The sequence below is a fragment of the Lagopus leucura genome, unplaced genomic scaffold (assembly GCF_019238085.1).
Source record: "Lagopus leucura isolate 7727_CA_CO unplaced genomic scaffold, USGS_WTPT01 Super-Scaffold_100157, whole genome shotgun sequence".
In the NCBI taxonomy this organism is placed as follows: Eukaryota; Metazoa; Chordata; class Aves; order Galliformes; family Phasianidae; genus Lagopus; species Lagopus leucura.
In genome coordinates, this window is record NW_024962334.1 from 10,889,595 (window position 1) to 10,961,439 (window position 71,845).

At 43.4% G+C, this 71,845-nt stretch overlaps 1 protein-coding gene across 2 annotated transcripts; it reads left to right on the forward strand.

Annotated features, from left to right (window-relative positions):
• Positions 1-9,796: 9,796 nt before the first annotated feature.
• On the forward strand, positions 9,797-41,010 carry ABHD5 (abhydrolase domain containing 5, lysophosphatidic acid acyltransferase). 2 transcript variants are annotated; one of them, XM_042889116.1, is made up of 7 exons: positions 9,797-9,863; positions 29,048-29,133; positions 29,398-29,770; positions 32,496-32,650; positions 35,556-35,667; positions 36,207-36,393; positions 38,683-41,010. In XM_042889116.1, exons 1-7 carry the CDS (start codon positions 9,832-9,834, stop codon positions 38,770-38,772), a joined length of 1,035 nt encoding a protein of 344 aa, XP_042745050.1. In that variant the 5' UTR covers positions 9,797-9,831; the 3' UTR covers positions 38,773-41,010. The 2 variants fall into 2 exon arrangements, with proteins under 2 accessions (XP_042745050.1, XP_042745049.1); XM_042889115.1 differs by lacking the exon at positions 9,797-9,863 and having other exon boundaries at positions 28,880-29,133.
• Positions 41,011-71,845: the final 30,835 nt, after the last annotated feature.

Sequence of the window (71,845 nt, forward strand, 5' to 3'; positions counted from 1 at the left end):
CCAAGAATCTGTGTTTAACTCAGATTTAGCGAGAGCGACAGGTGTCTGGGTACAGAGCATCTTTCTTAGTCCAGCCTGGGTGCAAGTGGGTGTATTTAAAGCTGTATGTGAGTCACAGCAATCCCACTGGTGTTGCATGTAAGGTCCTACATCTCATGGGAATCTAATCCAATATATTTACTGCAGTGCTGGGGTGGATGGAGTCTTCTGTCTTCTGCACAGGGCCACGCACTGGAGGTACACACCCTGACTGCACTGAGCTATGTGGCAAGACCCCACTCCCTCAAAGGTCACGTAACCTAGGCTAGCATACACAGTGGGATGGGCCAGCAGCGCTTCCAGAAAGACCTACATTCCTTGGCCGTTAGAGAAAGCCACTTCCTCACAGACAAACAAGACTGATGTCTCTGAGAGTAGAAGCAGTGCTATGCTACTAGCACATGTTCCCAGTGCTGCAGCAGGAAACTATGTGATAAAGGCTAATGCTGAGATGTGAAAGGATCCTTTCTTTAATCCACACCTGCAACAGTACCTACGATATCCCACTTAACTGTGACAGAACTTGCTTGCTCTTCTTGACATTCTGGAAATGCTGTGAAATACTGTGTGACTGTCAGCCCTCAGTTATGTTGTCACTAACACAAGTGAGAGTATCAAGCAGAGCTGGTCCTGTGTCCCAGCTGAACCAGCTTGTCTGAATTTAAATCCTTCCTCCAGACTGAGATTATTTCATGTGTCCACAAGTAGTCACTATAGCAGTGCAAGAGCACAAGTAGCACAAACAAGACACTCCCTACAGCATTTACAAATGACTGAGCTGAAAGGCTGCTTTTACTGGTGTGTAACAATTGTGTTTAGAGAGATGGCTATCCACATGACAGATAGGCATGACCTGCTGTGTGTGTCTGGAAATGTAGATCTGTGCAACAACTAGTAGAACAGGCTGTTCTGGGCCCATCCTTTCTTAATATGGTTGTGTACTCTGAAACCATTGAGAACCGATCTGGTTTCAGAACTTTATTGGAATAGTTTGAAACCCACACTAACCTAGGCTTGAAACACACCAATATAAAATATTCAGGGCTCTGAAACATTTCCAAAAAGCAGGAAAATTGCTAAGGGCAGAATTAGGGCAAGTAACGGCAATATTAAGATGATGTAATCAAAGAACCTCACACTGAAGGTAACAATCCACTTGGCAATGCTAATACAGTATGATACAAGATTCCAGGTATCAGCATCATCTCAATAGCAGAAAAACATCTTGTGAGTATTTTTAGCTTTTCCATATCTCTTGCTTGGGCAGCTACTAATAAAGTATAACCCTGAGTTATCCAATACCTTTTTTTCCTTAATATTTAGCAAAGTAATCAAACATGCATCCCTTCTCATCTGACATTTTTAAAGATGCAAAGGTGTGAGGTATTTTGCTTTTGACAGACAACAGCCATGCCTCAGTTAGTTAGATGGTCTTTCAGGAGGACTCACAGAATCACAGAATCACAGAACTGTAGGGGTTGGAAGGGACCTCCAGAGATCATCGAGTCCAACCCCCCTGCCAAAGCAGGTTCCCTACACCAGGCATGGGGAATTCCCACTCTACTCATGCTCTACTCCACATTTTTCAGAATGGTATAAGTAAAACTGCATATAGGAGTAAGAATACGTCTGCCCAAATTAAAATTCTATTATTATTATTATTATTATTATTATTATTACTGAAATGCTTACTTTATTCTTGTTATCTATTTTTACTAATCTAGAATTAAAACAAAAAGATAAATAGTACAGGATGCTCCAGGAATTAACTTGCAGCCACATCACAAATACAGAAAGGAAATTGAATTAAATATCTGTTTATCTATAGACATTGGTATTCCTACAAGCTATGTAGTGATTTGTCATTACTCAGTGTAATGGTGTCATTTTTTGCATCTGATTGTAAAGAAAAGCAAGACTACCAAACTGTTCAATACTGCACGGAATATACTGTATATAAAACCATAGAGATATTCCCAGCTCAGTTCTCTTTTTGTCAAAGGTGTTAGACAAAAAAAATACATTTAATAGCCTGAAAAAAAAGTATTAAATTACAATTCAATTGTATCATCCAAAGCATGGAAAAAAGCAAGATGAAACCTAGTGTCTCACTTAGAAGAGGAAAGTGTATCCAAGCAACAGCATCAAGACTCAAAAGAAATAGGTCACGTAAAGGGAAGCACTTAAATTTAGTAATCAAATGTATATTCAACAGCAAAGATAAATAAAGGTTAGTGAAATAACTTCAACGTCAAGAGAAATGAAAGAAACTAGAAGATGCCTGATCAGAACATTCTCTGAAACTGGAAGAGATCTGAAGCAAATGCACCGCTCTTGGAGGCAGCGGTGAAACTGAAAAAAAGCTTCAGGGCAATTCATTGAGTTAAATTTCTATGGAGCATAAAGTAAAACTGATTTTGGCCCAGTAATTTACTTTTGATCAGCTTTATTTCTGAAACTTGATTAGAGCTGAAGTCGGTCAGGTCTCTGTACACATGCGGGCGGAAGCCATGATGGGTGAAGATGTTGGTACAAGAGTACAATGTCAAAGCATTTACTAACATCACAGGGTCTCACAGACCACCATTAGGATCTGCTTTTGATCCAAATTAGGCTAATGATAAAACTCCTGTAGATTATGCAGAATCAAATCCTTAATTTAATAAAAAGACAAGATCTTCAGCATCCCACCTTGGACAAAGTCAGTTCAGCTGAAGAACTTGTTCACCAAAGAGGATCTTAGCCAGAGGTGTGAATGACAGCTAGCTGCTATGCGGCGCAGATGTGGTCACACCAAAGGCATAACTGTTCCACCAACAGGTTAGAAAAAATGAAAGCCTGTCCCTCCACTGAAAGTTCTTTTACAGAATGTGCCATTGAGTGCTCACGGATGGTATTTGTTGTAATAGCGGAGTTTCTGCCACCTCAGATGAACCAACTCTGCCATTCACAGAAGCTTCTCTTCTATCATCGAGCTGCAGGTTTTCCCACCCACAGGTAAGCTCTGAACTCCATGAGCGCTCCACACCCCGATCATGCAGCTGTGAGCTGGGAAATAGCTGAATTAGGACCTCAGATCATCCAGGAAAGCAAAAGGCTGCCTCCAGGAGTACCAGGGTCATTTGTCTAACTATTCCACCTGTCTCAAGACTCAGCAAGAGCAGTAGCCCAGCCTCTGCCTCTCACAGCACAAATTCTCACCATTCTGTTGGGAATGGGAAGCAGCAGCCCCAAAACCAACCCTCTACTGAAGTCCTGGGAGAAACACCAGTGGAAGAAACAGAGCTCTTTTCCCTTGGAAGTGTTTTCAACCAGGGGAGAAAGACATAAATGCCACATTGGTGGTGTCGTATACTGCTGCATTTTGAACATTAAGATTACAGAAATATGTATTTACTTTTTAGTATCACTTCATTCTGTAGATTTGTCATCTCTGGGAAATAGCCATTGACTTCGATCTGTGGACACTGCTGAAGATAATGAATGAAGAAGGATTTCCTAATCAGGCAAAACTTGTGTTTACCAGTAACTTACACAGTAAAAAACTACTGTCTGAGATCTAGACATGTTTGACAAGGCTGAGGTAGTCACTAAGATATCTGTTATGTAGGGTAGTGCTGTGGTTTGAATGTGAATGCAAAAGCTGAGTATTGTTTGGAAGGACAGTCAGTATTTGTGTGTTGCAATAAGCTAGCAAGCAAACAGAAAAAGTGGGAAAAGTAAAGCCATGGAGAAATATTTGTATGACACTGAGAGAAAGTCAAAATAACAGACTGTAAGGAAACAATCTTCCTCCCACTGTTTAATATCTCATCTTTTCTATAAAGTAGGACTTCCGTACATTCCTTGTGAATAGAGAACAGTGTCTCACAGATGCATCTGGGTTGTCTGTCACTGGGTTTCCTAATTACAAAAATATTTGCAAGTATGAATCTGGCCAATAACAGAGGCTACCATTGGGGAATATAGAAGTATTTTTAAACCATCTTTAAGCATTTACTCTTCTTGATAGCCTTACAAAAGTTATATTTCTAGTAGAAAAGCCAAACTTCAAGGAGGTAAGTATTGTCCATTCTACCAGTACTTCTATTTACTACCAGTTGGAATTAGTATAAATAAGAAATATTTCTTTTTACCTTATTGAATTTAATGTTTAGTTCTTAAAAAAAAAAATAGAGAGAGAGAGGGGGGGAGAGGACAAAGGAGAATAAAGAAGAATTTCCCTCAAAAGAAGAAAGAACTATGAAAAAACTGTAACCAAATATTTACTGGCTTTAAATACAGCTTTCAGTGCTTTCTTGACACATATAAAGCACAAGATTTTACTAGTTAAGGTAATTATTTTTTAGTCATGAATATACATAAATAACTGGAACTTGGCTGGAGAAATACCAGTTTTTATGAATCTGGTTGAAAACATTAGGCATTTATTATTTTCTTTCAAGAGCAGAAAAGTATTAAAAATAATGATTTCAAAAACAAAAAAGTTGTATGAAGTTATTTCTCAAGAGTAATGACTGGAAATTCTCAGGTTCAGAGATTGCCACATATGAAGTACAATACCCACAAGATAGTTCCTCTCTTTACCAAAGGCAGATGTTCGGAGATTGTTGACCAATCACGTATTACAACATAAGGCTTACGTTTACAATGAAAAATGTACCTTTATGTAAAGAGAGAACTCCAAAACATTGCACAAGTTTTTATTTACAACCAGGAAGGTTAAGATGAGATCAGGATTACAACAGAGAAGCTACACTGTTTTCACAGGTAACATTTTAACCAGGAAGGGAATCCTGATAGAGATTTTAGGGGGCTGAAACCTTCCGCATATTATCAACTGGAGTGGAATGGACTCCAGAACACATGATGGGATGATGAGAGGCACCAGGACAGGACTCCTATCCATGCCAGTCCACTCTGCCACTTCAGCTGGCCTTGATTAAAAACATTGAAAACAATGGAAACATCGGGCTAATTGGTCCTCAGAAAACCATGTTCTTAGTCTCCCTGCCCCCAGGCAGTCCCACTACACCTATGAAATTTCTATTTATAGAGAATATGATATGTAAGTAGCCTGTTCTTAAAACCCCAATGTCAGATTCTGACTGTATTTCTAGAAGTCTTTATTTCCAGCACCTATTCCCTTGAAGAACATTAGTTCTAATGTTTAACCTAAAGTAACTTGGGTGTGATTCCAATTGAACAAGTTATTCCCATGTTGGCATAAATTCTTACTTATCTGTGGACTGTCATCATTTCTCCTACTCATTCAGATTTTCCTGTAGGCTCCTTTACATTCTGTCTGTTCTCATCTAGACATTCTTCAGGTGGTCCACATCCTTCTTGACATGCAACATTCAAAACTGGCTTTACAACTGCTTAACAAAGCAGAATTACTTGCCAAGTCTTGCAAACTCTAATCCATATAATACATCCCAGCAGGATGCTTGACTTTTTTTTGCAACAAGCCCTTGTTGACTCATACACAGCTTGTGACCACTCAAAGCCAGAGTTTCTATTGTACTGAACTGCTACCTAACCAGTTTCCCCTACAGCTGATTATTCCTGTCTAGGTCTACAGCTGTTTCACTTGAATAGCTTCCCTTATTTTTTTTCATATTTCTAATTGAAACTCATTTTGTATTTTGTCTCTGTCCTCCAACATACTTAATCCTTTCCTGCCTGATACATTTGTGACTCCAATAAGCGTTTTCACTTTTATAAACACCCATCGGGTCATTAATGACTGGCACCAGGTGCTGAATCTGTGCAATCCCATTTGATGTACGCATTGCCAGTTTGGTAGAGCACCATCCTGTTACTCTGGTTTTCCAACAAGCTTTGTGAGTACTTAATTGTAGATCAATGTAGAACACATTCTATTAATTTGCTTAAGTGAATCAAATTAAAATGTACATGAAAATCAAGATATAGTACATTTGTAGCTCTTCTCTATCCACTGAATTGGTCATTCTGTTATAAAGGCAATTAGATGTTTGAGACATAACTTCTTGCTGACAGTTATTCTCATTTTTCAACAATGCACAAGCATATTCATTTCACTGTTTTTCTAAGAATTGAAATTTATTGTATTGAACCACTATTTCATATTTCTTCTTTTCTCTCCACCCTTCCCTTCACCGTGCTTGTCACTCTATAGCCTCCCTCTTTCCTACCAAAAAAAACACAAATTCTCAAATATATTGATTATTGACACTGAGATTCTGTCAGCAAAATCTTTAAATACTCTAGCATGAAATTAAAGAGGGATGTGAGGTCAATTTGAAATTACCTGAGTTGAGTAAGTGCTCTATTCTTTTCTTAGCTGAGGCTAAAACCCAACTTCTCTTGTTATTGCATCAGGTTCCTAATTTCACTGAGCTCTAGGAGGTACTGCCCTTCTGACACCTTTAGTTTTCTCGCTTTCCAGTTGAAGAACCGCATCTACCTCAAACAGTCAATATATTTCTAGACTCATTCTTTTTTATTAGCCTGCTAGTTGCATTTCATTTTATGTTTTTTGTTTTTGTTCTACATCAGTTATACTTTTATTCTCAGCTTCAGTATCATAACTTATTTTTTCTTGCCCAACTCATTTCTTTCTTAGGTTTGAGCAATTTAGCCAAGCTGGTTCCTTAACTACACTTTCTGCCTTTCCCTCATGATGAATACCAGTGTTTACCTTTAATATCATTCCTTTAAAGAACTGGAAGCTCCTGTGAATTCACTCTTCCTTTTACCTGTTATACAAGCTTTTTAGGGGACTCCTAGCATCCAGTTCTACAAGTTTGTTTTTACTCTTCATTTTGGTCCTACAGACCACTAAATCTGCTGTTTCATAGACAGTCTCATTTAACGTGCACCCTGACCTTTCCAGCTAGCTGCTAGTAGGTGGTTTTAATCAGCCTCCTTGCTAGGTACGGACATTTCCAGAAGCCCTGAAGGGCTCCAGCTTGTGTGGTTATGTAGGTATTCATATTCACAGATGAGGAAGACAAAACAAGGTTATGGCACACGGAGACTGCCTAGATTACATGCCCTGTCTTATGCAGCTGAGAGTCTCAAGGTGTGCTCTGAGAGTTAGCACACACGACCCATGAAAACAAAATCACAGAACCCTTAGAAGCAGCACCTTTCCACCCACCTGAAAACAGAAGATTTTGTGTCTTCCCAGCCACTCCTCTATCCAGGAGGAAATTTCAGGGTAATCACATGTGAGTCATACACAATGGAACAGGCAAGTACAAGGTGGAAGTTCTGGCTAGCAACACTCGCTTGTCATGGTCTCAGCTCTTGCTGGTAGTGATACATAATAACAAAGACATATCACCCACCTCTGCAGTACATTTGCTTCTTGGAGCACTTTTTTATGGCCTTCCCAGAGGTGACTTTTCTCACAGTTATACAACTTCCTACTTCAACTGCTGTGGGTGTGTTTCTAAATTGTGCAGGAGAGGCTCTGGAAGTAAATGTATCTCCTGGGCTACCTGGAATGCAAGGTCCAAAATTTCAGCTGGAAGTCATGCCTGACCTAAAACATGGAGAACATGTGGAATAGACAATTGGAGAGGAAGAACCCGTGACTGCAAGGGCTTGCAGGGGCTTTATGAAAGTAAATTACATGTTTTTTGAAGCACCACAAGGATGCATCTGGTGTGAACGCTGCCATCTTACTTGTTGCTTGCTTGCAAATCAGAACAGGCGCTGTATATGATGTTCCTTTTATCAAGCTGCTGTTTTTATCTCTTTCATATAAAAAACACTCATAAGCGAACTTTTCCCCTTCAGTGCGTACATATTTGACATGGTCAGCCATCCTTATGGCTTTTGATCAGACAGATTTTAGCAAGTTGTCTGTGTTGTTTGGAAAAGAAAGATACTAAGTAGGTCATCATGCAAAAATGTGGATGATAAACACTTGTGCTCTATTTTCATGTTTCATTGTCACTCAGCTTTAGCTGAGAAGCAGCTACTTATGTTGGATCAAAAGTAGGACTGCAAGTGTAGAACTTACAAAAGAGAGTTCCAAGTATTTGAAATATATTGACATAGAAAATAATACAGCTCCAAATTTTAAATAACAAAGAATAATGATAGTTACTGCGACCTGATGTCTAATAGGAATGGTCTCAAAAAAACCTGAGGTAAAGACAAAGCAAGATGACTTTGACACTAAGACTTCTGTTATGTCATCTGGAGTCTTTGTTTAGCATAGACATTGATTTTTCATCTCAGTGCAGGGCAAGGAGAATCTGGGAGGTCAGATGGATTGCTTTTCTTGTCTCAGCTAAGAGAACTTGTGTTTTCCTTTTATGTTAGCAGGAAAAGACATTTGCTATAAAAAGGAGAAAAAAAAGAAGCTGTAGGGATAGCAAGGGAAGCAGGCGTGTGTTGCTTATACATATACATAAAATTATTTTATCATTATGAAAGAGGGAAATTTTTCAATTTAACCTCACCTATGTTAGATGATGGGATTAGATTTTGGGGGAAATTCTTCACTCAGAGGGCAGTGAGACCCTGGCACAGCTGCCCAGAGAGGCTGTGGTGCCCCATCCCTGGAGGCACTCAAGGCAGGGTTGGATGGGGCCCTGGGCAGCTGAGCTGTTGGGTGGCAGCCCTGCCCATGGCTGGGGGTTGGGCCTGGGTGGGCTTTCAGGTCCCTTCCAACCCAAACCATTCTGTGATTCTATGATTCTAGGAAATGTTTGCTTGTAGTACATGCATGTACCATGCTTAAATGTGACCGATGAGATTTCAATGTGTCATTCCCTTGAAATGAAGAATTGTAGCATTCAGGGCTGTTGTTTCAAGCTGTTTCCAAATTCCAGAGAGCATAACTGCAAATGTTCACCAGCGATCATATACTTCTGCATCCAGAGGTATTCGTATTTTCAGTAAATACAACATTTCAGAGAAACAATAACAATAATAAACAAAAACTCTCCAGAGAAATGTTTGATTACCAAAGCACTGTGACACAGCTAAGCAAACTTTAGCGGAGATTACGAAACCTTAACAATCACTGTTGTTAAAACTGCAGAATGGTTTTAGCCGGGAATAATCTCAACTATTACCGAATTGCCATTGCAACTTTGATCAAAGGATTCCAGACACCAAACAGTGCACTACTCAATCTTCCATCCGTCCTTCTGACATGTCTGAGGTCCGCTGCAAAGTTCGGTAAGCCCACTTCAGAACGCCTCGCAGCGCGGCTCGGGGTTCAGCGGGCGCACGGCGCGCACAGCTGGACAGCAGCGCGCAGCCCTTCCGCCCCGCAGCCTCGTGCCCGTAGGCGTGGCCGCGTTAAGTCCTTCAAAACACTCGAAAAGGAGAATCGCAAGGTGCGTTCTGTGCCTTTTCTTCTTGGCTGTTTGAGAGGCGTCCCGAGCTCCTAAGTTGCTTCTTGTACGTGCAAACAAGCACAAATGACCGACTCGAAAATCCAGCGCTGATCTCTGTGGGCTGAGGTTTCTGTCTGTGGTTCGAAATGCTTGTGAGGACGGTCAGAACCTCTCCCCTGCCCACCCAAGGCTCTCTGCCCCTCGTTACACAGCCGGCGCTGTGCCGTGCGGGGACGCGAGCCCGCCAGGCGCGTCCCGGAGCGCCGCTCTAGCCGCTGGCGTCGCCCCGCTCTATGGTATGGGCGGTGGCGATGACGCAAGGCGGCGACGGCGGCGGGAGGGGAGGCGGAGGAGGGAGGGGCCCGTGATGGCCGGTGCCGCCGCCGTCGCGCTGTCCGTCGCCGCGCTGCCGGCCGCCGCCCCGCTGCCAGCTCCTGCCGCCGCCATGGCCGAGGAGGAGGAGGCCCCCAGCGAAAGGTGAGCGGGCTGTGGGGGGGTCTGTAGGCGCCCGTACCTCTCCATGTATCGCTGCCGTCAGCTCCGCCTGCTCCCGGCGGACGCGTCTGCCGGCTTCCCGCCGCCGCGGCCCGTCCGTCCGCCTTCTGTCCGCCCGGGCGCGGTGCGGGCAGCCTGCCGCCGTGGGCTGCATGCCGTGTGAGCCTCGCTGCGAGGGAGCCGAGGGCACGGCTGGGAAAGCGCACAAAGCCGTGTGCTGGTCGGCTGCCTTTCCCTCGGAGCTGGACGGCCGGCTCAGCTCTCCGCGCCAACTCCTTTCGTTTCTCTGTCCCAACATACGCTCGAAGCAGAGTAACTGCCGCGCGTCGGCCTGCGCTGTGTTTGACATAGCTCTAATGCTGTGTGTCACTTCTGGCTCGCACCTCAGCGTGTTGCTGGATTACAGCCGCTGGTCAGCCCGCTGCCTGATGTGAAGTAGCCCCACACAACATCTGACGTTATGCGTGTCCACACGGCGTCTTTAGCTCCTTTGTACAAATGGTTCCATCATCGTCACCTCAGTGCCCTGCTCTGATTCTGGCCGTGTATTATTTACTGCTGTATGCGTTCTCGTTCCCTATGTCTGAATTATGTCTCTGTACCCTTCAGCTTCTAAGACAGAGCTGTTTTTGTACTCATCTATTGCCCCAAGTATATTTTCTTCACTCTTATTTCCTACTATAGAATATCCTATCTGTGTATCTGCTTTATTCACATAACATCTCTCTGCTGGTCTCTTACTCTGTTGTGGTTTTAGCCCCAGAATTACTTGAGCAGAATATGTCTAACTCTGCTGCAGTCACACAAGCACTGTATCCCCTCTATCAGATGTGTAGGTGTACTCTGTATCTAGTTTTTATACAAAATTTTAATAATTCTCCATTTTTCAAATATCAGATGTTGTATCTCATTGGCAATTGTGTGAAATGTCTGACCCCCTCGTCCCCCAAAACTCATTTACTGCTTTTTCTTTTCTCTCTCCCGTTTTGTTGTTGTTGTTTGTTTGTTTTTGTTTGTTTTTTTGTTTTTTTTTTTTTTGTTTTTTTTAGGGATTCTGCTTAAAATTCCTTTACAACTTGCTTGACAATTTTGCTGTGCATTCATGACTTCATATCCAGGATGTTGTGGTTGCACGTTGTCATGTTACATGTCTATTCTATCACTCTTCCAGACTATCTGCATTCTCTGCCTGGTCCTCTGTTTAGCCTTTTTTCTAGCCTCGGGATTTGATATTTCACCCTAGATGATTTGCCACTTTGGGCAGAGCAGAACTGGACTATGTGTATTTTCCAAACTCCCTGTTATGCCTTTGCAACCATATGCACAATGCTCTCTTGTCAAGCATGATCTTCAAAGCTTTCTCTTTTCAGCACTGTGCAGTTTGATCTAGTCTGTAACTCTGCTATTTCTTCCTTTCCTCAAACTTAAAATAGCTTTGTCTTTAATAACACAGATTTTTTTATGTATACCTTCTGCATCGTCACTCATCTGAGACCTCAGTTCCCTCCTTTGTTCTGTGTTCTTCCTTATCCATTCACATTCATAAAATACACCTCACTTGTAAAGCCTCTTGTTGATGATTTACAGGTTTTCTGAGTAAGAGCCTTAAAATAGCTCTGCCCCAACTTGTTGTGTTTATATGTTCACTTGGCACGTTAGCCTGAGCTGTATTAGCTGCCTGGTACGATCACACCAAGTGCTGAGTGCTGCTAAGGGAGTGCCGAGCGCCCCGAACTGCATTAAGCTGCTGGGGTTGCCGGAATGTAACATGGCATGATCTGGAGGTGGGGTACATCACAGGCTGCATTTTCAGAGAGGATTTTGACAAGTTTTGACAAGCTTTACTCAGGAGGATAGCTTTTAAGAGGACTTGATTGTGGAGTCTTTCAGAGTAAGCTCCCAATTCAGTGAAGATTTCTGAGTCTTCTAGGACTTCTCAGAACAAAATCTAATGTTTGTTTTGCACGAATTCAGAAAATACATTAGCTGTGATGGAATGTTAGCACTCTGGGTTGTTAAGACTCTTATTGGCCTGTTCTCAGTTATAGCCAAAATTAGCATTTCTGCTACTTCTCAAGTTGAGCAAAACTTTGTATCTGGAGGAAAGTTGTAAGTGATTGAAATACGTTGAATACTTTTGAATTTGAGGCTTTGTAGCAGTGAGAGGAAGGCTTACTGTATGTATTAAAACCCTAAATAATAAATAGGAAGTTTATTTTATCTGCTTGGAAAAAAAGTATGACTCACCACATCATGCAGTGTGCTCTGTTCGTTGAAATCTAGTAACTGCCTAAGTGTGGTGAAGGCAGAATAGCAGTGACTCGGTTGCTTTACTTGACGTTGTCCTAAGGAAGAATGAGAAGTTTAATGAAAGAAATGTTTTGCCCTCCACTGCAGAAGTGATGGCTTGTTAACATGTCACTTTCTCACAATGCTTGAACTTGTTCACAACCTTGAGCCTCCTTTGTGTAAGTAGCAGAAGCAGAGTCCTACCTGTGAGGCACAGCTACAGTAATTCTTCTGCTACTATTGAGAGCTCACACTGAATTTGGCAGGACTGCTTATAGCTGATAACGTGACTGGTATTAGCAGCTATGAAATACATGTACATATCTGGAAATAAAACCCTGCACTGAATATCTTTTTCTCCCTCTGAGATGAGTGTAATAACTTTTTTTAAAACAAAGAATTCAGTGAAACATCAGTTTTCTTGTGTGTGGTATGTAGTCTCACAAAGAAGTAGCTTGGAAAAATATGTAAGAACTGTACACTGTAATTATTACTATAATACCAGTAATCACAATTAGTTTTTCATTATCATTCGAACTTGTTTGCATGTTGGTTCTTTGGGTATGTAATGTAAATGCAGAATTCTTTCTGTAGTTTTGAAATGAGCTGCTTGATGAAATAAAAGAGAATGATTTATTGGGTTTCCCAGAACTTATGCTTGATTCTAAGATGGCTCACAGTGGTATCATAGTAAAGCGTATGCTGGTTACATCATCTAGCTTTTAAATGCAGGTGGACAGCTGAAAGCTCTTTCTTCTTTCTTCCCTTGGTGAAAAGGGGCTCTTTCTAAAGGCCTGTCCCCCAGCAGGTCAGGGACCTACCGCCTCTGTCTTTACAGAGACAATGAAAATGTAAATGTGCGTGTGCGGGAAGAAGTGAAAGAATGGGTGCCTCCTCTTCTATGCTTTTGTCTTTTCAGTGATAGAGTGGTGTCTATCATAGCTTCAGTGCTTAGTGCCTTTTGCATTATATTTGTGTGCTCATCTCAAAGCGTGTGTGTGAGGTTTTCAGGTGTCCGTAAGATTGCTTGATTTCTTTTATCCTTGCATGAATTTGGGAAGGGAAAGTCTGTGGTTATCAGGAAGATCTCTCTTACAAAATGATCATGGCAGTGCGTGCCCTGTCCCCGCACGAGGAAGAATGTCCTCTCAGTGTCCCCTCCAGAAGCTTCATTAGCACATTATGGAATAGAACAAGCATGTTCTGCTTTTCCAGTCTAGCATATAGAAGTAGATGATTTGCTCCCCTCTTTTTACGCAGTACTGACTACTTTTTGGATTTTCTTGTTTAATGAAGAATCCTTGACTCATGTTTAGGACAGTCAGTTAAAGAATAATTTCTTTTCATTTTCTTAATTTTTTTTTTCATGTTGGTCCTCTTCAGTTCTGTGGGGTGTACTTACCGTTGTGGAGTGGATTTTCAGGTAGATGTGCTTGTACACTTACCTACCCCCTTTCAAGTGCCCTTAGCGTAGCAGGAAATGAGGTGATAGGTCTGCTGGCACACAGCTGCTGGAAAGCCACAATGTTGGCCAAGATCTTTGCATGAAGTTGAAGTAGCTTGCTTTCACAGTTTAACAAGGTTTAAATAGCACAGGTTGGACTCTGCACGGTAAGGATTATTTGCTCCACTCTTCCTGAAACTTGTTGTTACAAGAAAAGATGACACAAGTGCAGTCCAGAAATCTACAGGAGGTCTTTCCCCCTCTTTTTAAGCATCACTGCATTCTTTTAGTGGTTCCTTTCCAGTGGGAGCCACTGTTTCCCAATTGACAAAGTACAGCACTCAGTGTGGTTCCCACTGTCCTACCAGGCCTGACCACCGTCCCAGGATTAAGGTGTGTTATGTGTGCTTGATGCAGCCAGTACATGTACTGTTGATGTACTGTTACCAAAGATTGTACACTCTTAGTGACTTGCCTGGAGCTCCCTGTCATAGAACATCTCATTCTTCTTCAGTGATTATCGGATTGAGTCATCTGTTATGACAGAAATCCCTTATAAAAAATCTTACTATGTCTGTCAGTCATCTGGCTGCATTCCTTACTGCTGAGGAAGAGAATGGGAAGTGCTGGAAGAAAAATAGTAATTATACAGTAGCTTTTAATTTATGTTTAGGATATGACTGGCTGGGGGTCAAGCAGGTTGAAGGCTCAGCATTAGAAAGCCTGCTGCTAAGTGTGTGGAAAAAGGACAGACTTGCCAAGTGTCAAATGACAACTGTAGTGTAAGGGTTACCAGAGCGTTTTACCAAAGATTACAGTACCTGTCATTGAGCAGAGCTATAGTCTGGTGGAAATGAAAGTGGGGCCGCAACTCCAGATCTGTGAGCAGCTGTGGAGCTGCTGCTGGATTGACTGTCATAATGATTACTGTGGATCTTTGTCTGACGCAAACTTTTGCCAGGATTACAAAGATTTGGCTATACTCTAAGCTTTTCAGAGCCTGATAGAAGACTGGTGCGAGTTGGATTATTTTATTTGGATTGATTGGGCTTGCCTTATAAGCCTCAGTAGAAACTTCCCCTTTGAAAAGAGCTGTGTCTGCATCAGGAGGATCTCCGCAGTCTGCACATTTTCTGAATATTAATAAGAGAATTGGAACTTTCATGGTTGATAAATTATTAAAGAAGCTCCTTTTTTTTCTTCTCATATTTGTCTTTTATTAAAATTGTTTGTTGAGGAATTTTGAATTGTCTTGTTTTGTAACTTTTGAGTATTTTCTTGCAACTCTGGTCTTTCAGAATAGGCTTTTCTCCTTAATTTGTATAGGCCGCCAGAGAGAAGAGGGCATGGGAGGAAAGGTGAGTGTCTCAGTTTATGCTGGCACTGAAAGATCCAGATGAGAAGTTGAACAGCAAGGGAGAGGTCACTGGAGAAGAGAGATTTGTGAGTCAGGGAAGCTGTGTAATGAAATGAGGTCACTCTGGAATAAGGTTAAGAGGGTAAAAGAGGAGGGTTTTAAGGGTAAAACCTTGAATGACACTAAGAAATATGGTGAGGAATGGTGGAGTAGGAAATTGCTCTGAATGCATTGCAGTTGAAAACTCAGGGTCATACGAGACTACGGAAAATAAAGGAAAATGGAGCTCCTGAAATGTTTACTGTAATAAAAAAAAAAAATGCAGAAGGATCCATGACCATTGAGAAAGTCCAGTCATATGTTGAAGTGAGAAGGAGAAAGGTATTGCAATGAGGAAGGAAAAAAGAAATGGGGTCAGTCATGCTAGCAGGCTGTTGCAGAAGTTTCTTTCTTGATTATGTTTAGTATGTTATACTGAACATAAAGGCTTATCAATTATATCATAGCTGTCCATAAAAGGACACTTGATGCAGTGGCTTTTTACATTTACCTTCCTAGCTCTTTCTAAAGTTACTTACATATGTATTTTTTGGACATCTGAAGTGTTTGCAGTGTGGCACATATACAAAAGGTTCTTTCAGTTTCAGGAGGAAGGGAGGGATCGTGCACTTCTAAGAGCTGTCTAAACAGGTAGCCTGAGATGTTGAATACCAGTTCTTGGAATTTGACATAGGGAACTCATGCCCTGGAGGTGGCTGTGGTAAAGGAGCACAATGTAAAAGCTGTTTTAATGGTGTGCAATGAAACAATCCATCTTCAGTGTGCGCTTGCATTCAAGTGGAGATGGGCAGTGGTGTGAGTGTGGTTTGTGTGTGGTGTGTTTGGAGGGAAGTAATCGTGTGCTTTAGGTAGTCTTATATGTATGTTTTTTTATGTGGCTCTTTATGGAAAAAGAATCATACCCATGTCCTGTTTAAGTTGTTATATAAGTTGTGCATATAAGCAGAAGATAAGCTGGATAGAGTGTGGGTGGGCAGTGGTGCAGATTTATGAGGTGCTTGTTATGTACAGATCTTGTTACTACTCTGTTTCCAACTCAGGGACAGACTGAAATGCAGACATCTGACACAAGAAGTATTAGAAAGCTGACCAGTAAGGTTTAAATAATATTTAAATGTTGAGGTTATGCAATGTCTGAAGGGCAGCAAGAGTGCATCAGTAGGTGGGTGAAAAAAATGGAAGTAGCAGAAAGTTATGTAATATTTGAAGAATGTCAAGAGAAAAAAAAAATCATTTTCTTTATTTCAATTATACATTTATGCCCAAATTCTTCATGCAATGTGCCTTACAATGTTTGTGAAAACAGCTGACAGCTGTGTCATTGCCACATCCTGTCAGATGTGAACCTGCTGTGGAGGAGGAAGAGAGGTGTAGGTCCTCACTAGCAGCAGAGCTGTGTTGCACACATGATCTTTGTCACCAGGTGTAGCATCTTTCCTGCAGCCAGCAAGGTTACATGTGCCTGAGGTACAGCCTGAATGCTCAAGCGTGTTTAAACATCCTGGTCAACTTCAGCATCACCAAAATAGCCAGAAAATGCTCATTGTTTATCATTTTACCTTATCTACATTCTCAGGTTAATTCTGGTAATCGGTAGTCCTGTGTAGTACTGCTGATATAAATAGAGACAATAATAACATTTGCTTCTGTATTTCTACACTAATTTTGATATTGGCTGTTCTGGACACAGAGTTCAAGTTGCAGTCAGTGCAAGAGGAATGCATTGTTTTTCCCTCTGACCTAATGTGGCAAGATTTTGCAATACCCTACCATGAGCTGTTTGTTGAAACAGAGCTGGGATACATTACATTTCCTAGAAATATTCTGCAGAGCTTCTCAAAGCATTTTATTTTAATAATACTGATGTATCCAAGAATTTCACAACATGGGATTGCATGGCGTGTCTTTGGCTCGATGTTCATCTAAACAGAATTCATGTGCAGGCTTGTGTCATCTGAAGGGAAAAAGTGCTTTCCTTTTCACTCACAGCGCTTCAGTACTTTTTTATTTTTTTTGGTCACATCATGAAAGTGGTAAGCAGACATTTGTTAAAGAGTTTGATACTTTGTTCCCGTGCCACATCCTAATTCTTACCTCTCAGTCTTGTATGCAGTATGCACCTCAAGGTCTTTCTCCAGCTTGAATTTAACCTAGCTGCTGGTGTGAAAAGGAATAAGAAACTCTTTTATAAATACATTAACAGTAAGAGGAGGACAAAGGAGAATATCCACTCTTTGCTGGATGAGGCTGGGAATGTGACCGCTGAGGATAAGGAAAAGGCGGAGGTTCTGAATGCCTTCTTTACGTCTGTCTTTAAAAGTCAGACCAGTTATCCTCAGGATACCCCTCTCTCTGACCTGGTAATCTCGGCCGGGGAGCACACTAACCCCCCTGTGATTCTGAAAGAAACAATCAGAGACCTACTGCTCCAGCTGGACTGTCACAAGTCGATGGGGCCAGATGGGATCCACCCGAGAGTGCTGAGGGAACTGGCGGAGGTGATAGCCGAGCCGCTTTCCATCATCTGTCAGCGCTCCTTGTTGACTGGTGAGGTCCCAGAAGACTGGAGGCTTGCCAATGTGACTCCCATTTATAAGAAAGGTCGTAAGGAGGATCCGGGGAACTACAGGCCTGTCAGCCTGACCTCGGTGCCAGGGAAGGTTATGGAGCAGATCGTCTTGAGGGAGATCATGCGGCATGTGCAGGGTGACCGGGGGATCAGGCCTAGCCAGCATGGGTTCATGAAGGGCAGGTCCTGTTTGACCAACCTGATCTCCTTCTATGATCTAGTGACCCATCTGGTGGATGAAGGAAAGGCTGTTGATGTGGTCTACCTAGACTTCAGCAAAGCCTTTGACACTGTCTCCCACAGCATTCTCCTGCAGAAGCTGGCAGCCAGAGGCTTGGATGGGTACACTCTTGGCTGGGTAAGGAGCTGGCTGGAGGGCCGGGCACAGAGAGTGGTGGTGAATGGAGTTAAATCCAGCTGGCGACCGGTCGTGAGTGGTGTTCCCCAGGGGTCGGTGCTGGGGCCTGTCCTCTTCAATATCTTTATTGATGACCTGGATGAGGGCATCGAGTGCACCCTCAGTAAATTCGCAGATGACACCAAATTGGCTGGAAGTGTGGATCTGCCTGGGGGTAGCGAGGCCCTACAGAGGGATCTGGACAGGCTGGAGAGCTGGGCTGGAGCCAATGGGATGAGTTTCAACAAGGCCAAATGCCGGGTCCTGCACTTCGGCCACAACAACCCCAGGCGACGCTACAGGCTTGGGGCGGTGTGGCTGGAGGACTGCGTAGAGGAAGTGGACCTGGGGGTATTGATTGATGCTCGGCTGAACATGAGCCGACAGTGTGCCCAGGTGGCCAAGAAGGCCAATGGCATCCTGGCTTGCATCAGAAACAGTGTTGCAAGCAGGAGCAGAGAGGTGATTGTTCCCCTATATTCAGCACTCGTGAGGCCGCACCTGGAGTACTGTGTCCAGTTTTGGGCCCCTCACTGCAAGAAAGATATTGAGGCCCTGGAACGTGTTCAAAGAAGGGCAACAAAGCTGGTGAGGGGTCTGGAACACAGGCCATATGAGGAGAGGCTGAAGGAGCTGGGAATGTTCAGCCTGGAGAAGAGGAGGCTCAGGGGAGACCTTATTGCTCTCTATAACTTCCTGAAGGGAGGTTGTAGTGAGCTGGGGGTCGGCCTCTTCTCTCGTGTCATTAGTGATAGGACCAGGGGGAATGGTTTCAAGCTACGGCAGAGGAGATTCAGGCTGGACATGAGGAAGTATTACTTTTCAGAAAGGGTGGTCAGGCACTGGAATGGACTGCCCAGGGAGGTGGTGGAATCACCGACCCTGGGGGTGTTCAAGGAAAGACTGGATGTTGCGTTGAGGGACATGGTTTAGTAGGAGCTATTGGGAATAGGTGAACGGTTGGACTGGGTGATCTTTTAGGTCTTTTCCAACCTTAGTGATTCTATGATTCTATGATTCTATGATTCTGAGGACTGCAGTATTCTTTGATCACGCTTTGCTTGGATTATGGGAAAAGAACAAACAAACAAACAAGAAAACCCCTGATGTTTGTCTGCAATTACCAGTACATAATTTTTGTCCTTGAAACACCTCGTTCAAATTGCTGTTATGGCCTCTGCATCTGACTTCTGCTTACATGCAGAAGGTCTGTCCCTTGCAAAGACAGTTACTGCACGCACACTGTGTATGTTTGATGGTTCTGCGTGTGTTCCTCTTGCTCAGAAAATGGAAGCACAGAGGGATGTGCTGTATGCACTGTCGGGGCAGGAAGGAAAGGCTGCATGAAAGGTTCCTTGTTGGTTACACAATTAAAGGTCTCCTGAAGTCAGATCTCCAGTGTTGTTCCAAAGACATCCCTGCCCAGTTAAGTCCAGACTGACTGAGGTCATATTGCACTGTCTGTCCACGGCCTCTCTGACCTTAAAGCTTGCCATCCTCTGCCTCACCTGACCAAGGCCTTTTTTTCCCACCCTATTAGTGCACAGGTCTGCTGGTTAACTGCTTCACTTCTCCAACAGCTGGCTCTCTGTAATTATTTGGCTTAAAACAGTTTGTCAATCATAGTTTCTTTTCAAGCATCACATTGTTGGATGAAATTGGGGAATGCTAATAAGTGACCTGCTGGCAACAGCAGTGGGGCAAGATTCAGGCCTCAGGTCTCCCAGTTCACTTCATTACAACCCCAGCAGGAATAAAAATGCAGAAGTAGGTGCTTCTCAGAGATGGGCTGACGCCGGGGTGTGTCAGTGTGTTTTGTCTTTCCCATTTTAGAAACTGGCTCTTGTCTTAACAGATTGGCACCGGAGATAAACTTTTCCTAGGTAAAGTTAACTGCAGTTAAAGTCTAATGCATATTTATTTACTACATCTTGTTCTCAGTTTCATGCAGAGCGTGTTGCTTTCACATGATAAGCGTAGTTTCCCATTTCCTATTTTTTTCCAATTTTAATTGGGAAACTGGAGTTCTTTTTTATGATAATACATAATACTTTATCTTCAATTAAATGTGCTCTTCTTTATAGTTTTTACTTCATACGTAGTAAAATGTCTCAGTTACATTTTTATACATCCTTTGAACAGAAGGAACATTTATTTTGGTCTTTAGTAATATGTATCTGTTTTGCTTCTTACTTCCCTACTTTTAGCTTTTCTCTATCCCAGCTGTCCTCCTTGTAGCAAGATTTAAGCTCTGCCTTAACTACTACCATGGTTGCTTCTGTAATATTCCTGGATTTTAAATGATCACTGTTGAAATGCTAAAGGAGACTGCTGGCTCATCTGAAACTATGCAGGAGAACTAATTGGAACCTGCTCACAGATGTAAATCCACAATCATTAGAGACATCCTAATTCCAGTGGTGGTGCCTGATGCATTTTGCATTTCATATTCAGTATCAGTCATTTAGTGTTATGTTACCACATTTGATTCTGAGACACACAGTTCCAATAAATAATAATTCTAAAACTTTCTTGAGTTGAAAAGAATTGCTAGTTCTGTTTCTTCTCGTTTACTTTTCAATTTACTGGGGTTTTAAAAACAGGTTTTCCTGTTCACACACCAGTTAGATTTATTACATTCTTCACCAATGTTTTTTTGTTTTGTTTTTTGTTTTGTTGAACATTCTGCATCCAAGGAAACTTCTTCTAGGAGTAAACAGAGAAGAAGATGGGGCTTGGATATAATGAATGTATGAGAGAAAGAAAATTTCTGTACTTCAAATAGGATTTTTTTTTTTAAATGCAATTGCAGCATTGCCAGTGATAATAAAGAAGCATTAATTTTTGCTACAGTCGTATAAACAGCACTCAGTATTCTGGTGTTGCAAGGCATTAAATTAACAAAATGAGGAAGTGGAGTGTGTTATAATTTAACACTTAGACATAAATTAGCCAGATGTCAACCTGCTACTTCTCCCTGATAGTTTGACACAAGTTCCTATTTGATTGTGTCATCTTTGACTGTTTCTTTTGCTTCGAGTTGTTTCAAGTTTTATCTGTTAGCTTTATTTTAGTATCCAAAACCAGAATATGCTCTGAAAACTTGGTGGTGATGATGGAAGAAGCCACATCCTACTCACCTCTTAGATTTTATAATAATTGCTGATGCTGAGGAAAATGCAGAAAATTTTCAGCAGACTTATTCCTGCTGCTCCTCAAAAAAAAAAAAAAAAAAGAAATAAAATGGGTCTCTTGGTATTTTCACTAAAGCACCTGTATGATCTCCACTACAGTGTATTCTTAGAGTACTTTGGTGAAAGACTATTTTAAATTGACACTCTACCCTAAATTTGATACATTGATCTCTGTCCCTGTTGTGATTATTGGTAGCTGCTTTTCACTCCTGTTTTGCCCATTTGTAGTATTTGAATAGAATCGTACACTGAGTGATTTGGGTTGGAGGGGACCTTTAGGATCATCTCTTTCCAACCCCCCTGCTATAGGCAGGGACACCTCCCTCTAGAGCAGGCTGCTCACAGCCCCATCCAGCCTGGCCTCGAGTGTTTCCAGGGAGGGGGCATCCTCAGCCTCACTGAGCAAATTGTTCCTCACAGTAAAGAATTTATTCCTAGTATCTATTCTGAATATGTTTTCTTCCAGTTTAAAGCCATTTCCACTCCTCCTGTTGCCACATGCCCTTATATAAGTCCTTCCCCAGCTTTCCTGTACACCCCCTTCAGGTACAGGAAGAGCCCCAGCTCTCTCAGCCTGTCCTCGTAGGAGAAGTGCACCAGCCCTCTGCTCATCTTCTTGGCCCTCTTCTGAATCCACTCCAACAGCTCCATGTCCTTCTTGTGTTGGGAGCCCCAGAACTGAATGCTTCAGCTGAGGTTTCACGAGGGTGGAACAGAGGGACGGAATCACCTCCCTCGACCTGCTGGTCACACTTCTCTTGATGCAGACCAGGATACGGTTGGCCTTCTGGGCTGCAAGCAGACATTGCCAGCTCATGTTGAGTCTTTGAGTTATGGCCACAAGTTGTATCAGAGGAGGTTTAGATTAAACATAAGGAAGAACTATTTCTCTCAGAGCGTGGTCAGGCGCTGGAATGGCTGCCCAGGGAGGTGGTGGAGTCGCCATCCCTGGCAGTGTTCAAGAGGCATCTAGATGATGTGCTGCCTGATGTGGTTTAGTGCTAGTGGTGGCAATGATGATGAGGAGATGGTTGGACAGGTTGATCTTATAGGTTGTTTCCAACCTTGTGATTCTATGATTCTATGATTCTTTCATGATCCAACATTCCCAAATCCTTCTCCTGAGGGCTGCTCTCAAGCTAGTCTCTGCCCAGCCTGTATTTGTGCTTGGAATTGCTCTGACCCAGGTGCAGGACCTTGCGCTTGGCCTCATAGAACTTCTCGAGGTTGGCTTGGGCCCACCTCTTGGCTCTGTCTAGGGCTCTTTAGTGTGTAGCATTTCAAAGGGCTGGGTGAGTTGCTTTTCTATGCAGTTTAAAATGATATTGAAAACAGAACAGTAGTGTTGCTCCTTTCTTTTAATTGTCGATGGTCTTTGACCATTGCTTGTGAATTAATGATAAGTATGTAGGATTTGTTCTAGTAAAACACGAGCGCTATGACCTCAATTCAAGACAGTACTTACATACATGGCTAGTTCTATTGAAGTACAGTATTTCAATGTGAGGAAGTTACTTGAGAAACGTAGAGGAGTGCTGGTGCTTATTATATCTAGATGTGAAAAGAGAATTGCAGTTCTAAATTCCTTTGCTAGCACAGTACTTCAAAAATACTTTGTGCAGAAGCAAGGAGGCAGTTAGAGTGATTTTACCACTAGTTTACTCTTGTTTTTCTGTTACAGTTCTTTTAATTTGGAACTAGCTCAAATCAACTGATGTTCGTAACAAGCATGCTGGCAGGATGGCATGAAAATCAAATGCTGTTCCTCTTGATGTTAGGCAGAAACAGTACAGCAAATTGTCTGCATGCATTTGATGTTGTTTTCTTCCGTATAAATAGCTGGAATTACTTCTAAGAGTCGGGAGAGGAGAGGGTTAGGGGTTTTGAAAGATCAGCTTGAATCTAATAAGCTTTAAGGGTAAAGCTTGAAATAATTTACAGGGAGTTCACTCAGTGTTTCAGCCTTTTTAAGCTTTTGAGCTTGTTCCATAGCTAAAAACCTTGGTTCACAACATTGTCTGCAGAAAATCTATTAAAAATACTAAATATGTTCATTTGTTGTAAGACAAAAATAGATATGCACTCTGCTCTGGCATTTGGTTACATTCCCTTGATCCTTTGTGAATTGTTGTGTAATTGTTGTAAATGCTGAGCCCTGACTCTTTTTCCTGGTGGAATTTTCAAGTCCAAATGATATTAATGACACAAAACTGTTCTCTACACTTCTGTTGCTGATATATATTTCAGTGCCTGTTTTCTGATTAGTACCAGGTGCTCTAATTACCTTCCTAATTTCGAAATTGGTAGCAAGAAGTAGATTTTATATTCAAGACTGTTGAAAGATCTCTCAGTGGGTCAGTAATTTTTGACAAATCCTTTAGCAAATGGCATTGCTTAACTCTGATTTCATGGTGTTCTCTCACAGAATTTTATTTTCCCATTTTCAAATGTAGACTTCCAACAATGTTGCACTTGGGAAGAATGCCTCTCTTGAACGTTTTTAAGCTTAATACACCTAACTAACAGGAGTAGCTACATTACAAGGTTGAAAAGTGAGTGAGCTGTTTCTGTGTATATGTTCCGGATAATTTTGGACAACAATTGCTGGTACAGTCATTGAGTACCTTCCATATGGCAGAACTTCATTTTTGCAATCTGCCATAGAAACTAGGAGTCACGTAGACTCAGCTGTTTTTAGTGCACACCTCAACACAACAATACATGTTTACAGTCCTGCAGCATTAGTTAAGCTTACATGAGCTTTCTGAGGAATACACTGAATTTCTAACTGGATACAAATCCATCAGCAGTCTTGCATATGATTGGTTCTTACCAAGCTCAATAGACTTAATCTAGCTGACAGAATGATAACGTTTGAGCTGCCTATTTGCCACATTTGTCATCTGATTTGACCTGATCCGTGGAGGTGGATGGGTGGATCGCACTTACCGTGCCTCTGCCTCCACTTGATGCTCAGTTCTTATGAAAGTTCCCCTCAGGCAGTTTAAGCTGTGCTCTGACAGCAAGTACTTGATTCAAATTAACAGTCAAGAGAGAGAAAGAAGTATTATCCTTTATGCAATAGTTAAATGATTCTTTACTCCTTAGACTTCTGCAGGCAGTAATCATTACTTATTTTTAATATCCGTATCATTTCTTATTCTTGTACGCATAGAGTACGTTTTATAAATGAAAAATTGCCTCCTTTGCTATGACATGTTCTACCATCTGAATTCTAGTCCTATCAGCTTGGCCACACTTACATATAAGATTCACTCAGTCAAGGAGACTGTAGTTCACAGGTGACTCAGAAACTGCCTACACTGTACTTCTTCATTGACTGGGATAAGATTTTCACAGTTTTCTCAAATTAGAATTATCTTGTTTGAATGAACAGATTTTTCTACCTGTCTTCAAAAAACTGCAAGGTGAATGCTTTCATATCACAGAATCGTAGAGGTTGGAAGAGACCTGTTTTAGATCATGCAGTCCAACCCTCTGCCAAAGCAGGTTTCCTACAGTAAGTTGCACTGTAAAGTGTCCAGGTGGATTTTTAATATCTCCAGAGAAGGACACTTGACAAAATAGTGCACTGAGTTTGAACCAGGAAAAAGTAGTAGCATTCCTAATCGTTCCTTGTAAGGATTTTTAGGACTTGTGCCCATTTGTGCCAGCAGAGTTTGCCAGGTGTATTGTTTGTAGATAAGGAACTTTGGTCTGCCTTCTCCCATGAGCCTAGTGTATTTGTGAGCCTGCTGGGCCTTGTCTGTTTGGGAAGGCATTCCCTTGGACTGTATGCTTTGCTGGGCTCTGCTCAGTCTCATGTGTCTGGGAAAATGTCACATAACATCTCTGTGCACCTCAGTGAGGCCTTCACTGATTGTCTGATGGCCAGAGCGGCGTGAATGGGGCTGCCTAAAAAACAATCTGGCAAAATACATTTAAATCAGTCAATTTATAGCAGAGATAATGAATATCACGCCCTGTGAGGCAAAGCAGGATTGCTATTTATCTGTAAGTTACCTAACACTGAAAATTCAAGTTAGAAACATCTCCTTTGTCTTATGTAACTTCCATGGCAGACTCTTGTTCCAAGCAGTTCACAACCATCTGGGCCTTGCAGCAAAGTAGGAACATTTAATTCGTTAAGCAGGGTTTCTCTCTAATTAAACCAGATGGTGTGTTTTCCCATTGTTAGTTTTCCATTGCATAGCAAATAATGGTGTGGTGGGCTCTGTCTATTCATACAAATAAGCCAACAGCTGACCATCATGGGGCAGTTGAGTAATTTGATATGCAACTCCTGCTACATACAATTGCTGTAAAGTGATAGAAATGTGGGTTGACAGTTGCCAGATTTATTTCACACTTCTTGATGCAGAAAGCAAGTAAGCCCAGTGCATTTCATAACTCCTCAAAATACGAGATTCCTCTGTTGCATTTTCCTTCTTTATGAAGAAAGACAGAAAGGAGAGTGTCTGGAAAGTGGTAGGTGATGAGATCGAAGTGGAGTCTGCCTTCTCTGGCAGTAGTTAGCTTGCTTATTTTAAATGTGAAACTACAGCTGGAATCCTTTGTTTTTGTTCATATCTTACCACCGTTGCTGGTGAGCAATCTGTCTTGAAAGAACTATTGCTTCTTTTTTTTAATACATAGGTCATTCTTACATGACCTATCATTTTTATTACTGTGATATTAAATTAAAATAGCTAAGCTGACATTCTTGTGTGCTTTTAGGAGACATATTTAGAACAGATGTGCAAAATAAATGGTGCTTTTGATAGGCCAGAGTGTGCCTATAGCAGAGAAGTGATTAAATGGATAAAATAGTTAATTTCTTTCTGCATGTGGAAAACATCCAGCAATGGGATCAATTGTTTTTTGAAGGGTGAGAAGTGGAACAAAGGATTAAGTCTTAAATACAGGTAACTAATCGTTTTCTTTCTTAAACTCTTCCTGTCATGTTTTAACTGAAATCCATCTTGCTCTTTTAGTTTAGCCAGTATAGGAAGTCTGAACTACATAAATAATTTTTGTTTGGAGTGTTTTGTAGGATCGTGGAATCATTAAGGTTGGAAAAGACCTCTAAGATCATCTAGTCCAACTGTCCATCAACCACCAACGTTTCCCTCTCGACTATGTTCCTCTGTTCCACATCTACATGTTTCTTGTGCACCTCCAGGGACTGTGACTCCACCACTCCCTGTGCTGTGCATTCCAGTGCAGCACTGCTCTTTCGAAGAAGAAATGTTTTCTCATATCCAACCTGAACCTCCTCTGGTGCAACTTAAGGCCATTCCCTCTCATCCTATCACTGTTACCTGGGAGCAGTGGCCGACCCCCACCTCACCACACCTCCTTTCAGGCAGCTGTAGAGAGCGATCAGGTCTACCCTGGGCCTCCACTTCTCCAAACTGAACAATCCCAGCTCCCTCAGCCGCTCCCATCAGACTTGTGCTTCAGACCCCTCACACTCCATTGCCCTTCTGTGGACACACTCCAGGGTCTCGATGTCTTTCTCACAGTGAGGGGCCCAAAAATGAACACAGCACTCGAGGTGCAGTCTCACCAGTGCTGAGTACAGAGAGATGATCACCTCCCTGCTCCTGCTGGCTGTGTTATTTCTGATACAAGCCAGGATGCTGATGGCTTTCTTGGCCACCTGGGCACAATGGTGGCTCACGTTCAGCCGAGTGTCAACCCACACCTGCAGATCCTTTTCCTCTACTCAGTCTTCCAGCCATCTGCCCCAGACCTGTAGCAATGCCTGGGGTTGCACTTGGTCTTGTTAAACTTCATCCCACTGCCCTCAGTGCATTGTTCCAGCCTGTCCACATCCCTCTGCAGGGCCTTCCTACCCCCAGGCACTCGACACTTCCTGTGAACCTGATGTCATCTGCAAAAATCTCAGCTTGCCAGCTTTATTTGCCAAGGTTTCCTCTGGGTAAAAATTTCAGTGTTTATAACCAGTACTGATAATTAACAAAATGAAAGAATGGGCATCTATGCCAAAACTTTTTCATTCTGAAATATTTTCCTTGGGTATTCATATGCCTCCATGCTGAAATTGTGGACTGTAGTTTTCATTTTTTTCTTCATTGTGAGCATATCTCTGCATTATCTTTGTGCTGCCATGTAAAAATTAAACATTTCCTTAAAAAAAAAATCATTAAAGATGTTTCCTTGCTAAATCAGTGGTTTCCTTGAGAAGAAATATTTGGTGTTGTTTTGGCTTGAGGGAAATAGCGGCTGGATTTTGTGCTTCTGACTTGAGAATTCTGAATGCGGATATGTAGTTCAGCACGTAACTAGCTGATAAGTATCCTGAAAAGGGTGGTGGCATAACTAATGTTTAATAAATTACCAGAGCAATCCATAATGTTGTTAGACTCAAAATTGACGTTTTTTTCCTGGTGAAGTTGCTCTTGACAGGTGCCGGCCTTAACCTCATAAAAATGTTAGATGTCTATTTTAACATGGCAGCAAATCTTGGCTCTCCATTCATTCACGGATTGCAGGAGGCGTCTGGGCAAACACACAGCCTTCACCTTGCCAGTGCTCCATCTACGTGCCATCAACATGATTCCCACACTCCCATGGTTTAGGAAGGCTATTTACAGATCACTCAGATATCAGTGTGTTTCTCAGAAAAGTAAAGAATATTGAGTAACAGTGGCATTTGGGTGATGAATCCTTTTTTGATCAAGTCTGGATTTTTTTCTTTCTAAATTCCCTTAAGTACAGTGCTGTTTGCAGTTGTGTTGTGCATTCTTCCATGCCAGAAAACCATGTTGTAGCGTTACCTTAACTAATCCCCTTCTGACATGTGGGAGACTGGAACTTGCAGGGCTGAGTCACTAAGTTGGTATCAATGCATTGTGAAAAGGTTGAGGAATTGGACATCGGTAATCTTACAGTCTCTATCATTGATTTTTGTGCAACTTATACTTGCAGCACACAGTCCTGAAAATACTTTAACTAGAAAGCAATTCAGTGTAGGAAAAAAAAAAACACAAAAGAAAGAAAATTGAGTGTGAGTTTGGTGTCCCATCCTCTTCTCCATGAGGAGTAGTTTGAGGTCCTACGTAGAAACCTTTGTGCTGAAAAGCAGTCTGAGCCACTGAGTCAGATGAGGGGAAGGAGGATTTCATGTTATAAAAAGGGAAGAATTAGCCCCTGTTTGCTTAGTCATTCCCCTGCTCTCATGGTCAAGAGAGTACTACAGAGATAGCAAGTGACAGCTGGAAAAGGAACTTCTGTGAGGGGGACTGGAATTTGCTGTTTAATTTTCTGCTATGGCTTTGTTTCTAAGTTTGTAATGAAGACCCTAGTGTTTTGCTTTGCTAAAATAAGCTTGTTTATTTTTCACTTTAAAAATTTATTTAGCATCTGCACCTTAGTTCGGGTTAAGCTGACAGGTTGCTTTTCTGTAAATAGTCGGTTCGTGCCAGGAAGCGTGTGTACAGGCGGAGTTCCAGGGGAACTTGAGAGGAGCATGGAAACCTCCATGATTGTGCTTTATTTCCTGCCAAACTTCTGGGGTCAGTGTGAGGACTCCTGTCTCAGGTTCTCAGAAGCAGTTCTCTGCTCTGACAGAGACAGACGAGTGCACTCTGATAAAATGCAGACAGGGGAGGGACAGCGTGCTGTTTGGAGAACACCACCGATCGTTGCACCACTTGGTAAAAGTCAAGAGAAAGTATGTTTCTTCCTATGGCTCCCTGCTGTCCTGCAGGACATGCAGAAGACGTGGGTTCTTTTAAGAAGAGCAGTGAAAGAAATTTCTTCAGTCCATTACGTGGTGCAGGACGTGGTTGTCACGTTCAAGGACTTTACGTTCTCTATTCCTGTTACAGGTTAGGATGGTTGTTCAGCTGGCTTCCTGCGTGGTGCCCCACATCACTACTGCACCTTAAAGAAGCTGAGGACAAAATGCTAAAATGTAAGTCAGGTTTATAGCTATAATGAGATCTTCTATACATTTCCATTAAACTAATCAGAAAAGGTTTTCAATACAACTTCTGCATTCTGCTGAAATTAGCAGATATAGAAATAGATGTTCTTTGTTCCCTTATTTATTATACTTGTCTGCAGGCTCTGCTTTGAGAGGGAGGTTCTGTTTCTAATGGTGGTTTTGATAGGACGTTCTTTGAAGTTTACCAGTCATGTCTAACAGTGCCATTTGTTGTCCCCACTCTTTTCCCAGGTATTACAAGCACATACAATAAGCGGTATGTGTATCTAGCTAATGGAAACAAAATATGGACACTGACGTTCTCTCCAGACTTTTCACGTAAAACTCCACTTGTTCTGCTCCATGGATTTGGAGGAGGTGTTGGAATGTGGGCTCTCAATTTTGAAGAACTCTGTGAAAACAGGACCGTTCATGCTTTCGACCTCTTGGGATTTGGACGAAGCAGTAGGCCACACTTTGATACTGATGCTCGGGAAGCAGAAAATCAGTTTGTGGAATCCATAGAAGAGTGGAGAAAGGAGATGGGGTTAGAAAAAATGATTTTGCTTGGACATAACCTGGGTGGATTCCTGGCTGCTGCTTACTCGCTAAAATACCCATCAAGGTATGTAAAAATGAAGAAAAGCTTCATAATGAATTTTATGCAAAGAGTATTAATTATGTGCTTTGTTTTCAGATGAATAGAAGTACGCAGATTAGTAAACTTGTTTCTTTTATTTCCTTCATCTTTTGCCTTTGTTCAGTACCCCCTTGCCACGTAATAAGGCTAAATGGCAAAGATCGTATTTGTGTGTGAATGCTTTGAGACATCTCTGATCAAACCTTGGTTTGTGAAAACACGAAGTGGACCTATTCCTGCCAAATGTCCCATTGCTATGGATAACAGCAAAACTTCTGAATGTAATTCTGCCAGGCGGTTTATGTGTAAAGGCTTGCAGCCTGGTGCCAATGGGACGATATGAAAATAATTTTAATGGCTGTTTGTTTTAACTCTCTGTATGCCACTCTGTATTTCTTCTTTGAAGAACAGTCCTGCTGCAGCAGTGCTTTAACTACATCACATCAGGTCTTTCTGCACCACATTATGGTGGACAGCTAATCCATTTCTTTACTCAGAGCTCATAATTTGTCTCTTTTTCACTGTAGCCTACTTACAGGCAGTGGTGAGTGAGGATCCCACAAAGTGAGGTTGTTCTGTGTCAATAAAGGACATTGTTTTTATCTAGATAGGCTTAGTGGACTTTTGCTAAAAGATGTGAACGTAAGTCCATTTTTCACATCATATGTCAGATACTATACCACACAGAATAAGTTTTTTACGTTAGTATCAACGTATACCATATGTACACCTTTCTCTCTCATTTGAAGATTTTGAAGTAAATCCATGCATATTTTTTTTCCTAAAACACTTAGGATAAGAGTGTAAACCTCTTATCCACTTGGGTGTAAAGCAATTTTAGCTGACTGAAGGTAATTGCTTGTAGGGATTGCTTCCAAGTTTCTTACCCCTTCTTCTGGAGAATCTATAAATGGCACTGTCCCATCCCTGTGGGGTGGGATATTGTTTCAGCCTTCTGATGACTTACATTGAAAGTGACTCTTCTATGTTTTCATGCTTCACTGTGCTTAAGTTGGAGTTAATTTATTTGAGGGTGTTTTGTGCTCTAAACTGCTGATATTTTGTTGAAATTAAGCTAACATCGTCAAATTATCACACTGACTGATAGGATCTTAAGGCAGTATTGAATCAAGTGATAAATATAGTGCAGCTTTCAATCAGATTATCTAACAATTCATTAGAGGCTTAAGGGATTCTGGTTACATATTGTTAGGAAAGGAGATCAGTTTCTCCAAGCTTAGATGATTCATTAATTTACTGTGTTGTACCAGATTGTGCACAGGACATCTGAGGATGTTAATCCAAAAAGATTCCCATTTGGAATATTCCTGAGTGATGTAGGAGTCATGATTTCCAGATATTGTAACTTCTGGACTATTACCTTTGGAACGATTTTTATGGTCAGCTTCTCCTTATCCCAATTTATGTTTTAGGATTGATTACCGAAAGAAGGAAGGAAATGACTAATAAACAAAACATGACAGAAAGCTTACTGTGTTTTTATGTATGCATATTCTGCGTTATGTTTAATGGAACAGTTTGTGCACAGAATGTGTTGTTGTCCTGGACAGCCCCTCATGGCTTACACTCCTTAGCCTCTAATCTCTCCTGCTTGGTTTATATAGTTAAATTCTACCCTGGCCTCTGTTAGCATTCTTGTTTACTTCTTTGTGCAAATACGCTCATGGCTGAGCTGATAGCCCAGAAACATCTTTGTGAACTTAATCCTTTTCAACCCCTCATTTCAAGCACACATTTTTGGTTTCCCAACTGATTACAGTCCAGAAATAGCCTTCAGAATCACTTCTGAAACCGTTTTAGCCACTAAGAACTCTGCTGTATTAAATACCTAATCTCATGGCTTTGAAAGAGAAGGAAAACACAAAGAAGAAAGTAAAGATGATGGAGCTTGCATGCAAAATCACCTTAAATATGCAAAACTAACATTAAAAGTCACTTTTTCAGGTATAAGCAGTATCTAGGACAGTCCTGTTACAGAAGGTGTTATTAGGGGATTAAACAGAAATGGAAGATTCCAGTCCACCAAGGCAATTTTTTTTTTTTTGCTTGAGGAGGATTCACTGCATGAAGTGATGGATTTAATGTGTATGCTGGAGGCTCCTACTGTACCTTCTGTGCTGAGATTCCTTTGGGTTATAATTCTATAAATTGTCTCTCTGGTGTTTATTTTATGAATTAAAAGCAGTACATTTAGAAAACATCCACTCTTTTGGATCTGTCTGGTCCAGTTCAAATTTTGCTTTGATAAGCTTCTTTTTCAAATACATTGCATCTTTTCATAGAACAGAGATCTTAAAGATCTTACATGAAACAGGTGCCGTTCCCTTTGTTTTGCTCAAATTAAACTGCTCTTTCACATAATGTAGATCAAGTGCATAGATCTGACCATTTCTAAAAATAGAAAAAAAACCTCATCTTTTTCTCAAATGTATGTGATAGTAGGTATCTGTTGAATAATGAGTTACTATTTTGATATGAGCTTCCAAGTTTCTGGTGTTTCTATACAAAATTAGTTGCAATCCATCTTTCTTTAATTAGCGTTCAGATGCAAAATCATCAAAGGATTGGAAAGGTAATAGGATGCTGTGACAGAAGTGACTAAACCAGATTGCATAATACACAGATAGCAAGTTTCTGGCTTTCTCATTCAAAGGAAAATTAATGTACTCTGAACCTTTTCTGCCAACAGGGTCAAACATCTTATCTTAGTGGAGCCATGGGGTTTTCCAGAGAGGCCTGACAATGCTGAACATGAAAGACCAATTCCAATCTGGATCAAAGCACTAGGAGCTATACTGAGTCCATTTAATCCGTTAGCTGGGCTGAGGATAGCAGGACCCTTTGGTGAGTTTTAGCTACTCTTAAAACTGTTGCTGTTTGCCTTATGCATAAGCAAGGAGCAGGCACCTCGTTAAGATATGCTTTGTTGCAAGCTCATATCACCTGCAGTTGGAGGGGAGGGTGGGAGGGCTCGAGGAAAAACAAACTCTTACAGACAAGAGGACAAGATCCTTCTGTTAGAAACATCGTATGATAATTTAAGCACTTAATGCAGGCTACAGCTGGAATGAGGCAGATTATGTGGACATCTTCAGGGGAAGCCTTACAAAGAGGCAGTAGGGTGGGGAGATTGTCTGCTTGCCTTCAGTTACAGTCTTTTTAGATTCCCTTATGGATGCAGTTTGACTAACAAATAGTGTTTCCAAATTTGCTTAACATTAGACTGCAATTTCTCATAAATTCATTTGTCCTTAAGCCTGAGTTTAAAGGAGTTGAAACTGTGTTGTTTCCATCAGCCATTTTCCTATTACTCGAGCAAATTTTGTGGGTCTCCGCAGTGTCCTGTGTTACAGTAGCAACTTGTCCTTCCTATTTTTATGTCTCTTCAACAGCTCTGATGAGACAGATAAATTCTATATACTCCCGTACTAGAACTAGGCAGAGATGATGAGAATACTACAGATTTGGTTTATAGAGAGGGTAGGGAGAAAGGCGTGATCAAATTTTAAATTCATCATGTTTTCCTACTACAGGTTAGATGGTAATCTGTTCATTTCTCTGCATTACCAAAGTATCACCTAGGGAGGCTAGGAAAAAGATATCCTTCAGACCCCTTACAAGTTATTTATAACTTTCAGATCACCTCACCATCATTTTTACTGTTCAGCCTGAAAAGAAACAATTGGCATTTCTAGGCCTTGCTTAAACTACACCTGTTTCTTAAATCTCTTTCTGTAGAATATAAATTTAAGTAGGCTGATATATTCAGCTGTTTTCTGAAGGATGACAAAATTAGCTTTTCTGACAAGGAGTGTTCTGTATTTTAGAAACTTTCTAATCTGGTTAACAGGAAAAACTTGAAAAATATTGAGTGATAAGCACAGATTGAACGCAGTTTATCCAGTAACAAATGTATGCATAAATCAATCCACTTGAAAGAATCTAAAGCTGAAGTTGTCTCCCACAGCAAGTAAACCCAGTTAAAACCATGCTGTGGAAACAGACCAACTGTCTAGGTATCCCCAGCATAGCCTTGCTTACAAGTTGAAGTTGAGAGCACTGCTTTTCAAAATTTTCCATCTATTTCTCATTCCAGCTGATCAAAAAGTTTGTTATCGTTAACTTAATGTATAATTAAGTGATTCGTATTTCTTAGGGAAGGGTAGCTTAAACATTGCTGTGAGGTGGGCATCACACCCAACCCAGTAAAGGTATTGAACCAAATACAAGTTTCCTTCTGCATTCACATGTGCTTGAACTGCTGGGCAGGCACAGCTGTCTGCTCCTCAACAGAAAGCTGGTTGTTCTTGCTCCAAGTTATGAGTTAGACACTTGCACGTGGCCGGGGTTATCTGGGGTATCACAGTCGTATCACATGGATATTTAATCAGGCTTGAAGGCAAATACCTAAACCTGAGAAACAGAATTGAGAGATCATTTTCTTTGAGGGGTTTCCAGTTAGCTTATTTTCAGAAAAAGACAGAAGTCTGGCAGTTGAACTTACTGTAGAGAAAGTACAGGTAGTGAAGCAAACTGCAGAACGTTTGCAAAATCTTCATCGCTTCAGAAAGTAAATCTCTGTTTCATAAGCAAATTGTTTTCTCTTGCAGTGTATTTATTTTCTAAATTGATTTAAAGCATACATAAGAGAGTGTTGCAATAATCTAATCCCAAGATTACAAAAGCATAGATTACTATGACACGGTCTACGTAAGTAGTGCCAGGCCTGTAGCCAGCAACAGGTGGGAAGAAGTGACATCATCGTAATTGCAGAGATTAACAACAGTATTTTCAGTTGATAAACTCAACTGGTAAACTGTAAGCCAACATCTGTAGGGGTGAATAATATTCTCAGACTCAGATTGGCCTTTTGTGAGGCTCTTGTCCCAAAGATCTATCTGGTCAGTTAGAGGAGACATATTTCTTAAGGAAGTGATTTAGAATGGGAACTTAACTGGCCTTTGAAAGGACCTGCCTCTTTTCTTTGGCTGTTGAGAGAGGTTGGAGCTTTATTTTGTAGATAATAGCATTCCTATGTTGAATCTTTTATTTTATAGAATCATAAAATTGTAGAATCATTTAGGTCGGAAAAGACCCTTAAGATTATCAAGACTATCAATGCTACCAAGTCCACCACTGATGTCTTGTACTCATGTCAAAATTTCTACACCTTCTCAGCGTGTAAGGACTTCTGTTCTTTCACCTAAATGCAAGTTAGATGAACTACCTTCAGAAAAAAAAAAACTGTTATGTAAAAGAGGAGTACAGACTTGTATTTGGAGAAAAAGCCTAGCTTTTTCAACGATGCCTTTTGGTTCTGAAAGACAAAATGCTTTTGGTATACCCAGTGCTGCCAGAGCAAGGAAAAGGAAAGCACTGGGATCATGAAAGAGTGCATTTCTGTTAAAACTTGTGTCTGCTCAGTCCTTTTGCTGATCCCCTTTGCTTGTTTCTTCCACTGCTGTAGTGGCCATTCAGCAATATTCCCCATGGGTATTCAGTAGGGATTGAACTGTCCCACTTCTGGGGCAACATAAAGTCCTTCAGAACAATTATGTTTAGCTCCTATTTGCCACCATGTTTTCCTAAGATTTGCAAGCGGTGAAATAAAGTGTTGCTTTAGAAGTCATCAGAGTTAGCCACAAGTTTCAATGGAGCGTGTTTGAAGGGTTGTAAGGAAATGTGTTCAGCAGTCCGATAGAGTTTTCTCTGCCGACTCCTCCTATAATAGCATGTTCTGTTTTGACAGGCCTAAGCCTTGTTCAGCGTTTAAGACCAGATTTCAAACGAAAATACGCATCGATGTTTGATGATAACACTGTGACTGAATACATCTATCACTGCAATGTACAGTCGCCCAGGTGAGTGCGAGTTTCCTAGCGTGTTTTGAAGTCTTACTGATGGCCTGCTGCTCCCTCCAATGGTCATGGCAACAGGTTACATGCTTATTTTAAATCGTAAAATTTACTGTATGGATTAAAGGCAAAAAATACCTTTGCCCTTTTTATGAATTTCAGGAACTGAGAGATGTAGAAGCTGTCACAGTTCACTATTTCTCTCAAGCTACCCATGTTTTAGTTCTGAGAATTTGAGTGCTATTTTTAACCAAAAGTTGTTATGGTTTAGTTAACAAAATTTTTTCTTTAAAAACTTTTAAAAATTGGCATCTCATTTTGTTGTTGTTGTTGTCATCCTGAGAGAGAAAAAAAAAAAATCTATACTGAAAATTGCTTGCAAACCTGTGTTCCTTAACAATCAGAAGTCCCATCCTCGTGCACTGTTCTGTCTGTATTATCAAAAGGCACATATACTGAAATATATAAGCAGGTATAGGGAAAGAAGAGAAAAAACAGATATAATGGAAATTTAATTACTTGTACTCTTTTTGAATGCCTTGAAGTGGTGAAACAGCTTTCAAGAACATGACTATTCCTTATGGATGGGCAAAAAGGCCAATGCTGCAACGGATTCCACAAATGGATCAAGACATTCCTATCACCGTGGTTTATGGAGCACGTTCATGCATAGATGGCAATTCTGGCAGCACTATCCAGTCTCTGAGACCAAAGTCATATGTGAAGACAATAGTAAGTTCTGAGCAGTTGCTTAGCTTGTTGTGTGAATTTGTTCAAAGCATATTTGTGTGATCTTTACACCAAGTGTGGAAATGATAGTTCTTTGATTTATCTTGGGGTAATAACTTCTGATTTCTTTAACAGAAAAAGAGGAAAAAAAATTTAGATCAAACTTAAAACAGACAGAAGTCTATTTTTACAGAGTAAGAAAAGATAAGAAAGCTCTAGAAGCTGAATCAGGTCTTTGAACAAGATCACTTTTCTACTTTACTTTTTCTTTTGCTCTAGCATGCTAATACAAGTTGTTTGTGTGGTGACTGGTAAGTACCTACATTTTTGTCTGTCTGTTTTAAACCATAGCAGTCTGAGTATCTACAGATACATACAGCATAATCAGGATGCTCTCATAAAGTGTTTTAACCAGTCTGTGTCAATTTCTGTTAAGAAGGTGGTTGTTAACCTGTTGCTTAGGTTCTTGAAAGCATCTTTCTTTGAGTCATTACAAAAAAACTTGATGTAGTCTTTGGAGCTAATGCATTCTTATTTAGAGGTATGACATTGTCATTTCAAATGTGCGTGCCTGCAACTCAGTACAATGTGCACACTGTGTTTTTGTTGATTCCTATGAAAACAAACTGTTTTGTAAGTATTCCTCGTGCAGTGTCATGTCTGCCAGACACGAGAATTGAATATACACGTATGTTCCAGTGCTGTGATAAAATGTCTGAGTGTGCCAGCTGCCTTCTTGCTGATGTCTAGTCCTAACTGCACAGAAATATATAATGTGATATTAACTTTGACAAGTCATTGAAACAAAATTTTGTAATCTTGATATAGCTGACATCAGAGCTGGATCATGGAGAAAAGACATCGTTACTGAGCTTCTTAGGCATGTTAAAGAGCATAAATGCATTTCATAAACGCGAACATCCAGATGTGAAAGTGCTACTTTACTGCTTAACCCAAGAATTGGCTTGTAACAAAAACCCACTGTTAAGAATCACACCATGCCTAACTAGGATAAACATGTATCATTCAGGAGGCTCTTCCAGTCTGCTCAGTGGCTTTTAGACGGCGCTGTAGAAAACTTCATTGTGCACCAAGTTAAAATTTTGCTAAGCTGAATGCAGATCATAAAAGGTAAATTGGAGTGGTGGAAATTATAGAGACACTGAAAGACATTCACAGCACTGTAGGAGCTAAGGGGTTCCACTGATGCTGAGACTTCCTAGAGTGCACAGGGCTTTATTGTACATTATTATTTATTACTGTGATTCGTTCTTGTTTTTTGTAAGTTGGCCATACTTAAAGCAGTGTGCTTCCATTTAGTGACTTAAGAGGAAGTGTTTTAATGGGGGAGGAGAAAAGTAGATTTGAATACAAATTAATCTCAAACTGACTATAAAATTAAAATAGTCAAGCACTTTTGATCTACAGTATGATGATGACTTGCTTCATGCTAGTTTTAACAGAAATGCAGTAACCACACTGTGTTGTGGTATGCAGTAACACAATGTGTGTGTTACTTAAGCCCTTAGTTTTTTTACACAGTTGCAGTAAAATAATCTAGACCAGAAATATGGGGTATTTTTCTCCATATATTGCATCGTTTGGATTTGACTTTTCCCTGCTTTACGAATACCGTTTCATTGGGAAGACTGGAATCTGCTTACACAAGGCTAGGGAATCCTCAGCAATGTAAGCCTCTGGACTGGTAATCCTTTATCCTAGTATGTTCTTCAGTGTTTTCTAATATAATTTCGATGATACTAAGGGAATACAAACGTTTAGATGCTGTCTCTTCTCCGAACACTTAAAGAACTAGCAAGCTGCTTTGCAGAACTGTTTGAGCAGAGAATGGAAGAGATGAGTTGTTCAGAAATTTGATATGTACAGTATGTTCTCCTCGGTTTGTTTTGCAGGGACTTGTGTTTACCTGAATCTTCTTTTCAACAAGTTGTGCAATTGAAAAGGCAATGGTTTTACCCTTTATTCCTGTTTAGCAGAGTTCCTTCAACGGGTGAAACAAACATTTGTTTTTCCTTATGTTTGGAGTCTTTTGTTGGTTGTATGGTACCACCTCCTGGCAGCAGTTGTTCCAACTCCATTAACACACACTGGGTGCAATGGAGCAGATTCAGTTTTAGAATTGCTCTTTCCAAGCAGTAGTGTAGCAGTGTGTAGAAGCCAAGTTTGGGATATTCATTTCGAGGAGGAATATTCCTCCCCAATTTCAGTATTTATTTATGCATTTATGGCTTTCTTGTCCTTCTGACCTGTTTCTTCACCTTTGTCCTCCAGGCTATCCTTGGTGCAGGTCATTACGTGTACGCTGATCAGCCTGAAGACTTCAACCAGAAAGTGAAAGACATCTGTGATTCTGTGGACTGACTGTCTCCTGTCCCTTAAAGTCTTACACCGTAGGCACCATTTAATAGCAATACTCTGCAGGAAATGACTAAAGAATGCAGAGCTAATGAAACAGGCTCTGTTTGCACACTGTTTCTTCTAAGAAGCAATTTGCACACTTAAACCACTAAGTGCCTTTTGGGCGTAGGTAGATTTGAAGCAAATGTTGTACAGTTGTATTTGAGATTTGTCTTTAGACTGTTGGTCTGCCATACATGAAATTACTTAGGATTTTTTGAACTGGAATTTTCTTTAAAATGCAGTTGAATATTGTTCACCTGTTGAACTCTATCTAAAGATGTTGAATTCCCCACTAACACAGAGATCTTTATCAGTATGGATATAATGTATAAATTGTGGTTTTGTTTATTCATAAACATTCATATTTTCTAGTTGATGTTTCATAGCAAGAGTATGAAATTGTTATGTATTTTGTTTATGGAATCCTGAACTCCATATGCAATATTTTAAGAGTTTGAGTTTGTTTGTTTTAAACTGGAATGATAACAGCTTATGAAGCTGATTTTGGAGGAGAGGCAGGGCCAAAATAATGAGCAGTGCTTGTCACTGAAGAAATGTATGTTAGTTTGTAAGGAATCAGGACTCAACACTAGGAAATCTCTCTTCTCTTGTATTTTATTTCTCTTTATCTCAAGGCACCATTTTCCATGTGTGCAGCTTTTACAGAAGCCTTAGTTTGTAAGAGTCAGCGATGTAACCAGTGCTCATGCTTTCATAAAGATTTTCTATGTAGATCTCAGTGATTTAAAGTACAGAAAATGGCTTGTTAGTTGCTCTATTTTTAATACTTCATGATTACTGCAGGATTCATTACTTGCCTAAGCCCAACAACTTTGGAGAAGCTGGCAGGCAGATTTTTACTATGGCTCGGTCATCTGGATATGTGAGCATCATTCCATTTTGCTTTGGACAAAACTTCTACCAGTAAATTCAGGGTGGGGAGTAGGGCAGGCACAGGGGGAAGCTCTAATTGGCACCTGCAGCAGATCATTGCATTGAAACTGATGAGCAGCCTCCTTATAGGAAGGATTATTACTGGAACGAACAATACCGCTGTAACAAATTATGATTACATGTTTTGGAGGTTCTTTATGTAATTATAATGGAGTATTTTGAAATCAGAGATAATAACCTCTCTGCATCTTTTTGAAACTCTAGTTTGATGTTGATTCTTCACAAGCTTTGTACGTTATATTAAGAGAAAAAAAAAAGGACTTTGTCACTTTAAAGCCAAACTCTATAGTGGTTTGTTTTTAATGACAGATTTACTTGAAACTATAGATCTGCTTTTGAATGTTAAATTGACTACTGAAGAGTTCTCGATACTTTCCTACCTAGTGGATTCAAATTAGTGATTGCACCATCTTCAGGTTTCAGCAGAATTTTGTACATTTCTGCTCACATTAAGAAACTGTCGCACACATTTATGATATAACAGGCAAAGATGCCTAAAATCTTCAGGAAATACTCAGATTGTGTTCCTAGTGGAACATGATGTTTCTTTCTGAAGGAGACGGATGTCTGTATGGTGCTATGTAACATCAAACGGTCTTCGTGACTGCCTTTGTGACTGCTAGCACTTAGCAAGCTAGGGATTTTAATTAAGGTAAATTATTATATTCAGTTACTTTTTCACTTAGATGATACCAGGATTTTTAAACAAATTTCTATGTTATTTGCTAGAATTTTGACTTCAAAATGGAAAATCAGGATATCAGATTTTTGAATACAAGCTATGAATTGTCGGCCATGACGCCCTTTCGGTGGATGCCCTCAGTGTGTATTTTTTCACACTTTTGAATGTCTGATTTGCATTTATACACTTCAACAGTTGCTTAGATTGTTATAAATGTAAAAATACATTTTGTCTTCCAAATAATAAAAGGTGAAACAAACTATTTGGATAGCACTTACTGATGGGAATTCTGGATTCCGCATCAAAAGATGGAAGTAGGGGTAAAAATTGCACGTGAATATGATTATTCTTTGAAATATCCCTTGCTTTTTCAGCTCGTTGTATTAATAAGACTTATTGCTTATGTTTTGCACAATAAACATAAAAATCTAAAATGTTGTGTTTGATTAATGTTGACATGATGTTGCTTTCGTAAAAATGTTATGCAATTAAGCTGTAGAAATTAAGAGTAATGAATGAGTTGAGCTAAGCCACCCAAAACACATTAAAAATACTGCAAAGCTTTTCTTTCCAATGTCTCTTTGTTCTTAGGGTTTCCTGTTAGATACAATGCTGGAGAGGGAAACATTTGTCAACAGGTAGCTGTAAGTTCAGAATACTGTTTGTACACATAAAGGAAATTTCTGTTGGTTGTCTTCCAGGCAGTACAGGAGAGATGTAGACCTGCAGGAGTCTGTCCAGAATAAGACCATGAAAATGATCCCAGGAATGGATCACCTCTCTTACAAGGACAGGCTGGGAGAGTTGAGGCTGTTCAGCCTGGAGAAGAGGAGCACTGGGGAGACCTGGGAGCAGCCTTTCAGTATTTGAAGAGGGGCTGTAAGAAAGGAGACAGACCCTTCAGCAGGGTCTGCTGTGACAGGACAAGGGGAAATGGTTTCAAACTAAAAGAGAGGAGATTTAGATTGTTTGTAAGTTTTTTGCGGTAAGGTGGCAAGGAACTGGCACAGGCTTCCCAGAGAGGTAGTGGGTGCCCCATTCAAGGTCAGGCTCTGAGCACCTGATGTAGCTGTAGGTGTCCCTGCTGTTGCAGGGGAGTTGGACTAGATGGCCTTCAGGGGTTCCTTTCAACTCAAACAGTTCTGTGGTTCTAAGATTCTGTTAGACCTTTCTGTAGCCATCAGAGTGGGATTTTTGAATATTCTATTGTATGCAACATAAACTAATTAAGCTTACTGTAGTAAACATAAACAAAAATAATCTGAACAGAAAATGAATGGCATTTACTGAAAAGACATGGAAGCTTGGCCTTTGGGTGGGAAGAAGCTTCTCCAGAAGCTGAGAATAGGTTTCTCTTGAAGCTCTGACTCAGCACAGTGAGCAGTTTCCTAAAGGCACTGTGCAGAACGCTGTCAGCTGCTGGTGCTTTTTCGTTAGAGTGCTGTAAAATCCTGTTCTGGTATCAGTATGAAGATAGCTTTGTACTGGAGGCCACGAGCATAACAAAAAGTATCCAAAATATTAATAAAAATCCGAGATTAACGGTCTGAGTCTCCAGGACGCGCTCTTCCTAAGGTTGTTGTGATAAAAATTTATTAAAGTAACTTAGTAATATTTTGTTTGCATGGCTGAGTTCGTCTTGTTACTTATTGAGCCCTGCCAGATTAGATTTTAGTCCTGAAAAACTGATTTTCAGAGCTGTAATTCATTGATAAGGCTTTATAATAAAACATTTGCAACCATCATAAGAAAGTCCCTGTTTGTATCTGATCATAAAAATGAAGTTGGGTGTATGAACCAAGCATGGAGCTTGGCTGTGGCTCCAGACAGGAGAAACTGTCCTCTCATTTCACCTGCATCAAAGCAGTGCTGGCATTCCTTCCTAACCCTTTGCATGCCTCGTGTTTAAGGTTTGTGCTGCATGGATGTGCCTGCTTGGCTGACGTGCTCTCCACAGCTCATGGCTCCTCAGGTTTCCAGCCCCTCCACATCACTGTCAATCAGGTTTGTGAATGGAAGTAAGACAAGATTTAATATAATAACCCCCCCAGAATCAATACATAGTGAGATGTACCCAGAAATGTCCATTTTGCTAACATTCATTACAAGGGGAGTCTCCAGAGCCATGAGGCCAATAGGTAACTCCTCAACGTGTCTCCTCCCTAATGCCTGGAGAATGGAACAGGTAATGGCTCACCTACTTGTCGCAGCACTTTGCTGCTCTTTCCTATTAGTAGAACTGCACCAAACAGTGTGCAGTGTTTGTAGTGACACTCTCCCAGGGATTTCTGCATTACTCTGAATGCATGTGAGCAGAGTGTTACCCCAAGTGCACACTGAGAGCTCGATGTGCTTTGGCAATAAGCTGTTGCACAGGCAGGATCTCCGTAATTAATGAATCTATTTCTGCACCTCTGTGTTCCCCTAATTCACGTGGCAATCACTGTGTACGTGGAGCAAAGGAAAGACCATTGCTTTGTAGCTTCCTGTATTTAAACACACACCTGATACCCAGTAGCTCTGAGCTCACTTAAGGACGTTTGCATTCACTCACATTCAACTCTAACGCTGGAGCCAAACAGCCCGGTGAGTGCAGCATCACACACACAGAGGGAAAGACCCCTCTGAGAAGTCCTTGTGCTCCTGGGGGCTCTCAGGGCAGTGGGGCTGCTGGCTCTGGCTGGACACTGAGCTGCTACCTGTGGCCACGCAAGCAGCCAGCTTTGCCTCACGAGTGCCCTCCGCAGATGAGCTGATGAATGCAGGGTTAAGCTAAAATAACCCTTCTGAAAACGCTCTGTGGCTGTAGGGGGTGGGAAGCCGTGCTGGTGGGCTGTGTGGGGTGGGGACCTGCGCACGGTGCAGCCCCCGATTGCTGAAATCCTAACGGGTTACCTGTATTTGTTTTTTCTTCTTTTTTTTTTTTTCCACTGGCAATATCCGGGAGCAGATGTAAATCTACCCAGGCGGACCCAAGCCATCATTGAGTCACATCTGTAACAAACAGGCAAACGGCTGCAGAAGCTCTCCAGTGAGCCAGCTCCCAGCTGGGGTGAACATCCACCCCCACCTAGTGCCCCTACCCCATGATGGCAGCTCTGGTGCCTTTTCATGAGGCAGAAACGAATCCCACATGGAAAGACTGGATGCTGGGAGGAGGAAGGGGAACACAAATGGACCTCCAACACTATTACAGCCCTAGAATGAGAATACATGATGTTAAGAGGAAAAATAGCTATGGCAGAATTATTAAACCGGGAGCAACACAGAGGCAGGGCACAATCCACAGTGCAAGGGGAAAGCTGAAGATATGCTGCAGCCTGAGTGCTGATCATAAAAGGATGCTGCTATAATGAATGGGAGACAAGTACTGCATGCCTCCTTGCTCCCATGCACCGTTGGACACCTGCCTCCCTCCAGCAGCAGGGATTTCTGCCAGGAGGGAGCACTGCAGTGCCCATGGAGTGTTGCAGGATGCTGGAATGCTTGTGGTGGCATTTAAATTAATTTACAATGCCATCCAGGCGGGAGATGCCCAGGGCACCCTTCCTATCCTGCACACTGTGAGGTCCCCATGACCCACTGCATCTCAGCTTGGGTGAAGGAGGATGCTACATGGCACAGGGAAATGAGAGGTGTGTCGTGAGGAGGAAGGGGTGTTTGTGGGGCCGGGAGCCCTACAGCCAGCTCCCCAGCAGGACTCTATCAATGGGAACTCTGCTACTAGGCAGATGGGGCAGGCACGCACCTGTGTCTCAACAGGATATTAAAAAGCAGAGATTATGAAAGCAGGGCACGAGGTGAGCTGAGTGCCTTTATCTCCTTCCTGCAGCTCCTGCTCAGCTCAGGGAGCGTCTGCAGCATCCTCCTCCCATGTCATGGGTACATCCCTGGCTAGTGAGAACAGGAGCATCATGAGGGGCAGAGGGATGGGATTAGCCCTGCCCCAGAGTTGCCGAGTTTCTTCCCTGGCTGCCTGACCCAGTCATTGATTTTTGCTGTTTTCTCTGCCCCACAGTCACTTTTTCCCCTTCCTCCTCTCTCCTGGTTTTCCAGTCTCTTGATAGAGAGGTATTTTTAGGTCTCTAAATTACTTTTCAGATCTACTCTAAATTTATCTCCCAGTAATCTGAAGGGAGTGGGATTCACTTCTGCAGGAGTGGCTGAGAGCAGACGCAGTGCTTCAGGCTCCTTCCCCATGGCAGCCCCCTTCCTCCTCCTCCTCCTCCTCCTCTCCCCCTTCTCCGTGACTGTCCCCTCCTGTCCCTACCTAGTGGCTGCACTCATCTCCAGCCGTAGCACCGGGAATGCAAAGCCAATGGGTGGCTTCTCAGCTGTGATGCATGTCACCCTGAAGGCTGTTGTACCTGCAGAGATTCCTGTGGGGAAAAAAAAATAAAATCAGAATATTTCTGAAAGGTAACTGAGAAACGTGATGTTCTTGAACATCATAAAGCAAGCCCCAGGCAAAGGCAGGAAGCAGTTCAGAAGCCCAGCTCCCTGCCACACAGCTCCTGTAGGTGCAGAGCTAGGAAACAGCAAAACTTCCTGACGCTTCTGCAGAGCTCAGAGCCCTGTGATCTGCTTCCATCTCCTCCCCACAGTGTGAAGGACAAACATTTCCTCTCCCTAAAGCCAACAGCCCCCGGCCCCTCCAGAACTGCCCCTTTCAAAAACGGGTGCCAACGATTTGTCTCCTGACTCAGCCCTGGCAGCCTGGAGCTGCAGGCACTGCCGTGTCCCATCACTGGGGCTGACGGGGTGGGATGCTGGCAGTTCCATCCTTCCCTGTCCTTCTTAGCGCTGGGGGATGAGGAGGAGAAGAGGCAGGAAGGGGTTAACTCTCTGCCCGTCTTCAAGCAGGAGGCTGCTTGCCAGTTTTAGGAAAAGCTGCAAGTCATGCTGCCAGGGCTGGGAGAAGGAGGAGGCCCGAAGTCGCCGGGATGCTCCAAGCAAAGTGCCGCAGTGCAAACCCAGCCTGCTAGCACAGTACGGGAGAGGCCGGGCTGGGGCTCTGCAAAGCACCGCTGCTTCCAGGTCACCCTTCTCACCCTGGTGTGGCCCCATCCTCTCCTGGCAGAGCCCCAGCACCCACAGACAAGAAACGTGAGGCTCCGGGTGAGCTGGTGACAAAGCTGCATCCTTAATTCCCAACTCTGGGGGTCCCACCCCAGGGAAGTAATCCCCTGACCCCAGTCACTGGGGTCGTCTTGGATTTTGTTGCTTGGCAGCATGAAAACCGTGCAATTAAAGGCAAGTGAGAGCACCAATGTAATTTCCTGCTTTGCATTTTTACATTTAGAGCACATTACAGCCGGCAAGACCCAGGTTTTTGAGGGAAGCTTTGGTCAGTTAAGATTAGCTGTCATTTCGCATTTATTACCATCATTTATGAACCCTCCATGCTGCCAACAGGCAGGAGGAGAATACGGCACACGGAATGAATAGAGAACTGTGGGGAGCTCATCAGGGCCCTGACTTCAGCCCCCTGTCATCTCTGGCGTAGCGCTGCCCTGTGAGTCAGTGCAGGGCCTGGGAAGCCATCATGGCTGCCGCCCTGCTGTAAGGCCCTATGCACAAACTGAGGCTGAGGACGCAAGCTGGGGGCTGGCACAACACCCTCGTATGCAGCCCAGCTGGGGCATGGAAATGGCCAGGGGCACCCAGGGCACCTCTCTGTCCTTCTGCCCCTTCTGCCCCTGCCTTGGCGGTGCAGCTGCATAATAACAACATGACCTTGGGAGAGAAAGCCGAGCTGCTCCGGGATGCTGGGCTGGATGATGGGTGGTTGTGTAACACTGTATTTCTGGCAGGCTGTCACTCCAAAATCCTATGTCCGTAATCAGAGTTAGATTAAAAAATAACCACTTCACCCCTCTGCTACAGCAGCACTGTTTGAAAGGCATGTGTTGTTGGGAGAAAGGGGATTACATCCCTACATCTCTTACGTCAGTATGTAGCCATTAGGTCTGGAGACAAGATGGAGCAGCTCACTGTTTGGATGCAACAAACAGAAAGCACCACGAGAAAAGGGAGGATTGCTGGATCTCCACTGCCAAATGCCTTCCTTACTGGGTCAGAGGACATGCCAGGACAATGGGCCGTGCAACGCTTGTGGAGATATATGCTCAGGGCCAAAGACTCAGGGAGCCCCTGTCTGCCCACCTTACCTCTTCACTGTTAGTGCCCTGCGTAATTTCCTTTCCATGAACCTTCATTTCAGACGCCGGTCCAGCACTGAACTCTTTCAAGCAGCTGATGGCAGGACAAAATCAACTTGGAATGACACTGATTCACCTCTGCATCCTGTTCTGCAGTATCACCTCAATGGGGACATGTGGGACCTTTGGGCTGTCAGACAGTCAATCACACACTGGGAGCTGACACACATTTTAGAAAAGCGTGAGGACTGTGGAAGGACAGGGCAAGGGCTATGGGCAGAAGCCCAGATGCCTGTACCCAGATGCCTGTATGGGGACGCATGAGCAGGGGCATCCTCAGACCCCCAAGTCTGCCCAGAGTTGATAGCATCAGAAGTTAAAAGGGAGTAAGTAGAGTACTATTTGGAAATCAGACTCACCTGTGGTTGGAATAAAGGTTTAGTTAAAATGTTGTAGTTGTCTGATCTCTTCAATATCACTAAGGGGCACAGTTAAGGTTTGTCTGAGAAACCGAATACACAGCGCCCTACACCGAGTAACTGTGTTTTCTTCTTAAGCTCGAGAGTAATTTATCTGGCTCCAGGATTTACACCATTTTGTTCTGACATAATCAAAACATGTCAATGCCATTATTTTTCTTTTTAGTTTTCCCTGTAATCTGGACATAGGAACAAGGAAACCTGAAACTGTGGTTAAGGTATTTGTTAATTAAAATTAAATAAAGCATTACAGCACTTGTTAGGGATCCCGTAGTGTAGATCTCCTGCTGTTTGGGGGTGGTGGCAGGTTGCAAGATTGCCCCAGGACTTGTGCTCTCCTTCCTCCTAGGTGTGATGCTCTTCTTCCAGGGGAGCTGGAGAAAGGGTGGGTGAAAGATGCATTGGAAAGGCGCTGGTTGTTTGTTGATGTGTGCCTTCTCACTCTTCATTTATGGCTATGCCTGCAAATGCCCATGCAGTTGTCTGTGTGACATTTCCTACCTTCTCCCTAGTACTGCATCGTGGGTCAATATATGGGAAGAAAATGGGATAAACCACCTGGAGGCTGTCCGGATTTGAAAGGGAATACCATATGGGGAATTGCTCCACTTTGGGACCTCATAGGATGTGAAATGGTGGTTTTAAACCAGTAGCACCCTCCTGTCCTCGTGTGCGTGGTCCTGCCCCCACTGGTAAACAATGAGCAGAACAATCCCTGTATAGTAAAGCCCCACCACTCAGAGCTTCTCAACTGTTTCTGCCTGTACAGAGCCAACCGAACTGTCCACTGGGTTAATTTTAAGGAAAGAAGCTTTTGTTTGGTGGAGTTTCCTCTTCTGGTTTGGGATGGTGGGCCCTGAGGTCTACAGGTCTGAGGACCAGCCCCACATACCTGCTCTGTTAGCATCAGAGCCGACCTCCCAAGAAGCCAAAGTGCTGACCATGGTTCTTCTCTTCCTCCTCCTCTGCTTGCACTCCAGCAGTAATGCACATGTGCTTTGTCCATAAATATATTATTTTGTGTTCCTGCCAGCCCAGACTAATAGGGCTAATGTTTCCTGAGGAGCAGCCCAAAGCTACATTAGCCGCAGATGTTTGATTGATTTAAAACAAAGAGCCCAACCGCCAAACTGCTCCATATGGTTTCTCTTCCTGTCACTTTGCCTGCAGGGTTATCTCTGAAATGCAATTAAGGTGCTTAAAAGTACATTTTCAGGAAGATGCAGAATTGATGAGGGTGGGTTTGCCGATGGGTGCCTCCAAATTGTTAGAGCAGGAGCGAGGAAAGTCGTGCCCTGCCCTTAGCAGCTGCACACATGGTTTTTCCGCTTACATGGACATCTTAAATAGGAGGGCAGACCAAAAAATGCCCTGTTATCAAGACTTTGCCATAACAGTACTTTGCCAGTACTTGTGTCTCCTGATATTCTGCTCATTTATTATTGAAGTCAAATGTTTCTCTAATTAGATATTTGCTTGGGAACTTAAGTGTTGCAGAGATTATGTTCAGCCCCACCTCTCCCTTGCTCCCAGGGCACTGGAGACAAAAGCCATCCCATGTACCTCCACTGAAGACCTGTCTCTGCCCATGAGGAGGGTGCCAGACCTGTCCCAGCACCAGGACACCTCCTAATATGTGCTGCAGTCTTAGCACACCAAGCCCCATAGGGCAGGGGACATCTCTCCACCCCATTCCCACCATGAGCACATCTTTGGGAGGCTAATTAAAAAATAATAATAATAATAATGTTGCCCAGTCTTCATCTTGTCATAGAATCATTAAGGTTGGAAAGACCACAGAGACCAACTGCTAAACCATCCTCACCATGCCCACTGACCACGTCCCTCAGTGCCACATCCACATGGTTCTTGATCTCCTCCAGGGTGACCTCATTGCAGCCATTCAGTACCTAAACAGGAAATGAGTCAACTCTTTGAAAGGGTAGATAGCAGTAGGATATGAGGAAATGGTTTTAGGTTGAAGGAGGGAAGATTTAGGTTGGATGTCAGGGGGAAGTTCTTTACTATGAGAGTGCTAAGGTGATGGAACAGGCTGCCCAGAGAGGTGGTGGACGCCCCATCCCTGAAGTGCTCAAGGCCAGCTTGGATGGGGCCCTTGGGAAGCCTGGTCTAGTATTAAATGTGGCAGTTGGTGGCCCTGCCTGTGGTGAGGGGGGTTGGAGATTCATGATCCTTGAGGTCCCTTCCAACCCTGGCCATTCTGTGATTCTGTGATGGCGACTCCACCACCTTTCTGGGCAGCCAGTTCCAATATCTCACCACTCTTTCTGAACAGAATTTCTTCCTAATATCCAACCTGAACCTCCCTTAGTGCAACTTCAGACTATCTTCTCTATAGTTCAGCCATTAAAGGCTTTGACTCCATATGCTACATGTTTAAAGATCTCAAATACTTTGCTTTCTGAAAACAGATAATCTACTTCCATGGCAATTCCTCAAATAGATGCCTGACATTTGGCATCTTGATCCACATCTTAGTGCCTCACAAAAAAACCCACATGGATTTTAGCAGGGAATCCCAGCCTATCATGTAGAATTAATTCCATTTAATAGAAAACAGAAATAATTACATTGCAACAAGTCCGAAGATCTCTAGCAGCAGTAAATACGTAGCAGCTCCTGTATAAGCACAGGATAATTATGTGGTGCTCAACTGATTCCCAACTAGAACCTCTGTTAACCTTGTCCTTACCTCTTTCAGAATTGAAATCCTAAGGTAATTCATCATGGAAATTCTTGGTAACGTCAAGTATAATTGTTGAGTAATTTTCAAGCATGTGTAATTACCGCGCTCGATTAATCTCATCATGGGTCTTAAAGCCAGGTTGTCTAATGGGCCTCAGATCTAAATAAACTCCCATCTATATATGTATATATATTCATACATGCAAACTTGTTTGTACAGGAGAGAAGGAGCGAGGCCCTCAGAATCACACCCTTCTTTGCTACCTGCTTTATTCCCCAGTGAAGCTTCGGTAAAAATATATTACCCCAGTGTGGTGCCACCCCTAAATTCACATGCACAACCAACACCACCCAGGTCTCTGCAAACATTTAAAGTGAAGCATTTCACAGAAAACTGATTGTACAAACAGCTCTGTATTGCACCATGTTTATTTTCTTCCAAGGGCTTCCAGAGCAAATGTTCTTCAGCTACAAACAAGAGGAGAAGCTGGCTTGCGGTTTTTGCCCATGCTGCAAAATCAACCTGAGATCTGAAACTCAGCTCTTTCTCTCCTCTTGGCTTTCAGCCCCAAGTGTGGATGGGAAGTGTGAATCAGAGGAGCCTACCCTGCTGCCCTGGAAGGCTGGGTCCCTTTTAGGGTGGATGCAGAGCACATTGGGGTGAAGCACTGTCCCGTGAACTCCCACAGTGCTGCATGAGAAGATCAATAGCAACAGGATCTGCTTGAGATCAAGAACTCAAGATGCCTGGGGAAGTGTTAGAATGACATGATGACTGGACAGGGTCACCTTGTGCAGCACAAATTTCTGCTGAGCGATTTGCAGTACTCTGCAGACTTGGTCTCCAAACTGGAGATACCTGTAGGGACCCAAACGTGCAACTTGGAAACCTCTAAGCAAGACAAGTGTTACTGGGCCCTGGTACTTAGGACTGAGCAGGTCCTTCAGGCTTTTTATAGAAATCCCTTTTTATTTTATAGAATTATAAATTCTATAGAATTATATATATTATAATAATAAATATATATATTTTATAGAAATCTCTCAGAAAAACTTGTTGAAACATAGAGAAAATATGAAATTTGAGAAAAATATCTCAACACTTCTGTAAAGAGAAAGATTATATTTCTCTTCTGCATCCTGCAGTTTCACACTTCCAAAGAGGGTTGAATCTGCAATTTCATGGCATTTCTCCTTTCTTCTGAAAAATGATCTTTAAAGAGAAGCACCAGGAAGGCTGCCAGCCAGGCTAATGCAATAGGAGCATCACATGCAGCACACCTCCTGCAGCCACCTTGTCCCATCCCTCCCCACCTTTGCACACACGGAATGGCAGCTGCCCTTGAACTGTATTTTGCTGTCCCTGGGACAGCCCTGCTGCTGCCCTGCAGTGGATGGATGCTCTCCCTGCCTCTCTGTCTCTGAGAAAATGTAGTGGGAAGCCCCGCACAGGAGTCTCCTTTTTGCCAGAGAGCAGGGAATGCGACCCTGGGACAAGGTGGATTTGAGAGGCAGGAAGTGTTGATGTGGAGGAAGGCTCGTCGATGGAAATGGTGTGTCACTGAGACAATGCCAGCTTTGTACCCTCCTTTTATTCTTCTCCAAGCTACAGCAAAGTCAGTTGGTTCTCAGAGATGCACTTTATCTCCCCTTTGGGAGGTTTCTGGGTCAGCTGTATTAAAATGCATTTATTCTTAAGGGGGTCAGTAATCTGCCACAGTAGTGATGTACGAGTGAATGGGGAGAATACATAAATTTCTGGCCATGCAGAGAGAAGAATCCTGGAGTTTTGCTATCTGTAGAAGTGGAGAATGGGCTCTGTCACTTTGTGTCACGACAGCAAAATTAAACAAATGGAATCTGACAGTCGGAAAAGAAACAAAGGACTTCTATACAATTACTTCCAGAAGAATATTAAATTACGAAGGCATTCACTTTTGTGTTAGCAAATAAGTATTTAAATAGACTGAAAGTCCTTCGTATTCTCAAAGTTGGGTTTATCTGCATCTGAGATGCTGGGGACACTCATGCCTGAAAGGGAAATGGAGGATAGACAGCAGCCTCAATAGGCAGTCTCAGCTAATAGATGTGTCTGGCATGGCCAGGAACAGCATCTCTTAGTGCTGAGGAAAGGGAGGGGACAAGAGGTACAGCCAAGGCATCTTGTTCCAGATGCCTCCATCACCACTCAAGGGCATCACGAGAGCAAAGAGCCACCAGTACAGCTGGAGGCTCTGGGTGCTCCCAGCCAAGCAGTGAGCAGGATCAGACACAGGATCAGAGATGGCAAATCAGCCACAGACAGACTGCAAGGACTGAGCATCCAGTGCTGTCTTCATCATCAGAAAGTGAGCGGTGTACACAGAGCAGGACTTTGGTGACGACAGATTGCTTAGGGGATGCAAGCAAACTGGAGGGCTGGCAACACCAACGCTGCATTTCTGGAGACAGGACAGCTTCCTGGAACAAATGCCCAGCAGAGATGTGAGATGTTTGCAAAGAGTACAGCAAGGGACAGGAGAAAGCCAAGATTAAGCTGTGTGAAAGCCCAATTCGATCCTAGGAAAAGTCTTGTGCAGCTTTTTGACAAGGAAGACAGCAAGACCTAAAATAGTCTGTTTGAGAGGTGGATTATGCAAAGACTTCTCTCAGAAGGAATACGGTTAGGAAAGACAAATCCCACATCCTTGCAAGCTCTGTTGTATTTGACATGTGATGCTGAGGCAAGCGATCAGAGCAGGCTGCACAGAACCAAAATGTGTCATCAGGGAGTGGGAGTGTGAGTCAAAGGCACACAGGACACAGGGCTCTTTGGCAGGGAGTCCCAAGGCATCCAGGTGCAGTGGTGGGGTTGGGCAAAGGGAAGACCTTGCTGGCCATCAAGGTTTGTGTGTTCACACTGCAGCAACAGCCCCGAGCAGCAGCCTTGGCCACATGTGGGGCTGATTTATATGTGCTCTCCCATGTTACTGCTGCCCGTGTGAGGTGAGCAGTGTCTCCATTCAAGAAGCTACATAGAGCTGCTTTGGATTGTGGGCTAGCGCAGTCAGGTTCTTCCATCTTCAAAGACTGAGGCAGGGAGGGGAGAAGACAGAGAAGGCCAAATTGCTTTGTCGCATACACTGCTGTAAGTCCAGAGTAATCACATTAAACATAATGAGCCTCCACACTTCCTTCCCTGCTCCCACTTGGGAACGGTCATTTGCTTCTGGCCAATTCCTGCCATAAATGATGCTCCTACCTATCAAATTGGCAGAAGTCTTCTGGCCAGGGGACTGTGGGGAGAAGAAAGCTGCTACCCTTTTTGCCTCCTTCTCTTCCTCTTCCTTCTCCTCCAGAGAATCAACCCTACACTGCCAGGGGTGCTGCTTCACAATCAATTTGCTTGATCACTTAGATTTTTATCAGAGAAGACCACAAGCATCACCCAGATGCCTATAACCCTTCAGCTTAGTCACCCACAGGCCCAGTTCTCATGGGACAGGCCACCTCTAGCCACCATCCATTGATGTCCTTGGGGCTGCCCCCTGCCAGGAAGCCTGCTAAGGGAGCTGTGGAGCTATATGCCACGATTTTCACATTCCCATCTATTAATTAGATGATCAAAGGCAAAGGAGAGCAGCACTGGCTCACAGGGAAGGCTGCAGCAGCCCTTTGGGGACAGTATCCTGCAGGTCTACAGCATTTTTCCTTCTGACAGCACAGGCTGATCTATTCTGGCTGTAATTGTAATCAAAGTTAATTGAATCTGGGTGTGTAGGTTGCTGAGCAACTGGAGGCATTTATACCGAGGAGATGGGGACAGTGATCATGTAACCTCCAGGAAAGTTGGGAGGGTAGTTACCTTAATCTGGTACTACCCAATGATCACAGGGAAATGCTGGTATTTGTGGTACAAAAGCTAAGAGGAAAGCATTAAGACTCCACCTTTCTACCACAATTTAGAGAGATTGGCTGACAATGGGAAAAGAGACCCATATGGATGCAAAGCATCAATGGTAAGCTTTTTAGGGGACAAGAAAGATTGAGTTTGATCATAGGCCAGGATGATTTTGGGTGATCAGTGCTGAACTCCTGCTGTTTGTCTCCCACTCTCAAATGGTAAGTAAGGCAAACACATGGTTGACTCCGGCTGGGAGTCAAGTTGCTCCTTGCAGGGCTACCAGCACTCACCAGGAGCTGGCCCTACCCAGCTGGCCCTGCTGTGTCATCATCAGGGCTATTTGTGTGATGAGGAGATGCTGGGGGGAAGAGATGCTGGGGGCTGATTAAGTGCTGCTGCAGAGGAGGGGTCCTGCCGTCAGTACATTAGCAATCAAGGGGAAATTTTCCTTCACTTCTTTTGTGTTGTTTTTTTTTTTTTCTTTTTTCTAATTAGTGCTGTTTTCTCTAAAGAGTTTTCATGGAATTTAAAGGTGCCTTTAAAATTTAAAAATGCCTCAGGGTGCAATGAGGGAAGGAGAAGAGTGGAGAGTGGACCAAGATACGATGGGACCCCTGCACACCCCTAACTCCAGCTACCTGCTCCTGCTAAACTCCTCCACTGCTGTGTTTTCTGGAAAAGTAGACACAGTGCATCATGCTCTGGTAGACCTAAAACCTCTCTGCAGCAGCACTTGTGTGACAGCTTTGACCCCCTCATCAACATGGGGATAAGTGATGGGGAGTCCAGCTCCTGCCTTGGTAGTGCTGGCTCTGAAACAGGAGCTAAAGGGAAAAAATAAATTCTTCCTTTTTTTTTTTTTTTTTTTTTTTTCTCCCTTGCCAAACTGGCAGATCTGTAATGGAGAGGAGGAGCAGCTTGCTGCCTTTGCAGGGGATCACAGCTTCTCAAAGCAGAGCTGTGCTTTGGTATGGCTGAGCCACTATGGAGCTTGACAGGTGATGGGATAGAAAATGAAAGGTCCTTTTAAAGCCAGGCCAGCTTTCTGCAATGTCTCTTAGCACCTCAGTTCCTGGCAAGTGGTGCTCAGACTATGGGGGCAGGAGTTAATCCATTGCAGGGGTTTTGGAGAGCAGTGTGGTCTCTCTCTGTTCTTTGCAGTGAGGTTTTTCTGAGGAGCTGAGAACTCAGGATCTACAGTTCCACCTTGGCTGCAGGTGGGGTGTCACTGTGCAGTGGTGGGGCTTGTGCTGACCTCTTTGGTGGCATGCTGTTTTACAGGGACCAGCCAAGGCAGCAGATTCAAAGCCTGGTTCCAACTCAAGTTTACATTAATTCCAATACTACAGGCATTTTTTTAGCCATCTTTTTTCTCTTTTTTTTTCATTTTTTTTTCATTTTTTCTTTTTTTTACCGTAAAGGAAATATTAATTTCACACTTGGCTTGGCTCTCAAGCAGTGTTCTCCACCCTGCATCCCAATGTGGCTGCTCCTCCAAGCCAGGAGCTGCAGGGCTCCATCACAGAGACACAGGGATGCCTCACTTCTACACCTGGCCCCATGGTGGTATCAGCCCTGATTGAAGCATCACCTCTGTGGGCTTTATTGCGTGGCTTTTGCAAGTGTTCTGCTCTTGAGGAGGCTCAGAGATAAAAATGCCAGTGCAGGCAGGTGTTTTAGGGCAGTTTGGAGGCTGTTCTTTATTGGTGCCCAGCTCCAAGATGCCTCTGATCTCTCCAAATGGCAGCATCAGGACTTGGATTTCACCACTGCCTCTTGTTTTATCTTGTTTTCTGAACCTATCATACACTTACAGAGTTTTGAGTAGCTCATTTGCAGATTTGAAGGTGTTCATAAAAAATAAAATCTATGCAGCCAATTTGCTCAGAAAAATATTTATGCTTTTGTTAGTTTTTCTGTTTGCTGTTTATTCCTAACACCTTTCTATTCCTCTGGTCTTCTGAAACTTCTTTCTCGAAGTCAGTAACTACACAGAAAGTAAATGCAGAAGCAGCAGTTTCAGTAACTGGGTGAGTGTCTGCAGATTTATGCTGACATTCTTCTGTGCCTATGGCTGAATTAGGAGTGCCACTGAAGCTTTTGTCTCCTGTTTTCTTCATTCTGGTTTTAGAAATGGAAACACAGCAACACCTGCACAGAAGGAGAACAGATGACGTGTGTGCGTATTTAATTTATAGTTTTCATTCCTGTTCCAGGAATGTCACCAAACCCCTGTGTTTCTTTCCTACACAGGTGTTTGCGTATTTGTAGTTTTACTGCTGACCTCAAACCAATTTTATGCCCAAACACTTTCACTGTCTTCTGAAAAGTTTATCTTTTCTCCTACCAGTGTAACTGAGAGCAGAAGCTGACTCACAATTGAGAACTTCTTCATTCTTCTCTGCAAATACTTTTGTCCTCTTGTTGCTTTAAGAAAAACTAAGCCAGAAATATCTTTTTCTTTCTCCCATTCATTTAAAATATATATATATATATATATATATATATATATATATATATAAATATAAATTCACTAATAACATCCATAATTCAGTATCTTCCTGGGCCAGAGCTCAAATTCTCTGGATTCTGTACACAGCTCCCCACAGTGCATCAACGTGAACAGCTCTGAGATTGCAACGCTCTGCCCATCCCTCAGGCTGCATTTTGCTGCTGCTCAGAGTTCCCAGGTAAGAAAATACGCTCTGCTACATACATCTGTGAGCCACAGCAAAAGGCCTTACAGGAAAACATAGGAAGGAAAGAAGAGATGTAGGTTGTTAAGTGAAGGTGGGGAGCAAAGCAAATGAAATTGATAAAGTGGAAGGCTATATTATTCACTCCAAGGCTCCATTTAGTCCCTCTGCCCTGGTAGTTTCAGCAGAGTGAAACTCTTGCTGGAATCAATACTGCTATCATTTCGTGAAATTACAGTGGTTTGAACAGAAAACTAGCCATAAATCAGCTTCATGCACAGACAGCTGGAGGAAATACTTCTTGCTTCGAAGATTTGGGTGCTTCAGAAGTAGCGAAGGGAATGTGACTGCCTGAAATCCAAATTTGTTGCGTTGCTTGGGAATATGAGCTGGTACAGCATATGAGTCAAAATGGTAATTTGGAAGAGTGCAGCATCTCCATTTTAATAAGATTAAAAATTTCCAGGTTGTGATTTTTGCAGTGCCTGAGTGAGCACAATTCCAGTGAAACCTGGGTATTTTGGAGATCAGTTCCTCACTCCGAAGCTCCCCAAGCATCCATTCAGAACATGAACAGCCCCTTCTTGCTGCTTTTGCACAGATCTGGGTTGGATCCCTTGAATACTGAGGGATCTTTGCAGCCCCTCTCTTTCAGTCCAGTGACCATGGATAGAGCCTCAGTCATTGCAACTGGCAGATGTTCAGCCACTGCCAGGGAGAGGGTCTGAGCCTGGACATTCACCTTATCCTCACTGCTCAGGAACCTGTGGTAAAGTTCCAAAATGCAAATGCTTTTTCCCTATTTTTACAAAATATACTTGTTTTTTTTTGTTTTTTTTTTTTTTTTGTTTTTTGTTTTTTCTTTTGCTGCACAACCAGAAGCTCTGTTGCAGAAGAACTGAAATTTTCTTTTAATTTTGATAGATATTTGGGGAAATTACTCAGTTAAATTTGAAATCATTAAAGAGAGCAATCATAATTATTTGATAAATGGCATCATTAAATCCATGACACAATAAAACATTGCAAACACAAGCACAAGTAAATATTTGTGAGGGTATTCACACTGGATTTCCCTTCCTGGCATTATGAAAAGCTCTTTTATTATCTCACAACAGAAGTGCCAAGTTGCTACGAATGTTCGCGCATCATCTGCAAACAGAGAGGAAGAAGGTTGCTGCTTAATAAAATTTAGCTCATCCAATGAGGGAATGGGGGAACAACATATGATGCAAACAGCCAATTAGGTGGCTTGTGTGCTGATGACTAACAGCAGCCAATTTGTTAATGAGAAGCAAATAATAAGCTGTAATCAGAACTAATTTAGACAACTGAGGCTAATAGACACGTTTACTTAAACTGTGACCTGTCCAACTTGAAAAAGCAGGCTGAGTGAGCTGTGCACTGCTGGCAGGTCAGTTGGTTCTATTAAGAGTATTTAGGAATTGGGATCTAGGCAGAGCAGCTCCCGTTGACTGGGCAAGGAACCCCTGTCCCAGTAACACAGGGCTGTGAGGAGAAGACCTCCTGATGGGTCCTCCAGAGCACTCCTTCACCTCCAGCACCCTTTTGCCTGCTCTGACAAGAGAAGTGCCCACATCTCCATAGAAAGTCTGAGGTTGGTGGTGGCCCCACATCCTGCTCCCCACATGTGCCACACTGCCCTGTGGGATGTGTTGGTGCTGGTAGGGGCGTCCAGGCATCCATTGAAGGTGGAATCAGCTGCTGGCAAAGGGGTGAGAGCACAGTGACAGGTTTTATAGCTTATTTCAACCGGTCACACTGCAGGGCGAAGGCATTAGTAACAGCGAGTGGCTAGGAGCCTTCCCTAAACCCCAGCAAGTCAAGCTCCAGCGCACTGGAACCGTGTCAGGGAAGCAGGAGCTGCTTAATTAGACCAAAGCAGCTGACAGCAACTGCACTGTAAATCTTCCCTTGTCGTCTCTAAGGCCCCTGGTCCTCTGTGTCTTAATACTAAATGATATCTCAATGATGGGAGACAGAGCAGCAAATGTGCCTCTGCGTTTTGGTGTTGGGAGCGGGAGAGAAGGTTTTGTAAGGGGGGAGCTCTCAGGGTAACAATGCAGGCTTCCTGTTCTCTCAGCGTGTGAGTTTCCTCACACAAAAAGAGGTGATTAACCAAAAAGAGTCAACTCCAGGCTGAGCCATGCTAGTACTTTCCAGGGGCTTCCCCTTCACTGTTGATGAGCTACTTCTACTGGAACTGGTCTTGAGCAGAAAAATATTTGGATAATAACGTAGAGCAGCCAGGAACAGTGTTTGTATCCTGTATCCAGTAATATAGGATTTGTCTTCCTTGTCTAAGCAAGTTCCTGTGTGCTTATCAAAGAAATTAGGACAGGAATAGAAGTACTTTGATGAAATCTGATGATACCGAGATAAGGACTATTCTCCCCTACCATTGTTTGGCTGAGGTATATTAAAACAAATGTGTGCACATAGTCACATAAAACACTGAGCAATGGGCATTAATTACTTGCAATTCTTCAATCAAATTACATCTACTCTATGTCAGGAGTAGATCATGGTCAATAATCTCAAAACAGACAGAAACATCTTGCTGTTTAAAGTGAGCAGAATATTTCTTCCTTACTAGGAAGGAAAACACTTTGGATTGCATTTTGGGTTTTCTTTCTAGAAGGCAGATTATTTACTAAATATTTAAAATTTGACTTTGCGAATCATCCTCAGAAAAGTGGTGTTGTGGTCGCTTCTTACCAATGCAGAGTGCTCAGGTTCCACCAGCACTTTGGATGAGCTGCATTTGCCACACTGCTGGGAGCATCAGGCCCCATCTAGAGGGGTCCTTCCTACCCAGTCTTGTTGCTGTGCAACAGAAGGTCAAAGCCATGAGGGTGCTAGAGGGATGGCTGTGCAGTTTCCTTCAGAGCCCCTCTCTTTCACAACAGAGTCTTCTTTTGTTGGTCTGTATGTAATGATTGTCATGGGTTTGGTCCACCCACCCATCCCAGCTCAAAGCCACTTCCTCCCCACTGCCAGTCCCAGCCTTGCCCCCTCCTGGAGCCTCACTCGTCCCCACGCTTCTGAGTGAAGCTTCCTTGCTGTGCACACCCAGCCAGCACACTGGAAGTTATGCCAACAAGTCCCCAAGTCACCATTTAAATGTGATACTAAATTTTCCTTTCAGCTTCTAGCCTGTGTGCTCCTCATCTCTTAAAGTGTTCAGTAAATACAAGGCATTTGGGCTGATACATATGTATATGAATGAGGCATATGACACTGCAGTGTGTAAGCCATTATTTCCTACTACCTTGCACAGCACTTTTTCTAGCTTGTTCACCATTCATCTTATATGAAATGACCTGCAATCAGCATGTGGGTTAAACGATAACCTTTCAGGACAGCCTTGCTTAGAAGGACACAGAGAGATCAAGTCCTCTGCCTTAGTGCAGTCTCTTTGAAAACCCAATGTACTCATGAAGCAGATGCAGCGATGAGGACATCAGCTTGGTATCTTCTGGAGGCACACAGCCTCTGTGCCTGGGGAATTAGGGAAACTGGAGGGTAAATAAAGCACAAAATCATGGAGTGTGGAGAAAGCAGGGGGGATACCTGGCTCAGCATGCAGTCCCACACTGTAGCACTGGATGGGCAGTGGTGAGAGCTGGAGGAGGGAGCAGAGGGTGAGGGATGTGGGGACTCCTCATGCTGATGCTGCAGGAGAGCAGCATTCCCTACTGCTCCTGGAAACGTCTAGGAGATGAGCTCTCAGGATAATGAAGCAGGTTTCCTCTCCCCTGCCTGGCACAGGGACAGGAAAGACTCCGAGGTACCTGAACATCCCAGGACTAAGGCCAGCTGCTTTCTGCAGACAGGTTTTCTGCACTGACAGCCCTTTCCTCCAGCTCTAAGCTGAAATATCACTTGTAAAGTGGCAGTGAGGAAGCACTTCTGGTTGAGCAGCCAGAGACACTGCATCAAAATCTTCCAGTAGAAAGTTGTTTTTCAGCCATTTTCCATGGCTCACCCTGTCCAGACAGCTTTACAGTGACAAATCGTTTTCCCTGCAAATGTCATTAAGCAGCCAGCCTTTCAAGGCAGATAGACATCTTGCAGCTTCTTCATCCAGACGTAGGCAGGGCAAGCTCGGCCAGCTCAGGCTGCGCAGGCTGCAACAGGGAGACAAGGCCACAGCATTTTGGGTGGCTTCATCCTCCTCTCAATACCAAAGTTAAATGGGGAGATGATTGCAAGGCGCTGCTCAGGCTGCAGCTCTTGCAAGTGGTGCAGCAGAAGGCACTACTATGAGATGAGCCTGGGCTACAGCAGCCATCCCTCCAAGAGCCAGTGTAGCTGAGGGAGGAGGCGTTGCCCAGGCTCTCTCCCTGCCATCCTCTCCTCAGTTCACTCTCTGCACTAATAGCCCAAGCAGATTGCTGAGTGGACACTTGGTGGCTGTTTGTCTTCAGCGGATGTCCAAGATGCCATGAATAGATTCTAATGGAGTTCTGATGGGCTTCTTTCTTAGGATGAGAGAATCACAGAATCGTTAGGGCTGGAAAAGACCTCTCAGACCAGTTAGTCCAACTGCCAACCTATGCCCACCATACTGCTAACCATGTCACTCAGTGCCACATCCACACATTTCTTGAAACATGTTTCTTGTGTCAGAATGTTAGTGGAGCTTTGGTATTTCCATAGGAGTCTGAGAGGTACCCAGTTGCTAGACAAAGCTAGTATATACAGTTCTCAGGGTGATATTAGGCACACTGAAGTAAGGTGTTCCTTATCTTTAAGGAATACTGCTTCAAGAGGGCTGGAGTGCTTTCTGCTGACTCTCCAGTGCCTGCTTCACGTTGGAAGCTATACCTGGATGGCCGCAGTGAGCTCCTTTGCACTCAAGGACTAACTTTGGACTGTTAGGTCCCACAAAGCACTCTGCAGTCACATCGCAGCTCCAGCAGGCATGGATTTTATTTTTGGTGCTTTCTCTCCCTGGGGGACCTGCAAGCATTCCTGGTGCTGGAGGCAGTAAACGGAGGGGAAACCTCAGCAAATGAGTGTTCTCTCATCGTGGTTTGAAACAGTATAGGCAGCACTGGGCTGTATCTGAAGCAACCATATTTCCATAACTTTATCTGCAAAGCACGTAGGAATCACAGCGCAATCAGCGCTATATAGTTTAAAGTGGAGCAGAGATGTATAATAAAGTCAGCTGCAGCAAGGAACATACGGTACAGCTTGCCACTCCGCTATAGTATTTCTTCAAAAGACTTTTTCTTGCAAAATGAAGACATTATTAGTCAAATTGTAAGTAACCCATTTCCATTTATAGAGTACAGTCTACCCTCTGAGTCACATACAAGATCAGCAGTGACAGCTGTGAGACTTCTAAAAGCGTTTTCTTCCTTCTTTTTATACTCTTACAAACGTTTCTGCCAGGGTGGCGAGTCCTCCCTCTTCTCCACTTTGCAAGCTAAGCATGGCCCTGGCTCTGCTCCTCTTTCCTGCTCAGTCCCACTGCTTGTGGTGCACGGCATGCCCCAGTCCTGCCAGGGAAGCACACAGCATGCAGGATGGATGTTCCACTACCTAGTGCAACTTAACAGGGCAGCTTTCTGTCTGTCTGCACAGTGGCAAAAGCAGTCAGAGGTTTGGGTGGAATCCCCTTAAACTATCAGTTAAGTTATTAAATCCTTTCCACCTGCTGCCTTACTTGGGGAACTGAGTCTCCCTTCCCCCTCAGGAGCAGAAGGGCTATTTGCCATCCTTAGTGAGACTTTGGCTCCTCTTGTGGTGGGATTACTTTGGTTTCTAGTGCCTGTGGTGTCTGTTCTTGTTACAGTGTGTTTTCTTTCAGAAGCCACTCATCAGGATCTCTTTGCAAAGAAAAAAGGTCAAGGTTATTTCCTTGGGGAAGGAGGGCAAGAGGAAGGTCAGAAAACTATTTAAGCAAATAAATAAGGCAGTGAATTGTCAGAAAAGTATTGAAGCAGAGCAGATGGGCTGTATTTGCAAGCTCATTTGCATCACGAATACTTTGGCATCGCCCAGGTTTTACATAAGCCTTCTCTTTAATATTTTGTTATTGTTCAATTGACTTTGTGCTCCCTTAAATGCACACACGTGCGTGGAATCTTTTCAAACTGATCAAAATCAGAACCTTGGAAAGATTATGCAGCTACAGCAGAATGGATTTTTGTGTATGTTTAAGCTGCAGCGCGTGTGATTGTCTCTGATATCCTTACAGACATGTCCTGCAGGGTGTATTTAGTAACAGAGCAGGTCAAAACTTTTATCCAGAGTTTATTTATACACTGAGAAAAATTAGGAGCTGAAGCTTCAGTCCTGCCTCGTTTGGAAGGATGGATGTCAATTTCATCTATGGAAAAGAAATATCATTTCCTTTTTAAAGTGCTGAAATAAGGCTTAGCATAAAGAAAACTGCTGTGGAGCCTATAGTATTTCACTGTGGAGATGGGCAGAAACTACATCATCAGAAAACAGACTTGAAACCTGTATTGCAACATTTTGCTGATGGCATCCTTGTGCACTTCTCAGGCTGAGTCGGCAGAACAATGTTCCCAATTCATTTTATAATGGCCAAAACAAGACATCCAACTCTTGAGCACAAGAGGTATACTCTGACCTCCTCAGCTCCTGTGCTGCTAGCACTTCACTCACGGAGTCTGTGCCCTGCTGAGGTGGACGAGTTGATCAGTTCATGGAAATGAAGTGCTGGGGGCCAGGCTGCAGGAGAGCTGCTGAGTACAGCGTGCTAACTCAAATTACAGACGTCCCTGGGCAAGATGCACATTTTGAGGGGCATGAGCAAGGGTGGAAGCGTACAGTGCTGTATGAAGAACGGATGTTCTTCCAGTATTTGGAAATGGAGCAAGGGTGAGAATCCTGCACTGACTAAAAACTGTGGTTCTACTGCAGGTGGAAACCAAGCTTTGGATTTTAGTCCTCTCCCTCTTGTTACTGGCTCTTGGATCACACCTGACACCAACAGAGATGAGCTCTACCAACAGCTGCATGCATTTACCACCTTATCCATCAACCTCCTAAACAGTCTGCTTAAAATCCTCCAGAAAGAGCTGGTAAATTGATCCACAGCCTTTCAGAACGTTTGCGGTGCCTGTCAGCCTCTGGACAAGGGTAAAGACAAAGCAAACCTCATGACCTCATGCTGCAGGCTGTGCTCCTCCCCACACATTCCCCCAGCCACCATCCACATCCCCGCCTTGCTCTGTCATGAGGCTGTTGGGCAGGAATCCGTACTGCTCTCTCTGCTGGAGAGTAATGATTGCAACCCAGCTTTCTGCAGCAATCCATTTCTTTGTGCTAAGAAGGCACTCAATGGCCAGCTTGGCTGATTTGCAGTGAAGAGAAAGGTTTCAAGAGGTGACGCACTGATTCAGTGGGCTCACCAAATAAACTGAATCTTACTGAGGAGAAGTGTGTCCAGTCTTTATCTCAGTAGGCTTTTAAGTACTGTAAATGAAGCTGCGAAATGTATTTTTGCAGTTGCTCATGAATAGAGCTGCATAGAGTTTAGGATAATCTCCTCACGTGAACTACTTTTCCCTTGGAAAAAAGAACTCCATGCCCTGGATTTAAGACCTCAAGTGTGAAATGAAATTATGGCAGTGTTGTACAAATGAACTAGCACCTGAATTTGACTTCAGAAGAGAAAGTAAACAACAGGAGGAACTATAATGTGAGTTATGCACATTAATTGGGAGAGAAAATTGAGCTGAAAACAAAAGCTCTGCCATTCCTCCCAAGTTGTGGGAGCCATTACCACAAGGTGATGTGTAGATTCCCCTCATGGTGCAAATCAAGAGCCAAAACTCGTACACACAGACCCACCTACCTAGGAGAGCTTTATGGCAGCCTGTTGAGTCTGCTCCTCTGCAAGACTGCCTCACAGGAAGCCCTGAAGGATGGAGAATTTGCCTGGAATTGATCCAGCAAAGCTCTAGGACACTGGGAAGGCTTTCATTCCTGGCAAAATTTGTTTTCCATTTATTTCTTTCCACCCTATCTCTTTGCTCTAACAGCAATCTCTTCCCTCCTAGCCGGAAAAGTAACTATCATATCTGCAGTCTTCTGGATGTAAGTCCTTCACATGATAGTGCTCAGTTACTTCTCTTGCACAGGAAGGGAGAAAGTGTGTGGAAAAAGCTGTTTTGAGGAATGCATTTTTAACACAAACATTTGCTGCTGTTGTTGCTTTGGTTCAAGGTAGCAGACATTAAATAGCAAAGGCGAAATTTGTATCTGAGAGATATAACAGGAAACTGTAAAGAGAAAGCAAAAAGATACAGTGCAGGGCTCACACACTGTGAATGGGGTGAAAGTTTTGCATTGCTATTTACACCTCTAAGTCACCCTGTCAAACAAGACCAGCTTCCACTGCAAATACACCTGCCTTGCGAGTACAGGCTGGTACACCCCCCTTTGGTTTGGAAACAGCAAAAGCCATACTGGCAAAACATTTCTCATACTGGAGAAACAAATCTGCTCCAAGACCTTGCAACTCCGCTGACAAAACTAAACAAATGGACAAAAAAAGCTTTCAGCACTTTCCTCCAAAGCAAAATTTTTATCCTAGCTTTTGTGGCTTGCTAGTTGTGACACGCGTATACTCTTCCAAGTGAATGGACTTGTAGGGATTTCTGCCACATGGCAATCTGAGCCTGCTAGCTTTCGCTTGGTTACAGCAGTAGCTATAGAGCAACAGGTTTTCTTCCGCTTTGCTAACTGTTCTGTAACTAGGTATGGTGCAGTCATGCAAAGTGTTGGCACAGTGCTCGTGCAGTCATTCAAAGCCTGGCTGTGCCTCCACGTGCGGCTTGAACTCCAGGCTGGAAAGGTCTGCTTCTCCTGTGTTGGAAGCATCTTCCCTTTCCTTTGTGTTCTGCCTTGTTTTCTTCCCTACAGCAGACAGAAGACTTGTTCATTTCCCATCCCTGCCTGCTGAATTATTCATCAAAAATGTTTCACTGGTATATCCTTGTCTGCCAGGGAGCTCATAATCCAACAACTCCTCTTCGGTCTTGACATGCAATCAGAGTAATTAGTAACCCATTAAAGGTCTCGGCATGCCCATGGCATGGTGTGCTGTACAGGAGCAGTCCCACTCTAAATCTGAAGATCTATCAGCTATGAACTGTTGTGAAGAACAACAAATCTACAGTGAGAGGGACTCAGGTGGTCAGGGTAAGAATTTGTGGTCAATCCAATGAAGTCACTGAACTGACACATCTGTTCAGGTAATGAGATGAGGTCCCACCTGGTCCTGCAACCTGGCTGGGACAGTGTGACTAGCTTCCTACACAGTCATGCAGCCTCGCCTGCTCTCTGAGAGTTTGTTCAACTCCCTGGATGTGTGGAGCATCATCCTAGCAAGCAACAACCCTTTTTTTTTTTTTTTTTTGCTGGGAAGGAGATGAAAGGGAATGTGAAGAGATTTCTGGGTCAGTGATTCTTCAGCTTCATTCTGATGCCCTGAAATCAATCATAAAATTGTAAAAGGCTGTCAGTGGACAGCAATGCAGTAGAGCTTGGCTGCTTGTTCCTTCGGTGGGCTTGTTGAGCCTGTTTTGGGGAAATCCACAGGTTGTTTGCAGGCATCTCATGGCTACTGCTGCTCAGGACCATGGCATGTTGGGGCTGCAATCCCACTTGTGCCACTAGAAAAGCACAGTGTCCTCACTCAGGAAAGGGCAGATGGCTCCTCTGGTCAGCGAGCTACCAGCTTCCAAAGGAAGGAGGTGCTGAGTGGAGGTCTCTCCTGCTGCCTCCTGCAGTGACTGACTGACCAACAGGCAGCATGAAGCAATGCATGATCTCAGTAGAAAAGGTTGACATAAACAACATTGTTATAAACATCCTCTATAGAAAGCAGGTACATGGATTTCCTATTCTATCTTTCCATCTGCACTGGAGACTTAATAGGTCAGGACCAGGGCAATTTATCACTTTCCCCTTGTCCTTTGCCTTCCTAATGTGTTGGAGATGCTCTCCTGCGCTTTTGGGCTCTGCCTCCGCTAATGTCTCTGGAAGGATAATCTGTCGAGAAAGAACGTGCGAATTATTAAATCAATAAACACTGCTAACCTTTCAACTGTGTCCATCAAAAGAGATCTCCTCACCGCTGCAGCGAGAGCTTGCTCGAATAGATTGAAAGCAAAGTGTTCTTATTGCATATGTCAAACATGACCAGAAAAAAACAGGCTCTCTCTCTGCCGAGAGAGCAGTGGTGCCCACAAGGGCTCACAGTGTTTTCCTCCTAAGCCTTGAGCCTAAGGGCTTGTGCACTATTGCAGGAAAACACAAGCTGCAGACCCATTGTTTTCTGTAGGAGATTCTCCCATGTTTGTTACAGCTGCTGCAGGATAATCAACCACGTTCACACACAGCCAAAATCAAACACTTACAATTATTTTATCAACTTTGGATAGATTTTGTATTCTTGAGTTCTTAGCAGTCAGGCTGTAACTAAACATTCTGCAGCTCTCATGAAGGTTGAGGTCTCTGATAAGCACACGAAGCCTCGATTGTTGTGAATATCAGCAGGAATTGCATGTGCTTATCTCATTATACGGTTCTAGGGAGTTTTTATTTCATCTGCACAAGAGGTATCTGTTCTCAAAGCAAAATGTGCAACGTGCATCTGTAACATTGAATGGGGAGAGGAATTCTGCTCATCCAGGAAATGTCTCCCTCCTCCAAATAGCAACTTGTTTGCTCAGCTTCCTGGAATACGCAGGAACGATCTGTTAGTAGGTTGTCTCTCTTGCATTAGGAAAACATGATATGATTTGTGTTTGAAGATCATCCTGGTTTATATACCCACAGGAATTAAAACTGCTTTCCAGAAGCTATTTCCCGATAATACCAGCATACAGTCCCCTGACTTCAAAAGAGAAAACACACTGCTTGAAGCAAGGAGCAAAAATATTTCTATCTTTCAGCAAAAGAGATCCCAGAAACGTGTATTTTAAGCTGTTGCGAGGGCCACCCAGATCATCCTAAAGCCTGTAGTATTTGTGGTGTTCCTCAGAGATGTGCCGCTCTGAATCACCTTTATCTCACAGGGTGAATGGGCCAGACCACAGCTTTTGTTTGCGTACAACGAGCTTCCAGGCTATGTGGGAGAGTGGGAACAGCATTATCAAAGTAAATCCTTCTGGGGTGAAGCACGCTGAGATCCACTGTGGCTCTGCATGGTACTTGCAGGCTGAAGTTGCAGCAAGAAGTGTTTGGGGTTGAGTTTTTTCCCTTCTCAAGTTCTCAAGAGCAAGCAAAAAGAAATTCCTGTGTGTGCTTATTCCCCACCAGCAGAGTAACCCACACAGCAAAGTACAGCACAACACAGAGCACCTATTCTGCTGTCTAGCACCAGCAACTGCTGCAGTGGGCTGCGCTGCACTGCACTGCACAGAACTGCCTTCCCAGCTTGGCTGGATGGAGGACATGGGGACATCAGCAGCACAGCAGCTCCTGGGGATGGTTTTGTGCCAAAGTGATGCACCGAGCCCTTAGTCATAGCTTGTGCACCTTACGAAGGAGAGCCTTTCAGTTCTGCCAGCTGGGCCAGATGAGCAGTAATTTGTTAAATTGGTGAAACAGCAAACAGAACGGATTAGTGGTCCAGCAATGGTGTCAGTGTGCCAAGCGTCTCTCGGGCTAGTTTGGGACAATTCAACAGGGGAAGCTGCACAGAGCCCATGCCCAGTCATGGCAGGGCCAGCCCCCAGGATGACACACAAGGTGCCTCCTCTGTCCCTGCAAGGATAATCAACGACTGTGCCCCTCTCTATTTGGCCCCATTCCCAGCAGGAGCTTGAGCCAAAATGCAACAACCAGGGCACCCCACTGAGTAGGAACTGCTGGGGAAAACTCACAATAGTCAATGTGGGATTTGGGAGTGTGCACGCCCTGCATGCTGTGCCAATCATCAGAGTGCTTTGCACAGCCAGTGTGGTGCACTGCAGGGACTGAGGGGCTGGGCAGTGCAGGATGCTGCAGCTCACACCGAGACCTTTCCACACCCACCGAGCAGCAGCACCCCCAGGACCACTCCCTCAAACAAGGGAACCCTGGGAGCTATGTGCCTGGCTGCAATAAGGAACGGAAGCCAAGAGCCATATAATATTTACATTTAATACAATCCGCTGACATCTGACATTTTTCTGGTAAATTTTACTTGGGCCATAAACACTTCTGGAGCACTAAGTAAATTTTAACTGCTCTGATGGTCTTTCACTCTGGTGTGCAGTGAAATGTTTTGCTGCCTTCCCCCCTAGACCTGTGTCCATCCGGATCCATCACAGAATCACTCATGAGATTCCTATGCTAACACCCCTGCATGCCAAACCCAGCTCTACTGACCAAAAGTCCTCCCCCAGTGGGAAAAAGTTGGTTGCTGCATGCAGACTGTCCTCTTGGCTCCAGCAGCACTGCGTGTTCTTCCAGCAACTGGTGCCCAGCTGCCCTGCGGGTGTAATGGTGTCACCAGCAGGCACCTCTTAAAAAGCAATAAAAACTCAAAAAGTGGGGAAAGAAAATTAATAGCTGAGCAATCGGTCAACCCTTGGTGATGAAACAGAAAGCAGAGAGACAACGAGGACTCAAGTCGAACGCGATGGCTCCAGTCCTTGTCTCCAGTCTCTCCCCCTGCAGCCTTGGATGGAGTCCAGCAGAGCAGTGTGGTATCTGAAACAGTACCCGACCCTGAAGCCGGGATCAATTTGTGCTCTGCAGACTATTCACATTTTTGTTAATCCTCCCCACGTTATTTTACATCTCGTCTTCCCTTGCAGAGAATGAGGGTTCACAGCACTGCCAGGGTGACTAATGCTGGGCCCCCCAGGAGCGGGGGAGCTCTGCAGTTGCAGCCAGGTGCGGGCATTAAAGGGCTGTGGTGGTGCTGCCAACATAGAATTGTTGTAAATCAGGCTGAGCCGGGTGGAGACAGTTCACTCTGTTTTCAAGTCCATTTGCCCTTATTGCTTGTTCAGCTCCTTAATACATTAATGATAAGGTAGCGTGGGGAATGCACAGCACGGCCGTTTGCCTCAAAATCCTGAAGTGATGAATCAATGCTGCACTTATCCACACTGACCACAGAGGAGGGGGCTGTAGGTTCAGCTAGAGGCTGAACGGGCACTGGGGGTCTTTTTTCCCAAGGCTCCTTTCCCTCTGTCCATCCCAGGGGACTCAGCATCCTTAAAGATGGTGGGGGCTGGTTGGCAGGAGCATCTCTCAGCTTGGAGACTACAGCACGCCTGCACTTGCTGCCTGTCCATGTGTATGTTTTTATTTGTGCATACCAATGCTTTTCAGGTGCCTTTCTAGAGTGAAACATGCTGCACTGACAGAAAAATGAGGGAGGACTGAAAAGCTACTTCTTAGCGATCTAAGGATGGGCAGACAACCCAGTGAGACCAATTGTTTTCCCTTTCTAGACAACTAGGTTGTTGGGTCTCTGAGCTGCAGGCCATGTTCCCACAGGTGGCTAAGGTTCACCAGCACTGGTCCCCTCCTGCACTGCAGTCCCCAGAGCTGGCTGGGGCCTGGTGGGCTTCTTACCCCTGCAGCTTCCAACTGGAAACACCCAACGGAGCAAACACCATCCTCCAAGAGTGAGAGAAACAGGCATCCACATGGAGACCAGCACCCTTGAGATCTTGACATCATTTTGCCCCTCTTCTTCTTTTTCATCTAAACACTGAGAAGCTGGAAAGCCAGACAGAAAGGGCAGAGAGGCACAAATCACTGCCTGGCTGTTCTCCTCCACTTCCTGCAGGTGAAGGCCACAAGCCACTTCTACCTACCCAGAGATGAGGGCAGCAACCAGTCCCTACGTCCAGGTCTCAGGGCACATCTCACCCCTGTCCTTGCCACCAGGATGCAGGGGAGCTGGCCTGGCTACTGCCAGCTGGAATTGGTCTCTGTCTCTGTGGGGTTTCTCTGCTTGTCTGCGAAAAGCATGACCATTCGGCTCTGCTCTACTACCATCAGACAAAGAATGGGAACTGGCTGGATCCCTGTATTTTTCTCCAGCATAAAAGGCAGCCCCAATGCCCTTGTTCTGTTTTGCTCTGAAAGATCTTTTAACCATTGCCTCTGGAGAGACTTTATGTGCTGGATCAATTTGTGCTCTGAGCGCCATGACGCACCCGGCATGACTCTGCAGTCTGGTGTCACCGGTGATAAAACTTCTTTATTTACTCTGTGAGCCTCACTGAGCGGCACACACTGACTTCCCCATGCACCCAGCTGAGCTCACCAGAATCTCTCCGTAATCTCTCCATAAATGAAACTCACTTGAGTTACATTTGTCTGGCCTCATCCACTTCCTCCCATCACACACCTCCCAGCCTGGCGTGGCCCTGAGAATTCTCCTTGCCCCTCAGTGCCCCATACTTCACCGCGCTGGAGAGGGCAATTCTGTTCCCTGCACCGCCATTCACCTCAGTGGTAACTAATCTTTCCCTATAGATCAGCTTGTTCAGCCTTATCTCTTTATGAGTTTTCCCCTCTCTGCCATCCTTTACAGAGTCATCTATTAAGGAAATTAGTGTTGTATTTTAAGGCTTGTGGAGGAGGACCATCATTTTTTTGAACAATGAGATGACATATACTATGTGATGGATATTTTCTGAGCTATACGACTCTTCAACATCGTACTTATTTTTATATCCATTATCACAGCTGGATTTCTCTTGGCAGTTCAGATTTCCTACTAATTACCCCCCACCATCAACTTTGCTCCTTAAATTGGACAGGAAGTTCTGGAGAAGGCACTAAGCTGGTTTTTGTGTCCTAAGCAGTTTTGAGTACTAAGGAGTTACATGAGCAGCAGGAAGAGCTTATTCAACATCTGCCTGTATTGCTTGTTTGTTTGTATCTCTCTCCAAGACTCCTCTGGCACTGGGCTTGCCCAGTATTCCATTACCAATGAGCAGAAAAACCTAGCTGTTCCTGTGATCTGAACAAAGATGATTCTTTTCACAGATAAATCCATTTCTGCGTTTTTTTGGTTGTTTTTTTTTTTTTCATTAAAGTGAAGAACTGAAATCTCAAAAAGCTCCACAGATCCTCACTCCCTTCGGTTACAGGCAACTGCTTGAAATAGATGCTTCACCTGGAAGAGTCCACAGCACTTCCAATTTATGTTCATGCCACACGAGGCTCGCTTCATCACTGCTGCAAGCACAAGACTTGCAACACAGGAGACCAAAATCTACACAAACAGCAATAGGCTTCAAGTAAAGAGCAATGAAGGACACTGCTCATGTCCTGTGTCCCCACACTAGCAGGGAATTTGTTAGCAGAAAATGTCCAAATGAAAGATGAATTTTTCTCCTTACAGTATTTCTAACTGTTCTTCGTTGTCTTTTGCCCAGATGACTTCAGCTGCTCCATAAATCACCACAGCTCCACTGAAGACAAGCCAGGCACCCAGACATGCC

Coding starts and splice junctions, on each gene's coding strand:
- ABHD5 (XM_042889115.1), top strand. CDS start 28,893: ATGTTTCTTCCTATGGCTCCCTGCTGTCCTGCAGGACATGCAGAAGAC. Junction 32,651..35,555: donor GAGGATAGCAGGACCCTTTG/GTGAGTTTTAGC, acceptor CTGTTTTGACAG/GCCTAAGCCTTGTTCAGCGT. Junction 35,668..36,206: donor TGCAATGTACAGTCGCCCAG/GTGAGTGCGAGT, acceptor AATGCCTTGAAG/TGGTGAAACAGCTTTCAAGA.